The sequence below is a fragment of the Hyaena hyaena genome, unplaced genomic scaffold, assembly GCF_003009895.1.
Source record: "Hyaena hyaena isolate Hyena2069 unplaced genomic scaffold, ASM300989v1 scaffold_756, whole genome shotgun sequence".
Lineage (NCBI taxonomy): Eukaryota > Metazoa > Chordata > Mammalia > Carnivora > Hyaenidae > Hyaena > Hyaena hyaena.
The window spans coordinates 644,786-716,874 of NW_024081384.1; the positions used below are offsets into that span (position 1 = coordinate 644,786).

The following is a 72,089-nucleotide window of genomic DNA, read 5'->3' on the forward strand; positions in this document are numbered from 1 at the left end:
GTGAGCAATTAAAAAAGTTTATCTTGTTATCTATGAAGTCCCATTTAATTGATTTCAGCAGTGTTATATAGTTTCTGGTCACCAGTTTTTGCATATATTTTTTGGTATTTACTCCTAACTCTTAATTTTTGGTGCTGTTTTAGATGGTGTTTTGGTTTCATTTATAGTTATTAATGTTAATTATAGAAATATAATAGATATTTTATTCATTGAAATTGTAGTTTGAAAACTTGTAAAATCTTTCACTTCTTGTTTTTTTACAGTGTAACTAGGATTTTCTTCATAGACAATCATTTTTCAGTACATAAACAAATTTTATATCTTTTATTCTAATATGGATCATTTTATTCACATTTGTTGCCCAATTGTACTTTCTAGCTCAGTGTAGTGCTGCCTATACAAGTGGTTAGGGTGAACATCCTTGATTTGGGCATGGGGCCTGCTTGGGATTCTCTCTCTCTCTCTATCTCTCTCTCTTCCTCCCTCCCTCCCTCTCTGTCTCCCCCCCCTTCTCCCTTTCCCATTCTCTCTTCCCCTTTCCCTCTTCCTCTGTCCCTCTCCCAAGCTTGCACATGCTGTCTTTTTCTCAATAATAATAAAAAGAAATATATCTAGGACTTGCAATATATTCTTCTCTCTCCTTGTCTCTTGGTAGCTTATGTCTTTTTAAAAAATGTTATCAGCATTCCAGAGGTTTTTTGGCTTTCTATTTTTATTAAGGTAAAATTAGAATATAACATTATATATGTTTCAGGCACACAACATTGTAATTTGACATTTGTATATATGACAAAGTGATTACCACCAAAAGTCTGGTTATTGTTTATCACTGTACAACTGAACATCTTTATGCATTTCACTCTCCCCCCACTTACCCTTTGTTAACCACCAATCTGTTCTCTGTATCTGCAAGTTTGGGTTTGAACTGTTTTGTTTGTTTTACTTTTTTTTTTTTTTTTTTTTAGATTCCACATATCAGTAAAGTCATACAGTATTTGTCTCTGACTTATTTTAGTTAGCATAATAGCCTTGTAGTCCATATATGTTGTTGCAAATGGCAAGATTTCATTTTTCTTTATGGCTGAGTAGTTTTCTCTTGTTTATATATATCACATCATTTTTATCCATTGGATAAAGTATCCGTGGATACTTAGGCTGCTTCCATATATTAGTCTATTGAAAATAGTGCTGTAGTACACATAGTGGTACATACATCTTTTTGAGTTAGTGTTTTCATATTCTTTGAATAAATACCCAGAAGTGGTATAGCTGGTTCATATGGTAGATCTAAATTTTCTGAGTAATCTCTACTATTTTTCCATAGTAGCTGCACCAGTTTACATTCTGACCAACAGTATATGAGCATTCTTTTTCCTCTACAATCTCTGCAGCACTTATTTTTTGTCCTTTTGACAATAGTCATTCTAACAAGTATGAGATGATGTCTCATTGTGGTTTTGATTTGCACTACCCTAATATTTAGAATATTTAGTGACATATAAACATCGTTTCATGTGCCTTTTGGCTGTCTGTATATCTTCTTTGGAAAGTGTCTAATTAGATACTCTGTCCATTTAAAAAATCAGGTTGTTTTATTTTTATTGAGTTCTATAAATTCTGTATATATTTTGGATATTAACCTATTTTTAAAATATTTTTAAAAATATTTTATTTTTGAGAGAGAGATAGAGACAGCATGAGCAGGGGAGGGTCAGAGAGAGGGAGTCACAGACTGAAACAGGCTCCAGGCTCTGAGCTGGCAGTCAGCACAGAGGTCGATGCAGGGCTCGAACCCACCAACCGTGAGATCATAACCTGAGCTGAAGCCGGACACTTAACCGACTGAGCCACCCAAGCGCCCCCGGATATTAACCTATTATTGGATATATGAATGGCAAATATCTTCTCTAATTCATTAGGTTGTCTTTTCATTTTTATGATGGTTTCCTTTTCTGTGCAGAAGCTTTTTAGTTTGATGTATGCCCATTGTTTATTTTCATTTCTTTTGTTTTCCTTGACTTTGGAGTCAGATTCACAAACATTGCTAAGACCAATGTCAGGGAGCTCACTGACTATATTTTCTTCTAGGAATGTTACGGTTTCAGGTCTTCTATTAAAGTCTTTAATGTACTAGTAGTTAATTTTTATGCATAGTGCAAGATAGTGGTGTAGCTTCATTCTTTTGCATGTGGCTGTCCAGTTTTCCTTCCATCATTTGTGGAAGAGACTGTCCCTTCTCCATTGTGTGTTCTGGCTCCTTTGTCATACATTAATTATCCATATATGTGTGGGTTTATTTCTGAGCTCCCAATTCATTTCCATTGATTTGTTTGTCCATTTTTATGCCAGTACCATATTATTTTGATTATAGCTTTGTAGTGAGCTTTGAAGCCAGGGAGTATGATACCACCAGCTTTGGTTTTGCTGATGCCACCAGCTTCTTTCTCAAGATTGCTTTTGTTACTTGGGATCTTTTGTGGTTCTACTCAAAGTTTAGAATATTTTTTTCTAGTTCTGTGAAAATGCCACTGAAATTTTGATAGAGATTGAATTGAATCTATAGATTGCTTAGGTAGTATGGATAGTTTAACACTTTTAATTCTAATCCATGAGCACAGATTATTTTTCCACTTATTTATGCCTTCTTTAATTCTTATAGGTCAGTTTATAGATCTTTAACTCCTTGGTTAAATTTATTACTGGGTATTTTATTCTTTTTGACGTAATTTTTTTGAGAGAGAGAGAGAGAGAGTGAGCAAACGAGCATGAGCAGGGGAGAGGGACTGAGGGAGGGAGAGAGAGAGAATTGTAAGCAGGCTCCCAAGCCCCATGTGGGGCTTGATTTCCCTGGGATCATGACCTGAGCTGAAATCAAGAGTCAGATGCTTGACTGACTGAGCCTCTCAGGCACCCATCTTTTGATGTAATTATAAATGGGGTTTATTTCTTAGTGTTTCTTTCTGATAATTTATTATTAGTATATAGAAATGCCACAAATGTATATGTATTAATTTTGTATCTTGCAACTTTACTGAATTTGTTTAATAGTTCTAAAAGGCTTTTGGTGGAAGCTTCAGAGTTTTTATATATAGTATTATGTCATATGTAAATAGTGACAATTTTATTTTTCCTTTCAGATTTGAATGCCTTTTGTTTCTTTTCCTTTCATTATTGCTGTGGCTAGGACTTCCAACCCTATGTTGAATAAAAGTGATGTGAGTGAAAAACTGAAAGTTGGTAATTTTTCAACATTGAGCATGGTGTTAGCTGTGGACTTGTTATGCATGGTGTTTATTATGTTAAGGTATGTTCTCCCTATACCCACTTTGTTGAGAGTTTATATCAGAAATAAATGTTACATTTTGTCAAATGATTCTGTGCTACTGAGATGATCTTATAATTTTAACCTTCATTTTGTTAGTGTGTATCATATTGATGGATTTCTTTGGATGTTGCACCATCTTTGTATCTCTGGAATAATCCCCACTTGATCAAGATGTATGATTCTTTTATACATTGTTGAATTCAATTTGCTAATATTTTGTTGAAGATTTTTGCACCTATATTCATCAAGGATATCAGCCTGTAATTTTTTTTTTTTAATGTTGTCTTAGTCTAGTGTTGGTTCAGGGTAATGCTTGGGAAGCATTTCCTTCTCTTCAAGTTTTTGGAAGTGTTTGAGAAGGATAGGTATTAAATTTTCTTTCAATGTTTTGTAGAATTAACCAGTTTGGTCTTGGACTTTTATTTATTGGGAGGTTTTTGATTACTGTTCATCTTGTTACTAGAAATTAGTGTAGATTATGTGTTTATAGAAATTTAACCATTTCTTCTAGGTTGTCTAATTCGTTGGTGTATACTTGTTTATATTACTTATAATCATATTCTCTGGTATCTTTTGCAACTTCTCTTTTATTTCTGAGTTAATTTATTTGAGCACTCCAGTTTTTAATTGGTTAGTATAGTTAAAGGCAAGTTTTGTTTATCTTTTCAAAGAACAAGATCTTGGTGCTATTGATCTTTTCTATTGTCATTTTAGTCTCTATTTTATTTATTTCTGCTCTCCTCTTTATTACTTCCTTCCTTTGGACTCTAGTTTTTTCTATTGTTTTCAGTTACCTATTTCATTAACTTCTGTTTGTATTGTTTATAGTCTTCTTTCTTTGTTTTTAATTTGCCTTCCTTTTCTACTTTCTATTTATTTGTTTTATTTTAATTCCAGTTTCTTAACAGACAGTGTTATGTTAGTTTCAGATGGACATTATTGTAATGTACGTTATTGTCATTCAACAATTACATACATCATCTGGTGCTCATCATGAGAAGTATACTCCTTAATTGCCATTACCTATGTAACCTATACCACCAGCCCCCTCACCACGGGTAACCATCAGTTCTCTATAAATATGTGTATTTCTTGATTTCTCTCTCTCTCTCTTTTCCCCATATGCTCATCTCTTTTGCTTCTTAAATTCAACATATGAGTGAAATCATATGTTATTTGTCTTTCTCTGATGGACTTTTTTCACTTAGCATTATACTCTCTTGGTCCATCCATATTGTTGGAAATGGCAAGATTTCATTCTTTTTATGGCTGAGTAATAAACCAATACGTATATCATACCTTCTTTTATATGTTCATCAATCCATGGACACTGGGATACTTCTGTATCTTGGCTATTGTAAACTTCTTGTTGTTAAACTTCTTGTAGGAATGTCCCCTTTATTATTATATACTGTCCTTATTTGTTTCTTGTTATAGTTTTGATTTTGAAGTCTTTTTTATCTGGGCTCTCTTCCTCTCTCAGTTCAGCACAAAGCTGTATCTTCTGGTATAATGCCAGCTGTGTCCCTGAGAAATGATGGAGAAGGTTGGAGTAAACGGATTTTTGTGTATTAGGTGCCTGGTCACCAGGGCTCTGTTCTAGAAAAGTGGATATTGTCACCATCAGTCGCCTTTTCATTAACCTCAACTACATGGTGTACATGTTCCTGATGTTCTAGTATGATTCCATCCATGGCAAATTCCACAGCACAGTCATGGCTGAGAATAGGAAACTTGTCATCAATGGAAAGCAATCTCCATTTTACAGGAGTGAGATCCTGCCAATATCAAATGGAATGATCCTGGTGCTGAGTATGTTTTGGAGTCCACTGGGGTCTTCACCACCATGGAGAAGGCTGGGACTCACTTGAAGGGTAAGGCCAAAGAAGGTCATCATCTCTGCCTTTTCTGCTGATGCCCCCGTTTGTGATGGGCGTGAACCATGAAAAATAAGATAACTCCCTCAAGATTGTCAGCAATGCCTCCTATACCACCCATTGTTTGACCTCTATGGCCAGGGTCATCTATGAAAACTTTGGCATCATGGAGGGATGCATTACCACAGCCCATGCCATTACTGTCCCCCAGAAGACTGTTAATTGCCACTTCGGGAATCTATGGTGTGATGGCTGAGGGGTTGCCCGGAACATTACCCCTGCTTCTACTGATACCAAAACTGTAGGCAAGGTCATCCCTGAGCTGAATGGGAAGCTGTCTGCATGGCCTTCTGTGTCCCTGCCACAACACATTAGTCATAGATCTGACATGCCAAATCCGATAACATCAAGAAGGTGGTGAAGCAGGCCCTTTCAGGGGCATTCTGGGCTACACTGAGGACAAAATTTAATAGTGACATGCACTCTTACACCTTTGATACTGGAGCTGGCATTGTTTTTAATGACTACTTTGTCAACCATGATGAATTTGGCTACAGCACTTGGATAGTGGACCTTATGGTCCACATGGCTTCCAAGGAGTAAGAGCTCCCTGGACCATGAGCCCCAACAAAAGCAAGAGGAAGAGAAAGGCCCTCAGATGCTGGGGAGTCTTTGCCCGAACTCATTCCTCAACACACTGACGATCTCCTGACTTCCAGAGTTTCCATTGGAGACCCCTTGCAGAAGAGGAGGAGCTAGTGGAGCCCTATCTTGTTATGGACCATCAATAAAGTATACTGTTCCTAGCCAAAGAAAAATAATAAAAATAAAGTGTGTTTTATCTTAAATAAGTATTGCTACTCTGGCTTTCTTTTGATATAATTTGCATGATAGGTATTTGTTGATCCTCTCACTTTCAATATGCAAGTGTCTTTAGGTGTAACATGACTCTGTTGTAGGGAGCATATAGAGGAGTCTTTTTTAAATCCATTCTGTCATCATATGTCTTCTGGTTAGAGCCTTTGAGCCTTTAGTCCATTTATATTCAAACTAATTATTGATAGATATGTATCTATTGATCTATTGCCATTTTGTTACTTGTTTTGTGGTTGTTTTTTGAAAACTTTTTCTTTTCTTGCCTTTATCTTTTCATGTTTTGCTGATTTTCTTTAGTGATATATTTGGATTTCTTTCTCGTTATTCTTTGCATGTTTATTAGTGGTTTCTGATACATGGTTATTCTTAGTTTTGTATAAAACCTCTTCTGCATATAGCAGTCTATATTAAGTTGATGTTGTTTAAGTTGAACCCATTATTTTCTCCCCTCCTCCCCATGTTTTAGGTGTATGTTATTATGTTTAATATCTTTTATTTGGTGAGTTTCTTGACTGACTTTTTACAGAAATATTCATTTTCACTGGCTTTGTGTTTTCTACTTTTATACTGTCCCTTTTGGTCTGTCCTTTCCACTTAGTGTCCCCTTTAATATTTCTTGTAGGGTTAGTTTAGTGGTCATTAACCCCATTTGTTTTTGTTTGGGAGACTCTTTACGTCTCCTTCTATTCTGAATGACAGTCTTGCTAGAAAGAGTATTTGGACTATACATTTTTCTCATTCAAACATTGAACATATGCCATTCTCTTCTGGTTTGAAAGTTTCTGTTGAAAAATATCCTGCTAGTCTTGTGAATTTTCCCTTGTAAATGATGACTTTTGTCTTCTTGCTTTTAAGATTGTTTTATCACTATATGTTGCAACTTTAGTTATAATATATTTTGATGTTGGTTTGATTTTGTTGATTTTGATGGACGTTCTCTGTGCCCCCTGGATCAGGTTGGATGTTTCCTTTTTTTACATTAGGAAAGTTTTCAGTTATTATTTATTCAAATAAATTTTCTGCCCTCTTTTCTATATATTTTTCTAGGACTCCTATAATACGAATGTTATTATGTTTGATGGAGTCAGTGAGTACCCTAAGTCTGTTCTTGTTCTTCATAATTCTTTTTTGTCTCTTTTGTTCAGCTTGATTACTTTCCATTACTTTCTCTTCTTTGTTACTATTTCAGTCTTCTGCTTCTTCCAGCCTTCTGTTCATTCCATCAAGAGTGTTTCTCACTTCACTTACTGAACCTTTATCTTTTCTATTTTATTCCTTATCTCTGTGTTAAGGGTATCACATATGTCTTCCACTCTTATCTCAAGTCCAGTGAGTATCCTTATAATCATTTAATTCTCTCTCAGGTATGGTACTTATATCTCTTTCATTTAGATTTCTGACCATAGCTTTGCCCTCTTCTTTCACTTAGGATAAATGTCTCTGTCTTCTCATTTTGCCTATGTCTCTGTGCCTATCTATGGTTAGGATAGTCACTATGTCTCCTCTTCTGGAGAGTGGTGGCTTCTGAAGAGGAGGTCCTGTGGTGCTCTGTTGAGAGGTACTCTCTGTTCTCCAGTGCCTGGTACTTGCAGGAATGACTCCAATGTGTGTTGTGTGTGTTTTGCAGCTCTGTCCTGGGCACTTTATCCTTCAGGCCTGTTGTCTGCAGAGGCTCTTTTTCCTTGGGCAGTGTGTGGTCCCTAGCCTGAATGTGGCATGTTTTCACTACGTCTCCACTGGCCTGTTTGTGAAATGAGATCTGTCTACCACCTTTGGAGCTGAGGCTCTGCAAAATTCCCAAGTTGGGAGATGCAGTGTGAGTAGGGGTTTTGGCTGGTCTTCTGGACGAGGGGGCCTGCTGAGCCGGGACTGAGGGAAGTGTGACTGAGAGGGATGATTCCACTGGACTGGATGAGTGGGATGGGTATTGGGAAGGTGGGGGCAGGGCTTGGTGTAAGCAAGTTAGGTAGTAAGTTTCAGCACTGTGCTCTTTCCTGCAGGTGGTCCTGTGGTTATGCTAAGGGGCAGGAGAAGGAAATGGTACATACTAGTTCCTTTATTTCCAGAGGGATCTCTCTGTGAATGCCTCTATTTGGGATATGCTCTGAGACAAGTGGATAACCTCCTCACTGTGTGCCCCAGGCATTCTTCATATCATGATTTCCATGCTGTGTATCAGTGTCTTGAATTTTCTCCAAGAAGGGTACAGTGTCTCTGAGTTCTATCCCAGCCATACCCACTAACCTTCAAAACTCTAAGTTTTAAGTCATACTGGCTTCAAAATATCATGAGATTCAGCTTCTCTAGCTTTCCAAGCTAATTGCTATGGGGATTTGCTTCCCCCATGTGCTCCCTTATGCACTAGTCTGTCTTTTGCCCTTTAGCAGCACTCATGATCTGTTTCTCTCTCAAACCGTGTCTCTGCATCTCCTACTTTCTTTGGTGTGGCCTCTTAACTACATTGAGTTGTGGAGTTTGTTCTGTCAGTCTTCAGGTCAATTTCTGGGCTATTAGGATGCTTTCATAGTTATCTAGTTGTATTTGTGGCATGAGGTGAGCCTAAGGTCCCCCTACTCTGCTGCCATCTTCTCTATCTTTCCTCCTTTCTTTCTTTAGGTAGAAACCATAGTCCTTCATCTGATTCCTTTCTAATATAGGTAGTTAGTCCCATCAATTTCCTCTTAAGCATTGCTTTACCTACATCTTATAAATTTCTATATATCTTGTTTTCTTTTCATTCAGTTAAAAATACTTTCTAATTTTATTTTTAATTTTTTAAATAATTTTAATGTCTTTAACACACAGGTTATAGTTCCCATGTAAAATTTCCAGATATCACTCTTATTGATTCTAGTTGATTTTCATTGTAATCAATAACTTACTTTGTATGACTTGAATGATTTTAAATTTATGGAGACTTGTCCTATGGCTCATAACACAGCCAGATTCTATCTCATCTTATGCTGAGAACTGAACAACCTGCAGAGCCTGGTCCTTTCATACAGCTCAGAACAGAGAAAGGGAAGGCCATTCAGTTACAGCTGATGCTATTCTTTGAGGTTGTAAATAATTCTTTGAGTTACATCTGATGCTAAACCTTTGAGGACTATGGTTTTTCTAGGAAGAAAAGGAGGAAACAAAGGGGCCCTAATCCCCAGAAATTCAGAGTGCCCTTTGTGGAGCCAATTTTTATCTCATTTATACCAAATGCTAAAAAATGGAAAAGCTGTTTTCTGGCTCTATTAGCAAAAAAGGAAAAAGGTGGATATTCTGTTACAGCTGGAGTTGTTCTGTGAGATTGGGAAAAAGCATAGAACTGATTTCTCCAGTAGGGAGAGAAGAAGATGAAGGGTGCCTTTACCCCATTCTTAACACATACTATAATGGATTGGTCTCTCTTGCTTCACATTGAACACTGATGACTAGTGAAAGTCTCTCCCAGTCAAAATTACTCCATACAGACTGGCAGAAAAAGTGGCTTCTCTAAATGAAGACAACAAAGCAAACCTACAAGGAACATGAGGAATCATGAAATATGACACAGTCCAATGAGGAAAATAGATCTCCAGTAACCAATCCAAAAGAAACAGAGATCTGTAAATTGCCTAACAAATTCAAAATAATCATTTTAATGAAGCTCATTAGATAGAGAACAGGATAGCCAACTAAATGAAATCAGGAAAGCATTACATTAATGAAATGCAAATATAGCAAGGAAGTATATATGATATAAAAAAGAACTAAACAGAAATACTGGAGCTGACATATATGATAACTGAACTGAAAATTTCATGGATGGGGTTCAGAAGTAGACTTGAGCAAACAGCAGGAAGGATCAGTGACATGTGGACAAGTCATTTAGACTTATTGGGTCAGAGGAGCAAAAAGGAAAAAGGATGAAAAAGAGTGAAGAACCCTAAAGGATTATGAGACTTCATCAAGTGAACTAATATATACATTATGGGAGATAAAGAAGGAGGAAAAGGAGAAATATTGGAGGAGTAAAGAGAAAGAGAGAGAGGAGACAGAAACTTATTTAAATAGTGGCTGGGGGTCACCTGGATGGCTCAGTTGGTTGAGTGTCCAATTTTGGCTCAGGCATGATCTCACAGTTCATGGGTTAGAACCCCACATCTGGCTTTGTGCTGAACGCTTGCTCAGAGCCTGGAGCCTGCTTTGGATTCTGTGGCTCCTCTCTCTGTCCCTCCCTGACATGCACTCTGTCTTACTGTCTCTCAAAAATACATAAATGTAAAAAATTTTTTAAAAAATAGTGGCTGAAAACTTCTTAAATCTGGGGAAAGGAAATGTATATCCACAATCATGAGACCCAAGAACTCCAAATAGGTTGAAATTAAAAACATTTACAATGAGATACATTATAACTACATTGTCAAAAGTCAAAGACAAAGAGAATTTTGAAAACAGTAAGAAAAAAATGACCCAATTTATACAATGGAGCTACCGTATGACTTTCAGTGAAATTTTCAGCCAAAACCTTGCAGGCCAGGGGCAAGTGTTGTTGGAATATATTAAAAATGCTGAGAGAAAAAAAAATGCCAGACCAGAATGCTACACACAGCAAAACTGACCTGTAGAAATAAAGGGGAGAGAAATGTTTCCCCAAGGTTGGAGTTCATCACCACTTATCTGCCTTATAAAAAATGCTATAAAGATAGTTCTTCAAACTGAAATAAAAGGATACTAATTCATGATCGCTTCTCAGCCTTTGGCTAAGATCAAGTGTAGGGCGCTAATTTATCAGCTGAAAAAAGTATAGAACTGGTATGTCCATACTATAATGGTGGTATGCAAATTAATTTCAGCCCTTTCATAAAGATTTTGAAAGACAAAAATAATAAAAATACCTAAGTACAATAATGTAATGGTTCCACAAATGATGTAAATTACCAAATCAATATAATAAAATATGTATGGGATGGGTAAGGGTAACTAGAAACTATGGGAGGGGTAATGAGAGGGGTAATGGGAGGTTATTGTGAATGAATACAAAGCTTTAGTTTGGGATCATTAAAAAATTCTGGAGATGGATAGTGGGGAGTGTTGTACCACAGTGTGAATGTGTTTGATACCACTGAATTGTACACTTAAAAAAGGCTGGTACATTTATTTATTTTTGTATATTTTACCACAATAAAAGTTATGTACACACCAAAAAATGTAGAAATTTTGTATGTAATCAAAATTATTTGTTATCAGCTTAAAATGGATTATTATAAGATGTGTTATATAAGTCTCATGGTAAACACAAATTAAAAACCTGCAGCAGATACACAAAATATAAAGAGAAAGGAATCCAAGAATACCACCACAGAAGTTATCAAATCATAAAGGAAGACATTGGGCTAGAAAGAAAGAAACAAAGGAAATACAAAACAGAAAAGTGGTAATAATAAGTTTTCACTTATTTATAGTTATTTTAAATGTAAACGGATTAGGGGCGCCTGGGTGGCTTAGTTGGTTAAGCGTCCGACTTTCGCTTAGGTCATGATCTCACGGTTCGTGGGTTCGAGCCCCGCGTCGGGCTCTGTGCTGACTGCCAGCTCAGAGCCTGGAGCCTGTTTCAGAGTCTGTGACTCCCTCTCTCTCTGACCCTCCCCTACTCATGCTGTCTCTCTCCTAGAAATAAATAAAACATTAAAAAAATGTAAACGGATTAAAATCTCCAATAAAAAGATAGAGTATAACTGAATTGATAAAAAACATGATCCAAATAAATTCTGCCTACAAGAGACTAGTTTTAAGGACACACATAGGCTGAAAGTGAAAGGATGGAAAAAGATATTTCATGCGAATGAAAATGAAAAGAACATAGGAATGCCTATATTTTAGATAATAGACTTAAAAACTGTTACAAGAGACAAATTCATTATATTATGATAAAGGAGCCAATTCATTAATATGATATAGCAGTTGTAAATATATATGCACCAACATCAGATCACCTAAATGTATAAAGCATACCTTGAGAGAGATAAAGTGAGAAATAGACAGGAATACAATAATAGTTGGGGACTTCAGTACCCTGTCCTAAGTAATGTATAGAGCATTCAGATCTAAATAAATAAGGAGGCAGTGAATTTGATTAATAGTATAGACCATATGGATCTCATAGGCATATATATAGATTTCCATACAACTGCAGCATAGTACACATTGTTCTCAAATGTACACAAAGCGTTCTCCAGGACAGATCATATGTTAAACCTCCAAACTAGCCAATAAAATTTTTTTAAGATTTTATTTTTAAGTAATCTCTACACCCAATGTAGGACTTGAGCCCACAACCCTGAGACCATGAGTTGCATGCTCCACTGACTGAGCCAGCCAGGTGCTCCACGCATCAACAAATTTAATAAAATTGAAATAATTTCAAGTATCTTAAGTTTGTTTTGAGAAAGAGAGGGTGGGGGAGGGGCAGAGAGAGAAGGAGAGAGAGAATCCCAGCAAGTTCTGAGCTGTCAGTGCAGAGCCCAACTCGGGGCATGAACCATGAGATCATGACCTGAGCTGAAACCAAGAGTCAGACACTTAACTGAATGAGCCACCCAGGCGCCTCTCAAGTATATTTTTTGACCACAATAGTATGAAACCATAAACCAATAATAGAAAGAAAATTGGAAAATTCACAAATCTGTGGAAATTAAGCAACACCTAGTAAGCAGCCACTGGAGGAAAGAAATAATCAAAAGGGAAACAAAATTATTATAATGAATTTAACACGTTGAGACAAAAAGAATAAAGGAAACACAAAATACCAAAACTTATAGGATGCACATAAGCAGTTTCAAGAGGTAAGTTTATAGTGGTAAATGTCCACATTAAGAAAAAAAGATCTCAAATTCACAATGTAACTTTGCACATTGAGGAGCTAGTAAAAGAGCAAATGAAGCCCAAATTAGCAGAAGGAAGGAAATAATAAAGATTAGAGTAGAAATAAATAAAATACAGAGTAGAAAAACATTAGAATAGATCAATGAAATTAAAAGCTGTTTTTTGAGAAGATAAACTGGACAACACTTTTGCTAGAGTAGTAAGAAAAAAAAGACACAAATAAGTTAAATTACAAATGAAATAGGACACATCAAATGATCCCACAAAATAGAGTGGATGACAGTGATTACCATGAAAAATGATATGCCAACAAATGGGATGACCTAGAAGAAATAGACAAATTTCTAGAAATCTACAAAGACTGAATCATAAAGAAATACAAAATCTGAATATACTAATAATGAGAATGGAGATTAAATCAGTATTAAAAACATTCCAACAACAAAAGAAGTCCAGTTTGAGATGGCTTCATTGGTTAATTCTACCAAACATTTAAAGAAAAATTAATAGTAATCCTTTTCAAACTCTTCTAAAAAGTGGAAGAGTAGTGAATACTCAATTGATTCTACTAGGACTCTGATAGACCATGAAATTGCAAGAAAAGAAAATTAGAGGCCAATATTCCTCATGAATATAGATGCAAAAATCCTCAATAGAATGCTAGCATATGAAATTCAGCACATTAAAAAATTATGTGCCATAATCAAGTGGGATTTATTTCTGGGATTCAAGGATGATTCAATATATGCAAATCAAAAAATGTGATCTATGTTATCAGAATGAAGGGTAAAAATCATATCATCTAATAGGTACTGAAAAAGCATTTGACAGACTACCCTTTCATAATAAAGATGATAAACAAATTAGGCATAGAAGGAATATAACCTGCTATACTAAAGGCCATCTATGACAAACCCAGAGGTAATACTATACTCAATAGTGAAAAGCTGAAAGTTTTTCTTCTAAGATCAGGAATAAGAAAAGGATGCTCTCTTGCCACTTTTATTTGACACAGTTAAGCCAGAGCAATTAAACAAGAAAAAAAAAGTACATCCAAATCAGAAAGGAAGAAGTAAAACTGTCTCTATTTGCAGATGCCATGATATAATATGAGAAAACTCTGAACACTCAATTAAAAAAAACTGTTGGAAGTAATAAATGAATTCAATAAAGTTGCGGGATACAAAATTAATGTACAAAAATCACTTGCATTTCTATATACTAACAAAGAACTACTTAAAAAAGAAATAAAATTGTTTGCAATAGCATCAAATAATATGAAGTACTTAGGAACAAATTTAACCAAGGAGATGAAAGACCTGTCCATTGAAAACTATTAAGTCAATGATGAAAGAAATTGAAGACACAAATGAAATGGAAGGATACCTTGTGTTCATAGATTGGAAAAATTAATATTGTTAAAATATCCATACTCCCTAAAGTGATCTGTGGATTCAATGCAATCCTACCAAAACTCCAATGACATTTTCCACAGAAATGGAGAAAAAAAATCCTAAAATTGTGTGAAACCACAAAAGATCCTGAATAGCCAAAGCAGTCTTGAGCAAGAACAAAGCTGGAGGCATCACATTGCCTGATTTCAGAGCTATAGTAATCAAAACAGTATGGTATTGGCATATAAACCAGAAAATGGACCAAGTGAATAGAGAGCCTACAAAGAAAAGCATGGATATATGGTCAACTAATCTTTGACAAACCTACCAAGATACACAATAGCGAAAGGGCTGTCTCTTTAATAAATGGTGTCAAGAAATTTGGATATCACATGCAGAAGAATGAAATTGGATCCTTGTTTCACATCTCATACCAAAAACCACTCAAAATTTGATTAAAAACTTAAAGCATAAACTGAAATTAGGACAAGTACTAAAAGAACATATATGGAAAATCTTGACATTGTTCTAGGCATGAAAAATATGACACTGACAGCAAAAGCAATAAAGATAAAAATAGACAAATGGCATTGTATCAAACTAAAAAGTTTCTGCACAGTGAAGAAACAGTCAGCAGTTTGTAGAGACAACTCATGGAATGGGACAAAAATACTTTCAAACTCTTAAGTCTGATAAGGGATTAATATCCATCCAAATATGTAAGAAACACCTACAGCTCAACAGATGGAAAATAAATAGATTAAAAAAAGGAAAAATGTCTTAAACATATTTCTCAAAAGATGGCTTATAACTAGTCAGCAGATATATAAAAAGATGGTCAATATCAGTGAAATGTAAATGAAAACCACAATGATATATCATTTCACACTTATTAGAATGGCTAATACAAAAAAGGCAAAAGACAAGTGTCTGCAAGAATGTAGACAAAAGGGTACTCTTGTACCTTGTTGGTAGGAATGTAGATCGGTATAGCCATCATGGAAAACAGTATGGAAATTCTTTAAAAATTAAAAATAGAACTATCTTATCAGTATCTTGAAGAGATAACAGCATTCCCATATTTATTACAGCATTATTCACGGTAGCCAAGATATGGAAACCTAGATGTCTTTTGATGGATGAATAAGTAACAAAAATGTGACACACACACATAGAATGGAATATTATGACAACATGGATGAAACAGGATGATATTATGTTAAATGAAATAAGCCAAGCACAGGAAGACAGAAATACTGTATGATCTCACTTATATATGGAATCTAAAACTTTGAACAAATAGAAGAAGAACCAACAGTTGCCAAAGTAGAGGGAATAGGGGAAATGGGCAGATGTTGGTCAAATGGAGCAAAGGTCAAAGTATTTAGGATGAATAAGTTCTGGAGATCTAATATACAGCAGGTTGACTATAGTTAATGATCCTGTACTGTATAAATGAAATTTACTAACAGTGAGTATAACTTAAGTGTTCTCTTCACACGCATACACACATACACATACAGAAAGGTAACTAAGGTGATATGTTAATACTTAATCATGGTAATCATTTCACAGTGTACATGTATATCAAAATATGTTGTACAGCTTAAAAGTATATAATTTTAAGTTTAATTTATTCAATTAAGCTGGGAAAAGAGTAAACATAATAAATTTTTAGATAGGAAAAGATAAGAAAATGGTTATAAAAAGATGCTCAACATCATTCATCATTAGGGAACTATAAAATTAAGCAATGTAGTACCACTACATACCTATTAGAATGGTTAAACTCCAAAACATTTGTGACACCCAGTGCTTGTGAGGGCTCCCATTCTTTTTTTTTTTTTTTTTTTTAAATTTTTTTTAATGTTTTATTTATTTCTAGGAGAGAGAGAGAGAGACAGCAGGGGAGGGTCAGAGAGAGAGAGGGAGTCACAGACTCTGAAACAGGCTCCAGGCTCTGAGCTGGCAGTCAGCACAGAGCCCGACGCGGGGCTCGAACCCGCCAACCGCGAGATCATGACCTAAGCGAAAGTCAGACGCCTAACTGACTAAGCCACCCAGGCGCCCCAGGGCTCCCATTCTTAGTAAGCATGCATAATGGTACGACTACTTTGGAAGACAGTTTGCCAGTTTCTTACAAAACTACATATACTCTTAATGTACCATCTAGCAGTCATGCTACTTCGCATTTCCCCAAATGAAATGAAAACTTATGTCCACATTGCATGTTGATGAAATGGATGGTTATAGAGCTTTATTAACAATTGTCCACACTGAAAGCAACCAACATTCCCTTCAATAGGTGGATGCATAAACAAACTGTGGTATATCCATGAAATGGAATATTATTCAGTGCTAAAAATAGATGAACTATATAGCCACAAGAAGATATGGAAGAATCTCAGACTCTTATTGCTATGAGAATTAAGCCAATTTGAAAATGCTATATGTTGTAAGATTCCAACTATATGACATTTTGGAAAAGGCAAAACTCGGAGGTAGGAAAAAGATAAGTGATTGGAAGAAGGGTCATTAGTTGGAACACGGTATTTTTAAGGCAATGAAACTTTTATATGAACTATAAGGGTGGTTACATGCCATTATACATTTGACAAAACCCATAGAATGTACAACACTGAGAGCAAACCATAATGTAAACTGTACACTTTGATAATTTGTCAGTGTATTTCATTGATAGTTCTAAAACATAGCATGTGATGTTGATGGTCGGGGAGTTTAGGTATATGTGTGTGAGACACAGGTAGGAAATGCATACTTTATGTCCATTTTTACTATGAACCTACTGTTATTAAAAAAAAGTCGATTAATTTAAAACAACCCCAACTTATTTGGTAAACAGTGAGCAAGTTTATGGTAAGGGAGTATCACTAGAAGTTTGGACACAGAAGCAGTTCAAACATGACCTAAACTAGGCCTTGTATTGTTCTTATTCTATAAATCACCAAGAAAAAAGTGTTTCTAAAGTTTTCAAAATTTGATGGTTGAAACTTTAGCTGTATGTCATCAGGAATATTTATTTTGAACTATTACTCCTAAATAAATCTAAATAATTATGGTTGGAAATTTTGAATGGTGTAAGATGACCCCTGGTGGCAACTTATAGGTATTTGATCATTTTAACACTATAGCTAGTATCTGGTAGGATAATGCCAATGCCGTGATTAAGAATGTTTGTGAAAAGAGGAAACACATCCTCTATGGGGTTCTGCCTGATGGAAAAAAAAGCTGGTAGGGAACTAGCAGTAACATTAGTGAAACAGCTGTTGATAATTGCCTAGCATACAGTCTTTCTTAAATTTGGTGGGAGATGTTTTTAGTTGTGAGGATCATAACCAAAGCTACTTGGTATTTGTGGCTGAGACTCAGAAATGCTAGGTGTTTTGATGTAAGATGCTAGACATAAGGGACATTTCAAAAAAACAAAGAATATGTTCTGTAGTAAATGCCAACAGTACTAGTATATCATAAAGAGCCATCTATTAATAAAGCCCTAATTTTTCTTTCTTAATCAACTGCTTCAGGGATAACTTCCCATGAGGTGTGGGTGGAGAGAGAATGTAATGTGTCAGGGGTGTGGGCCATGGACATTTAGGTCACTTGCTCATGAAAGTTACGTCTTTAAGATATGTTTCATCTCAATCTTGTATGTACCACTCCATATGATTATGGGGTACTGCTGTGCGCATTCATCTTTACTTGGTTATTATACTGGAATATTATGCCAAAATTAGGCATATGTTGCCCCTTGAATATTAAGTGATAGAGAATTGTGCCTCTTTGTTGGTGGTAGATGCAGTAGTACAAGGTACAGCAACTTGTCCACTTTGTGTAAGATATGTTGGCCATCCCCAGACCACTGCACGCCTAGAAATTTTACTGAGGTGACAGTCCCATGAATACTTTTGAGATTTATTTTCCATTATATGATATACATATATATCTTACCAATGTATAGAGTAGTTGCTACTTCTTGCTCAGCAGGTCCAATTGACAGACTAACAATATAATGAGCCATGGTGATGTGCTTTGGAATGGAGAAGAAATGAAGTTCCCTGAAGATTAGATTATGGCATAGGACTTGGAATTCTGGTATATTCTAGGATAGGACAGTGAAGGTTTATTTTTGGTTCTGGGTGCTGAAAGCAAACTGCTTATGGTGATCCTTGCTAATAGGTATAGAGGGGAAAAAAACCTATTTGCTAGATTAATAGCTGCCTACCAGGTATCAGGGCAATTAAATGCATCTGATATAGAAGCCATAATTAAACCACCACTTTTGTCAGTTGACAAAGCATTTCCTCAAGATCCTTTGATTTCTACACAGGCTCATAGGTGATTTTAACAAGGATATGTTAGGAATTACCAGTCTTAGATCTTTCAAGTCCACGATGGTGTCACTAATCTTTGAAATTGCTACAGGAATTTGGTTTTGTGTCTAGTTTTCTCTTTTGTATGAAGAGACAGTTCTAGTGGCTTATACTATACCACTGATACTATAGTAGTTCATATCACATGTATCAGAGAACCAATGCAAAGATTCTTCCATTTGACGTGTAGGTCTGTTCCAACTATGAATTCTAAGACTCCTGAATTAACCTGAATGGGTTAGGACCTGATGGGCCCACAGTGAGGTAGAACCAAACAAAATTCCCCTCACTTAAACTCCATTAGGCCCTCCTCTGACTGGTAGACCACAGTAGTATTTTAGTCTCCAGAAATTAGTGTAAATTCAGAGCTAGAATCCATATATTCTCCAAAAGTCTTGTTATTTGTCCTTCCCTAATGTACAATCACTCTGGTAAATGACCCTACCATTAAGAAAAACAATGAGAGGGGCGCCTGGGTGGCTTAGTCGGTTAAGCGTCTGACTTTCGCTTGGGTCGTGATCTCGCGGTTCGTGGGTTCGAGCCCCGCGTCGGGCTCTGTGCTGACTGCCAGCTCAGAGCCTGGAGCCTGTTTCAGTCTGTGACTCCCTCTCTTTCTGACCCTCCCCTGCTCATGCTGTCTCTCTCTCTCTCCCCTAGAAATAAATAAAACATTAAAAAAAAAAAAAGAAAGAAAAACAATGAGAAATATTTACAGTGTACATTGTTTTTACCCTGTACTAAGGTCCTTCTTCAAAGAGATCCAGTTTTCTTTTTATTCAAAGAGCTCTGTATTTGTCGAGTGGCTAAAGTCTGGAAACTGTAGAGACAAAGTGAATCTCTATTGCTCTTATTTGTCACATTTTTGGTGACCATGTGACCAGACAGAAATATTTTATGCTGATAAAGTTATGAACATTCCTAAGTAAATGAGACTTTTAATAAGCTACCCCCATCTTATTGAGTTCTAGAGACACAATGATTAATTATCTAATGCAAAAGGTATTGTCAGGTCAAACTATTTTATTATTGCTTTGGTTCTGTTGCTTATTATGGTACCACACCCATATTATGTCTGGCAGTTAAGTGCTGCCACTTGGTTTCTGATACCCTAGTTATCTCATGAGCCCTGTTGAATTCAGGGAACCAAGTTTGAAGGCAGGACTAACCTTCTTAGCCTACAGCAAATAACAATTATAGAGCTTTTCCGTAATGCTAGAACTTTCTTTATGATTTTATTCTAGTCTCGATGAAGAGAGTATTCTGAGGATTTTCATGGGGAACATGGTTGGAAATGAGTGAGCTGCATTACAATCTCCCTCAGCCTTCAAATATCTTCTACAGTAAACTAAGGAGGTTATGACAGATCAACTTCATTCTGTGTATACTAATTCTGGGTCTAAGTATGACATAAACATAATAAAGCAGATGGCTACAGTCTGTCCAACACATGGTGCTGGGAAAATTGAAGAAGCATATGCAGAAAGCAACAGATATTGGACTTCTATCCTACACCATATTAAACATTAACTCAAAATGGGTTAAAGAATCAAACGTAAGGCTGACACTAAAGCTAGAAGAAAAAATCAGGAAGAAGCTCCTTAATATTAGTCTTCATAGCAATTTTCTGGATACTATAGCAAAAGCACAAGCAACAAAGCAAAATTAAGTAAGTGGGACTATGTCAAACTAAAAAACCTCTTAACAGCAAAAGAAAGAAATCAACAAGATGAAAAGGTAACCTAAACAATGGGAGAAAACATTTGCAAGATATATATCTAATAAAGAGTTAATATCCAAAATACATGAAGAACTCAGAACTCAATAGCAAAAAACAAAAAAAAATCTGATTAAAATTGGGCAGAGGATTTTAATAGATATTTTTCTAAGAAGACATACAGATTGCCATCAGGCACATAAAAAGCTATCAAACATTACTAATCATGAGGGACATATAAATCAAAACCACAATGAGATATCACCTCACACCTGTGAGAATGGCTATCATCAAATATTTGAGAGCTAACGAGTATTGGTAAGAATGTGGAGAAACGGGAACTTGTGTGCATTCTTAGTGGGGATGTAAACTGGTGTAGTCACTATGGAAAGCAGTACAGAATTTCCTCAAAAAATTGAAAAGAGAACTGGCATGTGATCCAGCAACTCCACTTCTGGGTATATATCTGAAGGAAATGAAAACACTAAATACTAAAAACTAAAATACTGAGAAGATATCTGCACTTCCATATTCACTGCAGCATTATTCACAATAGCTGAGACTAAGCAACCTGTGTTCATCAAAGGAAAAATGGATAAAGAACATGTGACATATATACACGATGGAATATCATTCAACAATGGGAGAGAAGGGAATCTTGCCATTGGTGACAACATGGATTTATGTAAAGTGACATAAATCAGGGAAAGACAAATACTTATGAGCCATGCATGTGTGGAATCTAAGAAATAAAGAAACAGACTTGTAGATACGGAGAAGAAAAATGGCAGTTGCAAAAGGCAGAGGTTTGGGGATGGAGTGTAGGCAAAATGGGTGAAGGTAGTCAAAGGTACAAACTTTCAGTTTTAAAATAAGCCCTGGGGATAGAAATGTATAGCACAGTGACTATAGTTAATAAACCATATTGTATATTTGAAAATTCCTAAAAGATCTTAATTCTTATCACAAGAACAAAAAAATGTAACTATGAAAAATAAAAATTTTTAAAAATTTAAAAAGTGGTGCCTGGGTGGCTCAGTTGGTTGAGTGTCTGACTCTTGATTTTAGCTCGGGTCATGATCTGAGGATTGTGGAATTGAGCCCTGTGTCCAAGCTGAGTGGGGATTGAGATTCTGTCTCTCTCCCTCTGCCCTTCTCCCAAGCTTGCACTTTCTCTCTCTCTCTAAATAATACTAATAAAAAAACTATGTGTGGTGACATTAACTAGACTTATTGTGGTGATCATATTGCAATATATACAAATATTGAATCCTTAGGTTGTACGCTGGAGAGTAATATAATTTTATGTCAATTATAGTAAAAAAGAGAATGAGTTCTCTAAACTGATTTTATATTATTTCTAATTCTAGGAAGTTAGTTTTCTGATCAGATTAGATTTAAAAGTATTAATGACCCTGTTGTCAGTAATAAAGGGGATGCAGGTAGTCATTACCATGCAGTAGCAAAAACAGTTACATCAATTATCACCTGTAAACACTGGCAATTGAGTGTTCATAGAAGGTAAGTCTTTGGATGATTAAGAAATTGTCATAGAATAATTCAGTAAAAACAAAGAGTATAATGGTTTGGCTGGTTGTTTATAGTGCACTGGAGATCATGGGGAAAGAAATGGGAGAGTTCAAGGCTTTAAACTCCCATTTAAAGGCCAAGTAAAGGACCAGAATGCCTCTGTGATTGCCCTAAAAAAAACTTTTATCTATTGTAACTGCAGGGTCATGAATTTTAGGGGGAAAAATTCTGATACATGGCTTGCTGAGTTACAAGGTAAATTTCATTTACAATCTCATACTGTCCCTTAAAATTATGGGATTGGCTGGGAAGGGGTAAACCTTTGAAAATCAAGATGGGGAATATTAGCAGATTCTAATAAAAGAAAGAAACTTGAATTCCTAAGTTTTCTAAATTATTCTTCCTGGCGGAAGAATTTTTTTCTTCTTCTATCTGAAGAGATTTGTCTGTGCTTATCTGAAAACTATAATGACCTCTTCTGAGTTGGTTACCAGACAGGAGACTGCTGACAATTATCAGTGCCTGTTCCCACCTCTTCACATTATTCCTAGTCCTGTAGTCAGGCTCAAGTCCCAGAAAACTCCAGTGAGTCATGGACAAAATGGAATCTATTACTAGATGCAGCACATACCAAAATAATTAAGATTTTACATATTTGTATCAACATACACCTGGAACATATGTATGGGAATGGATCCCAAGGGTGTTGGACTAGGAGAGAAGGAGTATAATGTTGTATTGGGCCACATTTAATGATATTAGTACACCAAACAATGATTCTGTGTTAGCTCAGAGGGCTTGGAGTGATCATAACAGTGACTTATTTGGTTCACTAAAACCTAGACCCAAAGCTAGAATGCATAGAATGAGGCTGTCTGCCAGAACCTTGTTAGTTTATAGTGTTAGAAGAAGTTATTCAAACAACCAGGGACATTGCAATGCTGTAATTGTTGATAAAATTTTCCCTTTTCCTGTTATTTTTATTACTTGCTTTCCTTGTTATTCAAGAGCTTTCTTTTGCCTTCATGGCCATTTTTTTTTTTTTTTTTTTTTTTAAGTGGGGAAGGAAATAGTAATTTACAGAAAGGAGATGTGACCTCCCAGGTGACTCATTAACCACTTCTCCCCATAGTTATTCTGGGAAAACCAACATGATTCTAGGAGACAATTCCCATAACAGACTGATTTCTGGCTGGCAGCACCAAGTCTCTGGGTTGAACTTGGTCACTACCCAAGTACAATTAGTGCTGTTAATTAACTGCTTTTATGATGGCAGTATTTTGTGTAACTCTTTGCACAGGGGAGAATTATGCAGCAGACAAAAACTTTCTGAGTTGTTCTGACTCCCTAAAGATAGTTGCTTTATGCCCTCAGGCAGAAGAGCACACTTTCTCTTGCCCATTGTGTTTCAGTATTAAAAATGCATGCGCACTGGTGGGACTAGCCTCTAGGAACAATAATTGAATGTAGGTCTCTAGACAAGGGTGATTATAGGTTGGAGGTTTTGTGCTACCACTCATTCACCATGCTTTGACTTTGATTTTATTTATTCATTATTTTTAATTGCAAAATAAAACAGAAAATAGTTCAAAACAAATTTATTTCCTTAATTAAATTTTATAAAGTAATCATCACCCAAGTCATGATCTAGAGCTAAGTGAGTATTCCATCCAGAAATCTTCTCTGTGGCTTGTCCAAATCACAACCAGCTTTCCCCTCAAAAAGTAACTGTGATTCTGTTAAAGATTTTCTTCCATTTCTTTTTTTTTTTTTGCAACTTTGCCTTCCAAATATGCATCCCAAGACACTACACAGATTGTCTTGCCCATTTTTTAAAAATTTGACATGCCTTTCCATTTTTTTCCATATAGATTTTCCTCCAATATTTTTCTTTTCCATAAATTTATTTGTTGAAAAACTTGGGTCTTTGACACTTGATTTCCCACACTCTGAATTTTAGTCATTGCAGACTCTCACTGCAGTTCAGCATTTCCGTTGAACTTTGTAGCATCCAAATGGCAACTGGATACAGAGATTTGACCAAACACATTTGGGTTAACAAAAAATATAAGATAAAAGATAAAAAAAAAAAACCAAAAAGCCTCTCCCAGTATTAGTTAATTTACTCCCTAAACTTGTAGGCTATATAAAAACCTTCCTTAACCTGTACTTTTCTCTTGTACCATCCTAGAAATCAGCCAGGGATTAAATTTTTGAGTCTTCGTAGGCATTTTGTGAGCATGTGTCCTGACTTGTGCATGCACATGGCTTTTTCAATTACCCAGTATAAATGAATGATTTTGAATGTCTTCATTTTCCAAAAGAAATCTCCCCAGTTTTTCCTCTCTGGTTTTCAGAGATGTATAGTTTGCCTCAATTATAATCTTTTGTTATAGAATCACTGGTCACTTATTTCCCTTACAATGTTTTTTTAAATTTGAAGTATAGTTGGCACAAAATGTTACTGTTATATTAGTTCCAGGTGTACAATTTAGTAATATGAAACCTCTATACATTAGGCTGTGCTCACTGCAAGTGTAGACAAATTTATAGCTTTTCATAAAAATAAAGTTTATGACATAGGACCCTTTCTGGTTTGTCTAACACTGTATCACCCACCATCAAACATTTGATGAATGAATTTCCTAGAAATAGGTACTAATTTGTTCATACAAGAAAGTAGTAGCCCTCATAAATAGAAAAATTGAATTTAATCATAGCTACTCCACCAGCTTGTACTTCTTGTGTTGTGCCTGCATCACGAGTCCCCAGTGACCTCAGAAGCCAATATCGATGCAAGAACAAAAGGGTCTTTATTACAAGTTCAAGCAGGGTCTCACCCGACTACCTACTGACACAGCAGCAGCAGCAGAGGGGAGTCCCGAACAATAGCCAGCAGGGTTTTTAAGGGGTAAGGGATGGGGGTGTTACAGTAAACATATTGTACACCAGTCATATTTGTATAACACCCCTGGCAACAGCTTTGACCATTCAGTACCTGTGAGGTGTTCGTTACTTTTGGCGGAGCCCAATTATGGCCTTTTGAGACTCCTTTGAAAATGACCAATTATGAGGTGAGTTAGGCACAGGGGAGCAGTCCTTGTCTCAGCCTGCAGGAATGTTTTTAACCTCCTCTCATTGGCTAATTGGAGAGTGGTTTCGGCCTTGAAAAATCTGCAGTTTTTCCTGAGACTGCTGCTATGTGCAGCCTGAGGTTGCTTTTAATGGGGGGGGGGGCTCTTAATTTTAAAATGGCATTATTTAGGCTCTTCACTTGGTGATAACCCAGTTATAAATACATAAAAAATGAATATTTACCAGAGTGAAGAGATTTCCACCCTCTGTGTTACAAATATATGTATGTATCAGCATGTATCATTGTTGAGAAATCCTGATGACCTAAGAAAGCTTGTTTGGAGAAAAAGACCATGTACTTGGTTTCTCTGACTTGTTAGAAAACCCTGGTGCTGGGCACTTGGGTGGCTCAGTTGGTTAAGAATCTGACTCCTGGTTTCTGCTCAGGTCATGATCTCACAGTTTGTGAGTTCAGGTCCTACATTGGGCTTTGCACTGATAGTGTGGAGCCTGCTTGGGATTCTCTCTCCTTCTATGCCCCTCTCCAGGTTGTTCTCTCTCTGTCAAAAAAATAAATAAGTAAACATTAAAAAAAAAAGAAGGAAAGAAAACCCTGGTGGCTTTGTGAAGCTCTCAGGTGTTCTTCAGAAGCCAAGTCCAAATAGAAATTGCTGTCCTTCCTCTTAGAAATATAAACTTTTTCAGGCACACCTGGGTGGCTCAGTCAGTTAAGCATCCAGCTTCAGCTCATGTCATGATCTCATGGTTCGTTCACGTAGGGCTCTGTGCTGACAGCTAGCTCAGAGCCTAGAGCCTGTTTCAGATGCTCTATCTCCCTGTCTCTTTGACCCTCCCCTGCTCACGCTGTCTCTCTCTCTCTCTCTCTCTCAGAAATAAATAAAACATGAAAATTTTTAAAGAAATATAAAGTTTTTCAGGCATTGAGGGCCCCAAGAGACCCATCTTTAAAAGGGAATATAGTTATATATTATACAAAAAAGATGATCAGAATTTTAGATTTGTATAGAAGTGGTAAAGAACTTCGAGAAGATCTTGTTCAATTACTTCATTCTATAGGTAGAGAGACAATCTGTAAGGTTAAATGGCTAGCCAGTGTGTTCACAGCAATACATTCCCAGAGCGAGAACTAGAACTATAACCATGGTCTTCCTCAATAATACTCTATACCTCCTTAAGAGAAAAAGTCATGAAAAAGCTAGAATTGTTTATATTTGATAGGATCACTGTAACCTAACTGGAAAGTCCCTACTCATCTCTGAGTTTTTATTTCTTTTAAAATAAAATTGGCCTTCTATTCCTGAAAGACTCCCTCCACTCCCATTGGATATTGCTCACCAGAATCCCAGAATCCTGAGGACAAGGATTGAGATTTCCTTCCTCTGGTTTATGAGATAAATTGGTTTTCAAATAGGGTGGGAATAGCTAAGGCCACATATCTGTTTTATACAGTAAATAAAATAAAATAAAGAGTTAGAGAGCAGAAAAGTAAGAAACAAATCAATCTTGAAAAACCTTCACATTGGAGAAAAACTGAACATATCAAAAGATTAATGAGTGTGTGTGTGTGTGTGTGTGTGTAGAATTGATAAGAGAAAGCAATTTGATGATTGAAATTTGAGAATAATAGAGTGATGGTTGGAAAAAAGGACAAAAATATTTTCAAAAGGAGAAAAATTTCTGACACAAATATTTTACAGAAGAGTAGAAACTGAAGGGGGGTATTGAAAGGGATAGAGAGGGACGCAACCAAGACAGGTGCAATTTTTAGCCACAGGATGTACAGTTTTAGGAGAAGAGAAATTAAGAGATCTTAGTCTTAATTTATGTACATAATCTCTCAAAGACAAAGGGATATATACATGATTCTTCAGAATGGGAGTTAAAGCTAATTAGCTGCACAAGAGAGTGATCTACTGTTGTCTCAGAGAAGGCCAATACCTAGCCCATCATTAGTTTCTCTCAGGGGACTAAGTCTTTGAGTCACATTGGTTTCCCTATGAGAGAAATAGTGAAAGAGAAATTGCCTGATAATGAAACAGAGGGGAAGAGGGAAGGTTCAGAGGCAATGTGTTAGTTTGTATAAAAATATCCCTATATAGGTTACATGATCTTTGGGATGAATACCTTGGAAGCACTGAGATGAGGGGATGAGGGTGTGAAAACATAGCCTGCGTGGACAGACATACCTCACTCATAGTACCAAACTTGAAGAGTTTGATTCTCACAAATTACAGTGGGGGAATAAATTTATCATTTTCCTCTTATCAATTATAGCCAATGTTTACCTGTGTATGTTTACCTATGTTCCCAAACTTTAGGGTGTTGAGGATGAAGTTGATCTTGAATGGTTTTAACCTTTATTTTTCCTGGGTTGACTGGATACAAGTAAAATTGGTCTATTATTGGATTAATTTCTTTTTTTTTTGTTTTTTTTTTTTTGTTTTTTTTTTGTTTTTTGCCTAACATAATCCTAATTGGATTAATTTCTTAAGCAGTCAGTGGAAAACAGATACAAACACAAAAGGTAAAATGTAGGGAGTTATTGTGAGTTGTTTTTAAGAGGAGCATGTTTATCTGAGAGAGATACTCATTCAAAGGACCTATGACAAGGTTTTGAAACAAATCCAGTGTTTCTCTGTAAAGAAGTAAAGCTTTATCTATCTTTGATATGTTGATACTAATAGTCTGATCTCCAAGCTATCATGGAGCCTCCAAGTGTCAAGGATTTATCTATCTTTGTTTAGAGTTATATGTGTTTAGAGCTGTATTTTATTTTTTCTTATTCAGAAACACGGAAAAATCATAATTCTCTTGCTGCGGAATGAAAATTTCACGTTAATTTTTTAAAAGTATTGAAATTCTAAACTGTATGAACAAGGATAAAAACTGGAGAATAATTTGGGCAGATATATTAAAAAATAAATAGGGATGTATGGTCAGTTACATGAATCATAGTATATATAAGATGAGGTAAAACAATTTAGTTGCCTAGGAAAGAACAACTACTCTAAGATCACAGGAAAGTTTCTTCTATTGCCTCCCAACTCCCAAAGGCTCTTCTGCAACACAGTGCACCGTAAAATCACTTTCATGTCAGTGTGTTCCTATCCTGATATGCCTGTGTTCTAAGTCGGACACTGGATACAAGGTAAAACAGCATATTAAAATGAATGAGGAGGATCTAGGTAGAAATAAAGTCCTAAGGAGTTGGCCAGCCAGACAAAAAGTATGCTGTGATTTGAAAGTCATCCCCTGGGGCATGGATCCTGGGTTTGCTTGGCAGCAGAGAAGGCTGCTGGATCAACAAGAGCAGGGGTTGCTAATAATGGGTTTATGTGACCTAGAAGTATCAGAGAAGGCTGAGACTACTGATTTACATCAATAGTGCATCAGTGTGCGTCAGGTGAGATTGGCCCAAGATATGAATTTGCTTAAGTCTACAACAGGGAACTCACTAGTATAGTTCACTGTAGAGTATTGAGGACATACAGGCAGAGAAAATTGAGAAAAGGAAAAAGAAAAGGAAATATTATAATTCTGTGACCTTTGATTGAGTGTACAAAGAAAGCCCAGTTTTCAATAAATTATGCACATTACATTTTTTACTCTTTGTTGGCTTTTCATTTATTTAATGATAAATATTTATTGAACAATTTCTGTAGAGTTGTTACTCATTTATAGCAGTAACCCTGATGGACAGGGCCCATCCTCACAAGGTACTTAAAATCTAATGAGGAAGACATACATAAATTAGAAATTATGAGTATAGCTATGTTACAGAAGTGATACTAGGGAGTATATAATAATATACAATGGAAGGAGTTCTCCTGGCTCCGGTTCTGGGAAGATTTCCCTAAATATGTTGTTGAAACTGAGATTTGATGAATGGATAGATGTTAACAGGCAAAGCATGAAGGACAGATATTTCAGACAGAATAATTAACCAGTGCAAAGCCTCAAGATGAAAGAGAATGACTTTTTCAGGCAAGCACATGAAAATTACATTGCTTCTGGAATTGCAGGCCCCTAGAGAGGAGGATGGGGGCCAGGTCTTGGATGGCCTGATAAATCTTGAAAAGGGATTTGTGTTTTAATTTAAGAGTAGTGGCAAGTATATGAAGAGTCTTAAGGAGAATGATCACATGCTTAGATTTTATATTAAAAAGTTTCTCATTCTGAATGTAGATAATTGAATGAAGACAAATAAGATTTGAAGTGGAGGACACAGGTGACTTATTCTATTTGGAAAATGACATGTGAAGTCTTTGACAAGAATGGTGATGTTTGTCCATCAGCTGATGAACCGATAAAGATGTGTTTTATATATACAATGAGATAATACTTGTCAATGAGAAAGAATGAAGTCATGCCATTTGCAATAACATGGATGGAACTGGAGGGTAATACACTAAGTGAAATAAGTCAGTTGGAGAAAGACAGGTATCATAGGTTTTCATTCATATGTGGAATTTGAGTAACTTAACAGAAGACCATGGGGGAGGTGAGAGGGAAAATAGTTTCAAACAGAGAGGGAAGCAAACCATAGGAGACTCTTAAATACAGAGAACAAACTAAGAGTTGAAGGAGGGTTGGATGTGCAGGGGTGGGGGGGAAAGGGTGTTGGGCATTGAGGAGGGCACTTGTTGGGATGAGTACTGGGTGTTGTATGTAAGTGATGAATCATAGGAATTTATTCCCGAGACCAAGAGCACACTGTATACACTGTATGTTAGCTAACTTGACAATAAATTATATTTAGAAAAAAAAGAAGAATGTTATTGTATTAGGAAATAGGATTTATAAGAGATAATTGAATTAAAAAGAAATAAATAGCATGAAAAGACAAAATAAAAATGAACACCAGCCACTGAAGGTAGACAGAAATGGAAGGTATAAGTATATATTACTGTTTAAAAATTTTTTTACGATAAAGGAAAAAGGGAAGGGGTATTGGAGGAACATTTTTAGTGTATTGAAGGTATGCTTATGCTTGTACACTGAGAAAAAGAGTAGAGAAGACAATATTAAAGGTACAAGGAAGAAAATGGAACTTTCAGGATTTGGAATACTTGAGAGGATGTGATGGGTTGGAACCAAGAGCACATGAAAAGGCATTTTGTTAGATTCAATACCCATTTATTATGTTTAAATGTTAAATATATAGAAATTGATAATTCAAAAAAGAAAAAAGAAGAATGGTGACATTTGGAGGAAAACAAGTAAACATTTAAATTGGAATTAATAGGATTTGGAGATTTATTGAATATTCAGGATCAGGGAAGGGAGGGGTTCCTTATTGTACATTGAGGAACTGGGTAAATACTGGTGTCACTTATTGTGACTGGGGACCTAAAAGAGCAGCAGGTTTGAAGAGAAAGGATTAGTTTAGTTTTAGACCTGCTGAATGGGAGATGTCCTTGAGGCATCAAGTCAGTAGACAGATTGATGAAGTAGGAACTCAAGAAATAATATCCCAGCTTTGAAGTCCGTAGCTGACATGGTAATTAAAGCCAAGGGAATAGATGCCATCTAGCGATAGAATATGGCATGAGTGAAGGCCAGAGGTGTAATTCTGAGAAACACTGAGTTTGGTGGTGGAACAGATGGGAAAAACTCAGCAAACTGATCCTGGGAAGGAATTTCCAAAGAGTTGGGGGAAAAGCAGGAGACTAGTTTCTCAGAAGCCCAGTGGAATATTTGAAAGAGTGAGTAGTTAACAATGATCAAGCAAAGGAGAAATTCCTATATAGATGAACACCAAAGCATTAAAAGAAGTATTAATGATTAATTTACACGGAGGAAGCAGATGTTATTGGAAAGATTCCTAGAGAAACACAGGACAAAAAATATAGGCAGTAGTTTCCTTAATGGAGCATATTTTATTTACAAAGCAGTAAAAACAAACAAATGAAAAAGTTGTATGTAACTTTAGTAAAGAATTTATTCCAAGGAGGGCACTTGTGGGGATGAGCACTGGGTGTTATGTGGAAACTAATTTGACAATAAACTATTTGTAAAAAAAATTTATTCCAAATGTATAAATGCTCAATTAAATTGAATATGTTTTACAAATTTTAGCATACACTTATCCAAGACTATCAAACTCAGATATATACAAACTCTTAGGCAAATATTTTGTCTGACCAGGAAACCATCTTGAAAGAAATCTGAATCTCTAAAAAGATACCTTTGGGTGATTATTCTTTTGTGAAACAGCTATTACTTTTGTTGTTGTTGTTGTTTTGAGAATAAGTTAAGATAAATGAATTTATTTAAGTCTTCATTTTTAGAATACTAGACAAAAGTTCAGAAATTCTGGTTTGTATTTATTTCAAGTATTCATAGTGTTAAAGAATTTCCCTCTGTACTTACAACCAGACAAATCTAAACAAAAAACTAAAAGAGCATCCTTAACATAAGTAACAAATAGTTGATTTTCTTTCTAAGTTAAACTAAAAGTAAAATAAGAATTACAAAGCAGAATTTATTGATTTTGATTTACTCAAAGTCACATTTTATCTATTAAATCTATAAATTTACTATGATATATATTTACCAGTTGTTTGAGGTATATCATCATAATTCAGAGTAAATACAATTAACAAGTTCCAGAAAACGGTATTTGAATGTTAAGTTTATTCCTACAAATTAGCTTAATTTTCTCTTCTCATCTCTTTTCCTGATGAAAGTAGGTGAAGTCAACTTACTTTCTGTGGTTAGAAAAATAATGTCACCTGTGACTCAACAATCAGTTTCTACCAGTGGACCTTGTTGAACTATCTCCCCAAATAGTTCTTACCATAGTAATCGTAACAGACGTGTAACATGCAGTGTCCTTGGTGAGACTGCAGCACGTGATACCTAGATCTTCTTCATTCATTATGAAATCCCAGTAAGATCCCCAATCTGTTTGCCCAGTCTTCTAATGGCCACTCTCATGTCTTTGTTTCTTAATGTATAGATGGCAGGATTCAAGATTGGGGTGATAGCAAAGTTGGCAATGAACAAATACTTATCCAGTGACGATGTAGGGAAAGGCCACACATAAAGAAACATGCATGGCATAAAAAACAAAATCACCACAGTGATGTGAGCTGACAATGTGACAAATGCTTTGGACAAATCCCTTGAAGAACGTTTCCAGACAGTGACCAAAATGAAGATATAGGATATAATTAAAGAGAAGAAGGTAGCCATGGATATAAACCCACTGTTGGCAATGATTACAACCTCTAGCTTATAAGTGTCTACACAAGCAAGGTTCATGACCCGAGGAAAATCACAGTAAAAACTATCTACTTCATTAGGGCCACAAAAGGGCAGGTTTATGACAAAAACAAACTGAGATACAGCATGGATTATCCCCACTATCCAGGCAGCCACTACAAAGGAGACACACATTTTGGGGCTCATGATGGTCAGGTAGTGGAGGGGTTTACAGATTGCAGTGTACCGGTCATAGGCCATGGCTATGAGCAGCACCATCTCAACTCCACCCGTGACATGAATAAAAAATATCTGTATCATGCATTTAGGAAAGGAAATGGTGTTGCAGTCAGTGAAAAGATCAGAGATCATTTTGGGCACTGTGGTAGAGGCCAGACCTAGATCAAGAAGAGAGAGGTTGGCCAATAGGAAGTACATGGGGGTGTGTAAATAAGAGTCAATGATAACTGTGAACACAATGAAGAGGTTTCCCAGGATAATTCCCATGTAGAACACAGAGAAGAACCAAAAGAGAAAAAGATGCATCTCCCATGAATTTGAAAGACCAACCAATACAAATTCAGACACCACAGAGTCATTTGCTCCATCCATTGGCTCATTCAGTAGGGAAGACGTTGAAGTATTCTGAAGGTAGAAAATAAGGAAGAATTGAGAATATGGTAATTTAGCATTGTTATGTTTTTGCTCATCAATGAATTTGTGAGAAATATGTTGCAGGTGTCAAATTTTGAAGTTAGAACACATACAGAAAGGCCAGGTGAAAGGAAAATAAATAAATAGAAAGGAGATAATCAAAAGTTAGGCTAGAGTGAAAAGGAAAGAAATCGTGGGAATATGGCAGGTAATGTGAAGGAATTAGGAGCAAAGAGTAACACCTCCTGGTAGAGAGCTTCTTTACCATGCTCATTGTGCAATAGTTTGGGCTTCTTCAGTCTTCTCCATATACATTCAAGAAGACATCTTCCATGTCATAAATAGCCATAATTTTAATGTTAAAACTCTTAATCATATTTGTGCGCACATTCTTTAGTAGAATGTACTCTCTAATTATTCTTTTACTTCCTACCTATGAAATCTCAAGCATAATCACTCATGGATTAGTGATCTGCTAATGAGTGAAAGAATTGAATATAAGAGGAATCATAGTTTAAAATGAAAAAGGCTTGTCCTCTGATTGTTTCCAATATTGTGGCTGCAACCAATGACTTAAAGTTGAAAAGTACTTTAAATCAGTGAAACTCTTAAACCCTGAACTGTCAGCAGACTCAGGAAAAGGCCTTTTCAGTACTTTGCTAGGATTGAGAGAGATTTTGTGCTTTTGAAAGTTCTGTTCTAGGATTAAGGAGTGGCAATTCAAACATGAAACTGAGAAATAATAGTGTCTTCACTGAGGTAAAATATTTAGTTATGGTACACTAAGAGCATTTAAAAATTACAGGACCCCAGAAAGTCACTAATGATAAAGGTCATGGGAGCTTGTCTTCAAATATTTGAAGCTTAGTTCAGCTTATATGCTATTTGAAGGTGAGAAAAATTGTTACCAACAACTTTTTCAGGGGGAGTATCTGTTATCACTTTGAATAAGTAGATAATTTTAAGATATGTTTATGTAATATATACTTGGGTCCATTTATTATTTAATCTAACATGAAAAATTAAAGGTACATTTAAAAGATAGGATATGAGAAAATATGCAGGAGGGGGAATTTATAGAACTAATACCAACATGAGTGTGGTCATCATAAATAATGCAAATTTAGATTTGTTGAAGTGTCCACTAAATTACTAAGTAACAGAAATTGGTTACAAAGGAATATGTATTATGTAATAAAAATTATGTGAAGGAAGAAACAGACCTATAAATATAGAGAAGAACCTGGTAGTTGCCGGGGGGCAAAATGAGGTAAAGGGAATTGGGAAATATAGCTTTACAAGTATGGAATGAATAAGTCACTGGAGTGAAAGTTATAGGGAATATAGTCAATGACACTGTAATACCATTGTATGTTGATAGATGGTAGCTACACTTATGAGCATTTAAAACAATATATAAAAAATGAAATGAAAGCAAGAAGAGAAACTGGGGCAAGAAAAGAAAAAATAAAGTTGTGAAATTTATGAAAGGAGTGAAGTATGGATATATGTGATAGTTATAAGTAGATTAATTGTTTTTATCACTATAATTTTGGTATTAATTTTATAGTTTTACTTGTCCTTATTAAACCAACATTTTTCAGCCAATAAATGACAATTTCTGGCTGCACTATGAAGAAAACCTTGGTTTTACACCTAATTTTAATGAGAAGTGTACATGCTTTCTTGTTTAAAGAAAATTAATATATGTGAATGAGTTTGGGTCAAGGAATATAAATGATTGGTAACTGGATGGTAAATTAATATTAATTAATTTATGTGAATTAATTAATTATATGTGAAATGAGTTTTGGGTCAAGGAATATAAATGATTGGTAACTGGATGGCATTTTACAGATTTTTGGTGAGTTTGTTACTTGGAACAGGCGGACCCTATATTGATAACAGAAAAGCACTAATATAAGCCACTCTTTTTTTGCCAACTGAAATTTTATTGTTCCTAATATTTCCTTATAGTTTCTAAAACAGATTAAAGATGGAGGAAATCTGTCTAAAGAGAAAAGCTAAAAATGTGTAGTGAATACAGACCTACCAGTAACTCTGCATACTACTATGTTGTAATCAACCTTTTTCTCTTTTTTCTTTTCCTTCCCTTCCCTTTGTTACCCTTTACTACCCTTCCCTTCCCTGCCTCTGTTTTTTTATTTCCTTCCATTTTCTTCTCTCTTCTTTCTAATTTGAGTATAGTTGACATACAATGCTACAGTAGTTTCAGGTGTATAACTTAGTGATTTGACAAGTTTATACATTGGGCTATGTTCACCGCAACTATAGCTATCATCTAAAGAATACCCCATCTTTTGTTCAAGACTTATGAGAAATTTGTTCTAACATTTAGTTTATCTTGGAATACTGAGTTCATGCTTGGAGCATGGGTAGAGTGAATTCAAACCTGTTAAAAAATTAGTTCTTTTTCTTTCTTCAAGAACATTAAAGAATCAGAGATTCTCTGAAAGCTGAGTTCCCTAAGAGTTGGTTGCTATTCTTGCCAGATATTTTGACTTTATTTTCACAACATGGGAGGGAGATTTTTCAAGTAGGTGATGCAGAAAATCAGATAGAATTTAAGTCTTTTGACTTTAGTGATTGAATATTTCACCCTCCTCTAAGAGGAATTATAACCATCCTAGGGCTGAAAACACAGGAAGCAAAGCTGTTCAAAATTCATTTTGCCAGTGTCCTATCACTGATATACCATATTCATGAATTTGTCTTTTAATCTCTACTCTTAACCATCTTAGATTGCTTCTAATAGAGGTTCTCTTCAGAACTGATGGAAATGAGTTCTACGAAGTCATATTCATTTTTACCATTTTCCCTTTAATTCTTGACTTAGTCATTGGCTATCATCATCAAATGTTTTATCAAATATGCCAAGTGGAGGGAACTGAACTACCCCAGTATGAGGGCAGAGAATCATTTCCAATGATGTAATCTCTTAGGAGAATGGGTACGAATTCGGTGGGCAAGATATACTTGAACATATTTGGTCCCCAGAGTGAGAAATGTGAAGTATCACATAAAATGATAAAGTGATGAGAGATCAAAGATCTTTGAGATACCAACCCACTAAATAGACATAATAAATGTCAGCCATTTCAGATATTTCTGAAATATCTTCAGGTATAATATAGTTTTGTATATATTTTGATTAAAATAGAACAGTGTTCAAAGCATTGGAATAACTGCAGACGAGAGGAAGGTATGCAAGTGGAAAAAAAGAAAGAAGTAAAGAAAGAGATTGCTGTGGTATTGTTCAACATTAGGAATATTTTTCTAACTTACCTGGTCTGTTCTAGGGTATGCAGCAGCATTTGTAGAAATGCAATAATTTTGATTTCTGCTTTGTAGTGTAATCACCTCTCAGACAAAATATGTTTCTTTCCACTGAAAATACAGTTAATTTAGTAGCATTAGGTGTTAGTGACCTACTGATGTTTCTGAGCTTTCTAATAACAAGGCTTTTATTGCTTTCTCCTGGGAACAATGGCTATGGTTATGTTAATTGGCTTAAGAAAAAAATAGAAGAGTTACTTGGTGATGGGAGGTAAGGGAAAATGGAAGATGTTAGAATATCTCTTGAATATTACACAAGTTAATATCCTGGGTATGTGAATGATAACTCATTTAAGACAGGATATGTGGGAAAATGAGCTTACTTAGATTTACTGAGTGAGAAATCCTCAACCATTGTTGCAGATGCCCTCATTTATGGAGTGGGAGAGAGTAGACCCTATGTATCAATATTTTTTTTTCCAGAACAAATAAGATGCTTTATGCAAGGGGGACATTCCCATCAGCATTTCTGATGTCTCCATTTAACACTTTTTATCTACTATTATAAAACTCATCACAAAGTGTGTCAAATGAATGAATGACAATTTGTGTAACTATTCTTTCCTTAAAACATACTGAATTATGACTGAACATAAGGCTTATTGGACCATGCTAAATTGTTGGACAAATAAAAACTTAATAATGTTATTCTAGACTAAGTGTTGGCAAATCATGACCCATGGGTCAAATTCGGACTGCTGCCTCTTCTTTAAATAAATTAATTGGAACACAGACACAACTATTTGTTTGTGTATTGTGTATGGTTTTTTGAGCTATAACAAGTAGAGTTGAACACTTGTAGCAGACACCATATGGCCCACAAAATCTTTGGTCTGTTACATAATAAGCAAGTATGCATTATCCTACATTAAACAAGTTAGGCAGAAGATGGTACAGTAGAAGAATCATTCACATCAATCTTCATCATCTTCATATATATTCAAGATGAAGGTTGCAAAGTAAGTTAGCTGAAGTCCTGTATGTAGATCATTCCCCCAGATACATTGTACTCAGGAATGAGTACATACTTGTGGGGCCAAATGTGAAGTGAATATGTAGGGTTTTTGGTTTAAAAAATTATCAAAAGAAGACTCCAGTCTTTCTCATACTCTTCCAAAAAATTAAAGAGAAAGGAACACATCCAAACACAGTCTAAGAGAACAGCATAATTCTGATACCTATACTACTGCAAAGGTACAGGTCAATATATCTGATGAATATAGATGCAAAATTTTTGAAGTAAATACTAGCAAAACAAATTCAGTATCACATTAAAAGAATCATTCACTGTGATCGAGTTGGATTTATACTTGGGATGCAAAAGGATGATTGAAAAAAATAAAAGTCAATCAATATGATAAATCAGATTAATAGAATGAAAGAAGATAATCATATCATCTCAAGAGACGCAGAAAAAGCAGCTGACAAAAATCAACACCAAGTTTATGACATTGTGTTTTTACTTCTGCCAGTCTGGTCCACACTTAGATATAAATGACGATGACATGTAAAGAGTTATCTGAGAACCTGTGAGATCTCAAACTCATTTGAAGTTTCAACTCAATGTATTATGTTTTTATTATTTACTTATTGTTTAAACTCACTTATTGTTTAAATTTAGTTAACATACAGTGCAATATTGGTTTCAGGAATAGAATAGAATATTGGTTTTGCCTACATAAAACACCCAGGACTCATCACAGGTGTCCTCCTTAGTATGCATCACCCATCTAGCTCATCTTCTACTCACCTCCCTGCATTGGTTGTTCTCTATCATTAACAGTCTCTTATGGTTTATTTCACTCTCTACTATGCCCACCACTTCCCATACATTCGTCAATTTTGTTTCTTAAATTTCACATTTGATAAATCATATGGTATTTGTCTTTCTCTGATTGAGTTATTTCACATAGCATAATAGTTCTAGCTAGCTCCATCCACATTGCAAATGGCAAGATTTCATTCTTTTTGATTGCTGAGTATATATCTCTCTTTCTTTATCCAGTCATCAGTCAATGGAGATTGGGCTCTCTCCAGACTTTGGTTGTTGTTGATAATGCTACTATAACCACTGGGGTGCATATGCTTTTTTGAATTTGTATTTTTGTATCCCCTGGGTAAATACCTAATAGTACAATTATTGGATCTAGGGTAGTTCTATTTTTAGATTTTTGAGGAGCCTCCATTCTGTTTTCCAGAGTGGCTGTACTAGTTTGCATGCCTACTAGTAGTGCAAGAGGGTTCCCTTTTCTCTACACCCTTCCCAACACTTATTGTTTCTTGTGTTGTTAATATTAGCCATCTGACAGGTGTGAGGTGGTATCTAATCATGGTTTTGATTTGTATTTCACTGATGATGAGTGATGTTGAGCATCTTTTCATGTGTCTGTTAGCCAACTGGAAGTCTTTTTTTGAAAAATGTCTATTCATGTCTTCTACCGATTTCTTAATTGGGTGGTTTGTTTTTTTGGGTGTTGAGTTTGATAAGTTCTTTATAGATTTTGGATACTAACCCTTCATCACATTTGTCATTTGCAAATATCTTGTCCCATTATAGGCTGCCTTTTACTTTTGTTGATTGTTTCCTTTGCTGTGCAGATGCTTTTTATCTTGATGAAGTCCCAATAGTTCCTGTTTGTTTTTGTTTCCCTTGCCGTTGACAATGTGTCTAGTAAGAAATTGCTATGCCTGAGGTCAAAGAGGTCGCTGCTTGTTTTCTCCTCTAGGATTTTGATGGCTTCCTGTCTCACATTTAGGTCTTTCATCCATTTTGAATTTATTTTTTGTCTGGTGTAAGTATGGTTTTATTCTTCTGCATGTTGCTGTCCAGTGTTTCCAACACTATTTGTTGAAGAGACTGTCTTTTTTAACTGAATATTCCATCCTGCTTTGACGAAAATGAGTTGACCATATAGTTGTGGGTCCATTTCTATGTTCTCTATTCTGCTCCATTGATCTATGTGTCTGTTTTTGTGCAAGTACCATATTGTCTTTATGACTACAGCTTTGTAATATAGCTTGAAGTGCAAAGTTGTGATGACTTCAGCTTTGCTTTTCTTTTTCAGGATTATTTTGGCTATTCAGAGTTTTTGTGGTTCAATACACATTTTAGGATTGTTTTTTCTACTCTCTGAAAGGCGCTGGTGGTATTTTGATAGGAATTACATTAAGTGTGTAGATTGCTTTGGGTAGGATCAATATTTTAACAATGTTTTTTTTTTCCCCCCAATCCATGGGCATGGAATGCTTTCCTTTTTTCCCCCTCTTCATTTTTTTCATAAATGTTCTAAAGTTTTCAGAGTACAGATCTTTTACCTCTTTAGTTAGGTTTATTCCTAGGTAACATTGTTTTTGGTACAATTGTAAATAGGGTTGATTCCTTGATTTCTTTTTCTGCTGCTTTGTTATTGGTTTGTAGAGATGCAACAGGTTTCTGCACATTGATTTTCTATTTTGTGACTTTCCTGAATTCGTATGTTAGTTCTAGTAATATTATGATGGAGTCTTTGGGTTTTCTACATAGAGTATCATGTCATCTGCAGGTAGTGAAAGTTTGACTTCTTTATTGCAGATTTGTATGCCTTTATTTCTTTTTGTTGTCTGATTGCTGAGGCTAAGACTTCCAGTACTATGTTAAGTAGTAATGGTGAGTGTGGACGCCCTTGTTTTGTTCCTGAATGTAGTGGAAATGCTCTCAGTTTTCCCCCATTGATGATGATATCTACTTTGGGTCTTTCATTTATGACCTTTATGATGTTGAGGTATGTTCCATCTATCCCTACTTTGTTGAGGGTCTTTATCAAGAGTGGATGCTGTATTTTGTCAAGTGCTTTTTTTTTTTTTACATGTATTGACAAGATCATATGGTTCTAATCCTTTCTTTTAAATGTGGCATATCACATTCATTGATTTGTGATTATTGAACTACTCCTGCAGCCCAGGAATGTATTCACTTGATAATGGTAAATAATTCTTTTAATGTACTGTTGAATTCAGTTTGCTAGTATCTTGTTGACAGTTGCATTCATGTTCATCAAGGAGATTGTCTTGTAATTCTCCTTTTTAGTGGGATCTTTGGTTTTGGAATCAAGGCAATGATGGCCTCATAGAATGATTTTGGAAGCTTTCTTTCCATTTTTACTTTTTGAAACAGTTTGAGAAGAATAGGTATTAACTCCTTAAATATCTGGTAGTTTTCTCCTGGGAAGCAATCTGGCCCAGGACTTTTGTTTGGTGGGAGGTTTTTGATTACTGATTCAATTTCTATTTTTTAAAAAACATTTATTTATTTTGAGAAAGAGAAGCAGAGAAGGAGGGAGGGAGAGAGGCCCCATGATTCATTTTTTTTTCTAGTTATGGGTCTGTTCAACATTTTTATTTCTTCCTGTTTCAGTTTTGGCAGTATGTGTTTTGAGAAATTTTTTCATTTCTTCCAGATTATCCAGTTCGTTGGCATATAATTTTTTCATAGTATTCTACTATAATTGTATTTGTGTGGTATTGGTTGTTATCTCTCCTGTTTCATTCATGATTTTAATCTACTTGGGTCCTTTTCTCTTATGGGTCTCTTATGGGTCCATAAATCTAGCTAAGGGTTTGTCGATTTGGTTTATTCTTTCAAAGAACCAGTCTTAGTTTTGTTGATTTGTTCTAATGTTTTTGTTTTCTATATCATTTATTTCTGTTCTAATCTTTATTATTTCCCTTCTGCTGGCTTTAGGCTTTATTTGTTGCTCCTTTAGGTTTAAAGTTAGGTTGTGTATTTGGGATCTGTCTTGCTTCTTTTTTTAAAAAAATTTTTAAAATGTTTTATTTATTTCTGAGAGAGAGAGAGAGAGAGAGACAGCGTGAGCAGGGGAGGGTCAAAGAGACAGGGAGATAGAGCATCCGAAACAGGCTCCAGGCTCTGAGCTAGCTGTCAGCACAGAGCCTGATGCGGGGCTTGAACCCACGAACCATGAGATCATGACCAGATCTGAAGTCAGAAGCTTAGACTGAGTCACCCAGGCGCCCCTGTCTTGCTTCTTGAGATAGTCCTGAATTGCAATATGCTTCCCTCTTAGGACTGCCTTTGCTGCATCCCAAAGTTTTTGAACATTGTCTTTTCATTTTCATTTGCTTCCATGTATATTTTAAGTTCTTTTTTTAATTTCCTGGTTAACCCATTTATTCTTTAGTAGGATATTCTTTAATCTCCATGTATTTGAGGGCTTTCCAAATTTTTTCTTGTGGTTGACTTCAAATTGTATGTGTTGTGATCTGAAAATATGCATGGTGTTATCTTGATCTTTTTTTTTTAATATTTTTATTTATTTCTAGGAGAGAGAGAGAGACAGTGTGAGCAGGGGAGGGTCAGAGAGAGAGGGAGATACAGACTTTGAAATAGGCTCCAGGCTCTGAGTTGGCAGTCAGCACAGAGCCCGACACGGGGCTCGAACCCACGAACCATGAGATCATGACCTAAGTGAAAGTCAGAGCTTAACCGACTAGCCACCCAGGTGCCCCTTATCTTGATCTTTTTATACTTGTTGAGGGCTGATTTGTGACCCAGTATGTGACCTAGTCTGAAGAATGTTCCATGTACACTCAAAAAGAATGTGTATTCTGCTGCTTTAGGATGAAATATTTTGAATATATCTGTTAAGTCCATCCTGTCCAGTGTCATTCAATACCATTGTTTCTGCTTAGGTGATTCTGTTCATTGTTGTAGGTGGGGTGTTAAAGTCCCCTACTATTATTGTATTATTATCAATGAAGTTTCTTTATGTTTGTTATTAATTGATTTATATGTTTAGATTCTTTTAAGTTGGGGCATAAATATTTACAATTGTTAGCTCTTCTTGTATAATGCCATTCTTCATCTCTTGTTATAGTCTTTGTTTTAAAATCTAGTTTGTCTTATATAAGAATGTCTATTCTCACTTTCCTTTAATGCCCATTAGGATGATAAATTATTGTCCGTCCCCTCACTTTCAATCTGGAGGTGACTTTAGGTCTAAAATAAGTCTCTTACAGGCAACATATAAATAGATCTTATTTTTTAATCCCTTCTGATACCCTATGTCTTTTGATTGGAGCATTTAGTCCATTTACATTCAGACTGATTATTGAAAGATGTGAATTTAGTGCCATTGTGTTACCTGAAGAGTTGATGTCTGGTGATGTTCTCTGCTCCCTTCTAATCTTTGGTTGCTTTCTTTTTTTTTTTCTCCACTAAAATAGTCCCCCTTAAAATTTCTTCAGGGCTGACTTTAGTCGTCATGAATTCCTTTAGTTTTGCTTATCTTGAAAACTCTTTATTTCTCCTTCTAATCAGAGGACAACCTTGCTGGATAAAGAATTCTTAGCTGCATATTTTTCCCATTCAACACATTGAATATTTCCTGCCACTCCCTTCTGGCCTGCCAAGTTTCAGTGGACAAATCTGCTGCTAACTTAAATGTCTACCCTCGTAGGTTAAGGACCTTTTGTCCCCAGCTGCTTTCAGATATCTCTCTTTATCTTTGTATTTGGCAAGTTTTCACTATGGTATGTTGTAGTGTTTATCTGTTTGTGTTGATTTTAAGGGGAATTCTCTGTGCCTCTTGGACTTGAATGCCTCTTACCTTTCCCAGATTAGGGAAGTTCTCAGCTATAATTTGTTCAAATAAACTTTCTGCTCCCTTTTATGCTTTGTCTTCTGGGACTCCTATAATATGAATATTATTTCACGTTATGAAATCACTGAGTTCTTTAAGTCTCCCTTTGTGATCTAATAGTTTTCTTTCCTCTTATTTTCAATTTAATTATTTTCCATAACTTTATTTTCTTTATCACTTATTCTCACTTCTTCTTCAGTCCTCATTGTGACTATATCCAGTCGGTTTTGCATGTCAGTTATAGCATTTAAAAAATTTCAGCCCGACTAATTTTTAGAGTTTGATCTCTGTAGCCAGGGTTTCTCTTGTGTCTTCTATGGTTTTTAAAAATCTCAGCTAGTAGTCTTATGACTGTTGTTCTAAATTCTTGTTCATATATATTCCTTTTATCTGTATTGAACAAGTCCCTGGCTATGATTTCTTCTTGACCTTTTTTTTGGGGGAAATTCATCCATCTTGTCATTTTGACTATGTTTCTGTCTTTTGTGCATTTTTAAACCTTATGTTTCCTGCACCTGAGAGAATGGTATATTAAAAAAGGAATCATACACTGTTCAGAGCCTGGCACTTCAGGAAGCATCTGATGTATGCTGTGTGCACTCTTGTGTTTTGGCTGCTCTTTCTCACTGGTCAGCCCTCTGAAAAGCTCTTCTTGCTTCTAATGGGGAGTGTTTGGACTTTAAACTAGCTGTGCTTTGATTTGTTAAAATAAGCCAAAAAAAAAAAAAACAAAAACAAAAACAAAACAACAACAACCCTGATCCAAAGAAAGAGAAAACAAAAACGAACAAAAAATTCAAACAGACAATCAAAAACTATAAGCCTCGTTCCAAAAAAAGGGAGGAAAAAAGAAAAAGAAGAAAAGAAGGCAGATCCAAATAAACTACAACAGAAAGAAAGAGAGAAAGAGAGAAAGAGAGAAAGAGAGAAAGAGAGAAAGAGAGAGAGAAAGAAAGAAAGAAAGAAAGAAAGAAAGAAAGAAAGAAAGAAAGAAAGAAAGAGAAAAGGAAAATAAAAACACTAACAATCAAAAATCTATGAGCCTGATTCCAAAGGAAAAGGAGAAAGTGGGGCACCGGGGTAGCTCAGTTGGTTAAGTGTCTGACTCTTGATTTCGGCTCAGGTCCAGGATCTCACAGTTTGTGAGTTCTAGCCCTACATCAGGTCTATGCTGACAGTGTAGAGCCTGCTTAGGACTCTCTCTCTCCCTCTCTCTCCCTATACACCCCTCGCTTATATGCTCTCTTTCTTTAAAAATAAATAAATAAACTTAAGAAAAAAACGAAGAAAGGAAAAAAAAAAGTAGGGCTGGTCCTACTTCCACCAGAACTGCAGGTGATGCTTTGAAGCACTCTCTTCAGGTACCCTTGGTATATGCGGGCACTACCTTTGCCAGTCTTCTGGAGTAGATGCCTGCTGCACTGGCTCAGAGTCAGTCTTGACCCATTAAATATGCTGTTGCCAGGCACAAGGGTGTGGGGTTTGGTGTGAGTGGGTCTTGCCTCCACTGGGGCTGCAGTGTTGCTCTCTGAAGTTGTTGTTGAAGATGTTGCAGGGGAACGTGGTGCCACCCCACTCTCTGATCCGCGGACAGGGTATCTCACAGCCCACACAATTCAGGAAGCCCTCATAGAATAGTGTGGGCTGTCAGTGCACCAAGCAGGACAGATTTGCTGCATTTTACCTTTGGTGTGTGGTTGGGATTCAAAACTTGAAATCATAAAGGACCCAGCAGAGCATGGATCTGGCCCCCTCCTCCAGAGTAGAGCCTCTTTGTACTGTGTCTGATGTCTTTTGTCCCAGAAAGACAGTTCCACTCCTGTGTGGTGCCCACACAGAAGAAAGAAGGAGAGAAAGAATTTGGTCCATGGTTTATTTTCTCTTCTTGCTCCACCTTCTGCTCCCTGACCCTGTCCTGTCTTTTATAGGGCACAATTTCACAGAGGTGCAGTTCCCAGTGAGAGAATAGTCAGAGAACAGGGTAAGTCCTCAAAGAATCCAAAACCAGTGGCATGGTGAAACTGGTACTTCTCTTCAGGGGCAATTCCCTCTACCCTGTTATTTCTCTCCGCCTCTCCCTCGGTACCCACATGTTGGCATTAAAGGACAGAGTTTGTACTTGTTAGCACATTCTTATGTAGCCTTCTAAAACAAATTGGTATTAGCATAAAAATAGACAAAGTAATGGACAAGAATTAAGAACCTAGAAAGAAAGCCAGCCATATATATTCACCTAGTATTTGAAATAAGAACCAAGAATAGTTAGTGGAAAAAAGACAGTGATATTAACTCTAAATAGGTTAAACATAAGACCTGAAACTATGAGAGTCATAGAGGAAAACTTAGGAAAAAAGCTCCTAGATATGGTCTTGGTAATGAGTTTTTGGAAATCATACATAAAGCATAACAAACATGAGCCAAAAACAAACATGTGGGACTACATCAAACAAATAAGCTTCTGGATAGCAAAAGAAACCATCAACAAAGAGTAAAGACAACTTATGGATGGGAAATTGGACACCATGTATCTGATAAGAGGGTGATATTAAAAATCTATGAACAACTCAAAAGCAAAAAAACCCAAATATTCCAATAAAAAATGAACAAAGGTGTTGTGTGGACATTTTTCCAAAGATGTACAAATGGCCAACAGGTACACAAATAATGCTCATTGCTAGTCATTGTGGAAAAGCAAATTAAAATCACAATGTTATATCTCCTCATGACTGTTACAATGACAATAATAATAATGATGCAAGAAATAAATGCTGGTATGGCTATGGAGAAAAGGGAACATTGTACATTATTGATATATTGTAAATTGGTTGTTGGGATTATAAATTGGTAACTCCATTATGAAAACAGTATGGAATTTCCTCAGAAAATTAAAAGTAGAACTATTGTGTGATCCAGCAGTTCCATTTCTGGGAATATACCAAAGGAAATAAAAACTAGCTTGAAAAGACATCTGCACCCCATCATTTATAGCAACATTATTTGCAATAGCCAAGACATGAAATATATTTTTATAACTGTTGATATGTAGGAAAGTTAAGACAGTAAAGCCTAAGTTCTCATCACAAAGAGAATTGTTTTTTCTTTTTTACTGTGTCTATGTGAGATGATGAATGTCACTTATTTCTCAATAAATCTGGAAAAAGAATCTCAGACAGTAAGCCCCCCTCCTCTATGGGAGATTTGTCCAAGAGCCCCTGTGGATGCCTGAAACTGTAGGTAGTGCCAAACCCTAAATGTATTATGTGTTCTTCTGTGAATACATACCTATGTTAAAGTTTAATTTACTAATTTGGCAGAATAAGATATTAATAACAATAAATATTAACTTGGCAGTTATAAAAACATATTGTAATGAAAGTTGTGTGAATGTATTCTCTTTCTTTCAAAATATTTTGTTGTATCTTACCCACTCTTCTTGTTCTTGTGCTGATGAGATGATAAAATGCCTATGTGATGAGATGGAGTGGGGTGAATGATGTACATGGGCATTGTGACATAGTGCTAGGCTACTGTTAACATTCTGGTGAGTCATCAAAGGAGGATCATCTGTTTCCAGACCATGGTTGACCACAGGCAACTGAAACTGCATAAAGCTAAACTGAAAAAAAGAGGATTTCTCTATATTTGTTGATTTTTTTCTATTGTTTTTCTGGGATCTATCCCATTATTTCTGTTCTGATCTTTTTAGTTTCCTTCCTTATGCTAAATTTGGACTTAACTTGTTCTTTTCCTGGTTCTCTTGAGTGTAAAGTGAGGTTGTTTATTTGAGATCCTTCTTTTTCCTTAATGCAGGCATTTATCACAATAGATTTTCTTCCGAGGACTACATTTGCAGCAACACATAGGTTTTGCTATGTTGTATTTCCATTTTCATTTGTTTAAAAATAGTTTCTGATTTTTCCATTTGTTTCTTCTTTGACCCATTGATTGATCAGGATTATGTTGTTTAAATTACATGTATTTTGGGGCACCTGGGTGACTCAGTCGGTTAAGCATCCGACTTCAGCTCAGGTCATGATCTCATGGTTCATGGGTTCGAGCCCTGCATCGGCCTCTGTGCTGACAGCTAGCTCAGAGTCTGGAGCCTGCTTCAGATCCTGTATCTCCCTCTCTCTCTGACCCTCTCCTGCTCACGCTGTCTCTCTCTCTCAGAAATAAAACATTAAAAAAATTTTTAATTACATGTATTTGTAATTTCTTCAGTTTTTCTCCTATTATTGATCTGACCAGATCATTGTTGCTAGAACAGACATTTGGTATTACGTCAATATTTTCAAATTTGTTTAGCTTTGTTATGTAACCTGATATATGATCGATCCTGGAGAATGTTCCATGTGCACTTGAGAATTTGTGTTCTGTTCCTCTAATGAATGTTCTGTATATGTCTGTTTGGTCTCTTTGGTCTAAAGTATGGTTCATGTTCAGTGTTTTCTAATTGATTTTGCCTGAGTGAAAATGGGGGTCTTAAATTTTACTATTGTTTTTGTATTGTCTACTTGTCCCTTCATATCTGTTAGTATTTGCATAATCTAGGTGTTCTGATGTTCTGTACATATCTATATGATTATTATAGCTTCTTGATAAATAAATCCCTTTGTCATTACATAATTACCTTTTTTTGGTTTCTTGTTATACATTTGGACTTTATTTCATCTTATTTAAGTATAGCTACCACTGCTCTTTTCTGGTTTCCATTTGCATGGAGTATCTTTTTCCATACTTTTATTTTGAGACTGTATATCCTTAGGTGAAGTTAGTCTCCTGTAGGCAGGTTTTCTTTACTTTTTCAAAATTTAAATCCAAGCTAGTTAACATATATGTAATAATGATTTCCAGAATTGTAGAAATTAGTGCCACCATCAAGGATGTCAAAGGTAGAGTTATTTTTTTTAATTGTGGTAAGAATACTTAACAAGAGACACCTCTAGAACTCACCGTTTTGTGTAAATGAAAAGTTTTGAATAGCAGCTTTTAATTTCCCCTTCCCTTCAGCCGCTGAAAATCACCATTTTACTGTCTTATTTTATGACTTGATATTTGAATACTTCATGTAAGTGTAATCATGTAACATTTCTACTTCTTTGACTGACTTGTTTCAGTTAGCATAATGTCCTCCAGGTACATCCATGCTGTTGTATATGACAAGATTACCTTCTTTTCTGAGGCTCTGTAATATTATATATATATTATATATATTTCTTACTATATAAGAACATGTTATACATATAAAATGTTATTGATGTTTAACATTTTATATATATAACATTTTCTTATATATATGGGATATATATGTATATATAATAACATTTTTAATAACATTTTATATATATAACATTTTCTTATTTATATTTCTTAAATATATATATTTATATATATAACACTCCTACATTAATTGCAGCATTGTTCACAATTGCCAAGATATGGAAATAATCCATTGTCCATCTAAGGATGAATGGATAAAGAAAATGTTATATATATAAAATGTTATTGATGTTTTTAATAACATTTTACATATATAATATTTTCTTATATATATATGCGATATATAACAACATTTTTAAAAAATTTATTTCTAGGAGAGAGAGAGAGACAGCATGAGCAGGGGAGGGTCAGAGAGAGAGGGAGTCACAGACTGAAACAGGCTCCAGGCTCTGAGCTGGCAGTCAGCACAGAGCCCGACGCGGGGCTCGAACCCATGAACCGCGAGATCATGACCTAAGCGAAAGTCGGACGCCTAACCGACTAAGCCACCCAGGCGCCCCTATATAACAACATTTTTAATAACATTTTATGTATATAACATTTTCTTTATCCATTCATCCTTAGATGGACAATGGATTATTTCCATATCTTGGCTATTGTGAACAATGCTGCAATTAAAGTAGGAGTGTAGACATCTCTCTGAAATGAAAGACATTGATTTTATTTCCTTTGTATATATACACAGAAAGGGGGATTGCTAGATAATAAGGTAGTTCCATTCTTAATTTTTTTTGAAGAACTTCCATACTATATTCCATATGACTATACCAATTTACTTGCCAGCCAACATTGTATAAGAATTCCATTTCCTCCACATTTTTTTTTGCCAACACTTGTTTTCTTTTTTTTTTTAAATAATAACCACTGTAATGTATGAGACAATACATCATTGTGATTTTGATTTGCATTTCCCTGATAATTACTGATGTTTAGCACTTTTTTGTGTACCTTTGGCCACTTAATATGTTTTCTTTTGATAAATGTCTATTCAGGTCCTTTGCCCATTTTAAAATTATTGTATTATTATTATTATTTTTTTTTTTTTTTGCTGTTGAGTTATATGAGTTCTTTGTATATACTGGATATTTATATTAGATACAGAATTTTCAGATACTTCTCCCATTCTCTATGTTGTCTTTTTGCTTAATTAAAGTAAGAAGTTGGTAACGGCAGGTGTCAAAGAGGTTATTGTCTATGGTGTCCTCTAGGGTTTTGATGGTTTCAGGTCTCCAATTTAGGTCTTCTATCCATTTTGAATTTATTTTTGTGTTTGATATAACAGTTTCATTCTTTTGCATGTTGCTGTCCAGTTTTCCCAATATCATTTGTTGGAGACAGTCTTTTTTTCCATTGGATCTTTTTTCCTGCTTTGTCAAAGATCAGTTGGCCATATAGTTGTGTCCATTTCTGGGTTTTCTTGTCTCTTCCCTTGATCCATGTGTCTGTTTTTATGCCAGTTATCATACTATCCTGATCATTAAAACTCTGTAATAAAACTTGGAGTCTGGAATTGTGGTGCCTCTAGCTTTGCTTTTCTTTTTCAAGATTGCTTTGGCTATTTGGGGTCTTTTATGGTTCCTTACAAATTTTAGGATTGTTTGTTCTAGCTCTATGAAAAATGCTAGTGGTATTTTGATAGAAATTACATTAAATATGTAAATTGCTTTGGGTAGTATAGACATTTTAACAATATTTGTTTTTCCAATCTTTGAGCATGGAATGTCTTTCTATTTCTTTGTGTCATCTTCAATTTCTTTCATCAGTGTTTTATAGTTTCCAGAACATGTATCTTTTACCTTGTTGGTTGGATTTATTCCTAGGTATCTTATGGTTTTTGGGGAAATTGTAATTGGGATCAATTCCTTGATTTATGTTTCTGCTACTTCATTATTGGTGTATAGAAATGCAACAGATTTCTATATGTTCATTTCGTGTTTTGTGACTTTACTGAATTTGTGTATCATTTCCAGCAATTTTTGGTGGAGTCTTTTGGGTTTTCTATATAGGGTATCAAGTCATCTGTGAATAGTTAAAGTTTGACTTCTTCTTTGATAATTTGGATGCAAATCATATAATTTGGATGCAATCTTATGATAAGACATATTTGACTTGTTGCCAGTTGTTAGTACTGACTAAATGCTTGAAGTTAGCATGTAACATGAGCTCCATAAGAACAAACTGAGTGAAAATCCATAATTACTTTTAAAATAGTGATTCTCAAACCAGGATAATTATATCCCTTAGGGAATGTCTGAAAATATTTTTGGTTGTCCCAGTGTGGGGGGTAACCTTTGCTACTACTGGCGTCTATTGGATATAGGTGAGAACTACTGCCAAATATCCCACAACATATAGAACAGCTCCCCACAACAGAGATTTAGAGTCCCCCAAATGTTAGTGGTTCTGAGGTTGAAATACCCTGCCTTACATAAGTTGGTTACCTTCTTAGTGTTTTGCAGATCATATTATATTTTCAATTCAAAATGATGTGAGTGCTATACATACTTCCTTCCTGATACATCGTAGGCTTCAGTTAATTTTAAGACATAGTCTGTGTTTTTGAAAATCTTGTCATTTTGGTGTTGCTTTGATAACAGCTCAACTTTTGTTGCTTATGGTTTTTTGCTTTTAAAACACTTCAGAAACTATCTTTATATTTTGTTGTATTCCTCAACACTTCTTAAAGCTCATTTATTTTGTCATTTATTGAAAGAAATAGGCAATGGTATACTAAATATTTTGTTGTGAAACGCTTTGTAAATTACAAAATAGAAGTAGTTGTAAGAATGTGAACATATTTCTGGTCTCAAGGGAAAGCTCTAATATATTACATTACCTACAATGTGTCCTATAGTTTTTGTGGAAATACTATTTATCAGAATGAGATCCCTTCTATACTATTTTTCTGGGGCTGCTGTAAAAAGTTGCCACAACCTTGGTGGCTTTAAAATCCAGGAATTTATTTTCTCGAGGTTCTGGAGTCAAGAAGTCCCAAAATCAAGGAGCTGGCAGGCCCACATACCCACTAAAGACTCTAGGTGAGAATTTGTCTTTGCGTTTTCCAGTTTTTGGTGATTCCTGGCATTCCTTGGCTTGTAACAATACAATTTTAGTCTCTTCCTTTAAGTCTTCACATAGCCTCTTTCCTTGTGTCTCCTTGTGTCCTTTCCCATCTCTTATAAGGACACCTATTAGATTTAAAGTCCATCCTAGTTCAGTATGATATTATCTTGATCCTTTAATTACATTTACAAAAATTCTATTTCCAAATAAGGTCATAATCTGAGGTTCTGGGTGGACATAAATTTTGTGGGGGACACTATTCAACCCAGTATACCTTTGATTAGAGTGCCTTTCTGTATCTATAAAAATGTTAGTATGGTTTTCTCCCTTTGTAATCTTCATATGGTGAATTCCTTTCGTTGATTTCCAAATGTTTAAACAAGGTTGTATTCTGGGGTAAACTTAATGTATCCTGGTGTTTTACTTAAAATCACTGTTTTTATTTTGTTATTACCCTTTAGATTTTTGCATTTGTGTTGAGGGGTATACAGATTAGTTTATAATTTTCCTTTATTATAATGTTATACTATTTAAAATTTCTGGTTATTGGAAAGAAAGTATTAGGAAGTGGTCTATAACCATTCTCTGTTTCACTGTCAGTAAAAGGGGGTGGCGTAAGGAGAGAGAGAGAGACACATACAATGAGAGATATGAGGAGGGGGAAAGAAAAGATAGGAGTAACAGGAACAAATGACATGGTCAAATCTCCATGAAATACACTAACTGGATGTCTTCCTAGTGGTATTTATTAGAAAATGGATCATAGAATGTTAGCAGGATCTACTTTGTCATTCTAGTTTGCTCATGGTAAATGAATCTGGAGTTTATGTTCTATGAAAAACAGCCTACAGCAATATATGAATGTTTACTCTGTAAGTATTAGAATATAAAAAGGAGATATGTCATGATGACAATACTTCCATTTTTGTAAGTGATATCCTTCATGTATCATTCAATACTTCATCTATTATATCTGGACCAGAGAACATCCTAGTATAACAAGAAGAGAAGCTGGGGAGTTATACTGGCAGTCTCAGACATCTGCTTTTTCCTATTATACATTTTTCCTATTATACATTGACAACTGGGAGCTGTTGCTCTGATAGAACATTGGAATAGCCTGTAAAAATTACAACTGAGGCACCAGGTTGAAGATGATATGCTGCAGAGTCAAGATCTGTACTTTAAGATATATGCTTTGAACCAGACATAGCACGTCTTTTGAATTAATGTTTTTGTAGGAATTTACCCAAGGGATACAGAAATGCTGAGGCATAGGAGCACATGTACCCCAATGTTCATAGCAGCACTCTCCACAATAGCTAAAACATGGAAAGAGCCTAAGTGTCCATCAACAGATGAATGGATCAAGAAGATGTGGTTTATCTATACCATTGAATACTACATGGCAATGAGAAACAATGAAATCTGGCCATGTGTAGCAACATGGATGGACCTTGAGGGTGTTATGCTAGGCGAAATAAGTCAGGCAGAGAAGGACAAATATCATATGTTTGCACGTATAGGAGGATTAGGAGGAACTTGACGGAGGAACAAGGGGGAGAAGAAGGGCGGAAATGGTGGGGGAAAGGGAGAGAGGCAAACCATGAGAGACTCTTGAATGCTGACAAAAACTGAGGACTGATGGATGAGGGGGGGAGGGGGGATGGGCATAGAGGAGGACACTTGTGGGGATGAGCACTGAGTGTTATGTGGAAACTAATTTGACAATAAACTATTTGTAAAAAAATAAAAAAATAAAAAAAAAACAAAAAAAAACAAAGAAAACAAATGTTGGTAAGGATGTGGAGAAAAGGGGACCCTGTTATACTATTAGTGGGAATGTAAATTGGTACAATCAGTACAGAAAACATTATGGAAATTTTCAAAAATGTAAAAAATTAACTACCATATGATACAGCATCCCCTCTTCTGGATATTTATCATTAAGAATAGAATGTGGATATCTGCGTAGATATCTGCATTTCCACATTCATTGTAGCATTATTTACAATAGCCACGATAGGAAACAACCTAAATGTCCACTGATGAATGAATGGATAAAGAAATACATACACAAGATAACATTGCCCCAAGAACCAAAAATAAATGAGAGTTGAAAAAAAACAAGAGAAATTCATACACTGAAATATTATTCATTCTTAAAAAAGAAAGACATTCAATCAGATGTGAAAATAGGCTCAGCAGTCACTCTGAATCCAGAGCACTCACAGAAGCACAGAAGTTGAAAAGAAAAAGCAGGACTCTTTTTGTATTGACTGATTGACTTTTTGCAGGAGAGAAAGATTTCTGGTATAATTCTGAGAAAACAAAAATCATTATTGTTCTCTCCTTTTCATGACTTTCTCGGTACTGGTTTTTTTCTCTAGTTTTGTTTTTGTTTTTGTTTTCTGTTGTTGATGTGTCACATTTGGTAATCAAAACTTTATGTCCATTTAAGGTAACTTAGTCAGGAAAATATATCATGCTTAAGAATTGGTTAGCACAAAACTTTGAGTTTTTAAATGATTCCAAAATGGATTTACATAGCACCCCACACTTCTCCGTTTAATAGCCATTCTAATGTCCCATCTTTTTAGCGTTTAGTAATGGACATTCTTTTTAGAGACATTATTATGTGCTCCACACATTTTGCATCTTTCACTTGGAATATTTAAGCTTCTTCCCTGCACCCATAGCTTGAAGTAGTGGTGGACAGTCCAATTGTACCTCAGTTGGAATTTTTGGTTTATTTCTCTACTCAACGATAATTTGAAATTTATGGTTTTTCCTATTTCCAAGCAATGATAAGGCATGATATATATGGTTTCCTTTGTAATTATTTTCAAGTTTACATCTTTTGTGGATGATATTTATGGGCAGATTTATATGGCTGCCATTATATGAGATCAATCAGAACCCAAAAGTTGTATTGGGGCACTTGTGTGGCTCAGTCCCTTAAGTGTCTGACTTTGGCATTGGTCATGATCTCATGGTTTGTGATTTCAAGTCCTATGTTGGGCTCTGTGCTGACAGCTCAGAGCCTGGATCCTGCTACAGATTCTGTGTCTCCCTCTCTCTCTGCCCCTCCCCAACTTGTGCTCTGTCTCCCTCTCTCTCAAAGAATAAACATTTAAGAAAAAATTTAAAAAATCCAAAAGTTAAAAAGTCTTGTTTATGACATTTTACATCTTTAATCTATCTTGAATTCATTTTGGTATATAGCATGTGGTGAAATCCAATTTATATTTTTTTCTATATGCAAAGCTGTTTTTTGCTTTTCCATCCCTTCCCCTCCCCTCCCCTCCTCTCCCCTCTTTTCCTTTCCTTTCCTTTTTTTTTTTCTCTTCTCTTCTCTTCTCTTCTTTTTCTTTTTTTTTCTTTTCTTCTTGGAGGGTGAGAGAGAGCACAAGAGAGTCTGTGATCAGGAAAGGGTCAGACAAAGAGAGAAAGAAAGAATCCTAAGCAGCTCCACACTCAGCACAGAGCCTGATGCAGGGCTCAATCCCACAACTGTGGATCATAACCTGAGCTTAACTGACTGAACCACCAGATTCCCCTTTTTCTGTTTTTTTTTCCCTTCATGTTAACATAGATCTTATATAACGTATAAAAATATATATCATTTTTTATTGCTGAAGTACAGTGGACATAAAATGTTTTATTAATTTAAGATGTAGGACATAATAATTAAAAAATTCTATACATTAGTGTTCACCACAATAAATGTGGTTACCATCTATGACCATACATTGTTGTTATAATGTTATTGACTATATTTCTTTGCAGTACTTTGCATCTCAGTGACTTATTTTTTTTTTTTTATAACTGGAAGTTTTTACTCCTTAATCCTCTTTCTTCATTTTGCCCATCCATCAAGCCACTTCCCCTCTGGCAAATACCAGTTTGTTCTCTGTGTTTAAGAGTCTGTTTTTTGTTTGTATGCTCATTTGTTTTGTTTGTTAGATTCCACATATAAGTGAAATCATATGGTATTTGTCTTTCTCTTACTGACTTATTTTACATAGTTCTATGTCCATCCATGTTGTCTCAAATGGCAAGATTTCATTAATATTCCATTGTATACATATACCACATCTTCTTTATCCATTCACCTATTAATGGACACTGGGTTTCTTCCCTATCTAGGCTCTGGTAAATAATGTTGCAAAAACATTGGGGTGCATATGTCTTTTTGTATTAGTGTTTTGTTTTTGGATAAATACCCAGTAGTGAAATTAGTGGATCATATGATATTTCTATTTTTAATTTTTTTAAGAAACTCCATGCTGTTTTCCGTGGTGGTTGCACCAATTTACATTCCCACCAATACTGCATAAAGGTTCCTTTTTTTCCACCTACTCACCAATACGTGTTATTTCTTGTCTTTTTATTCTAGCCATTCTGACTAATGTGAAGTGTCATCTCATTGTGGTTTTGATTTGCATTTCCTTAATTAGTAATGTTGAGCATCTTTTCATGTTTCATTTTCCATCTGTATTTCTCCTTTGGAAAATGTGTATTCACATTCTCTTCCCATGTTTTAATTGGATTGCTTTGTTTTTGTGTTGGGTTGAATAAGTTCTTTATATATTTAGGCTATCCCTCCCTTATAAGGTATATCATTTGCAAATATCTTCTCCCATTTAGTAGGTTGCCTTTTAAGAAGTCTTTATTAATTAATTTTGACAGAGAGCATGAGTGGGGAGGGGGACAGAGAGGGAGCCAGAGAGAATTCCAAGCAGGCTCCACACTGCCAGCACAGACGCCAATGTGGGGCTCGAACCCACAAACCTTGAGATTGTGACCTGAGCTGAAACCAAGAGTCAGACACTTAACCGACTGAGCCACCCAGGTACCCCTAAAAGTTTTTATTTAAATTCTCGTTAGTTAATATACAGTGCAATATTAGTTTCAGATGTACAATATAGTGATTCAACACTTTTATACAACATCCATTGCCCATCACAACAGATGCACTCCTTAATCCTCATCATCTGTTTCACTCATTCCCCCATCCATGTCCTCTCTGGTAACCATCAGTTTGTTCTCTATAGTTAAGAGTTTCTTTCTTGCTTTACCTCTTTCTCTCTTTCCCCCCCATTTCCTCACTTGTTTTGTTTCTTCAATTCCACATATGAGTGAAATCATTGTCTTCCCTGACTGCCTTATTTCATTTATCCTCTAGCTCCATCCATGGAGCAAATGGCAAGATTTCATTCTTTTTATGGCAGAGTAATATTTCATTGTGTATATATACTACATCTTCTTTATCCATTCATCAGTAGATGGACACTTGGGTTGTTTCCATAATTTGGCTATTGTAGATAATGCTCTTATAAACATTGGGGTGCACGTATCCCTTTGAAGTAATGTTTTTGGAAGGCAGGTATGCTTACCAGTATACCACCAACACTGAATTAATGTCTTTGTATTCTTCAGGTAAATGCCCTGTAATGATTTGCAGTACCTCAGTTCCAGTGGACTTGGTGACAAGTCTCATTTCACAAGTGGACCAGAGCACCCCCAGTTAAAAGTCACTACACTCAGGGCAGGGACCAAGCACAGCCTACTGCAGGCAAAGAGAACTTCTGCAGATGACTAGCCTGAAGGATAGAGCAGCCAAAACACAATAGTAGTTTGCACACAGCACACATTGGAGATACTCCCTAAAGTTCCAGGCTCTGGGAGCCTCTTCTTCATAAGGCCATTACTTTCAGGAGAAGACATAATTGGCTTTTCTAACACAGAGAAGGCAGAGACTTAGACAAAATGCCAAGACTGAGGCATTTGTCCAAAAAGAAAAAGATAAGGCCATGGCTAGAGGTCCAAGTAACATGCCTGATGGAGAATTTAAAGCAACTATCATAAGGATATTCACTGGGCTTGAGAAAACAGTAGAAAACATGAGGGAGACCATTACCACAGAGATAATAGAAGTAAAAATGAATCAATCAGAGATGAAAAATGCAATAAATGAGATTAGAAACAGGCTTAATGGAATGAACAGCAGGTTGAAGAATCAGAGGAATGAATTAGTGACATAGAAGACAAAATAATGGAAAATAGTGAAGCTGAACAAAAGAGAGAAAGAAGAATCATGCAACAAGAGAATAGATTTAGGGAACTCCATGACTCCACCCCGTCTTTTGATTGGAGTCTTTATACTATTCACATTTAAAATCTTTCCTGAAGTAGCTGCATTTTACATTCCTACTTATGTATGAGGGTTCTATTTTTTTTTTCTCATCTTTGCTAACACTTGTTATAATCTGTCTTTTTGATTAGAGCATTTCTAGTGTGTATGTGAAATGGTATATTAATGGGGTTTTAATTTGCATTTCCCTAACAGTTAATGATGTTGAGCATCTTTTAATTTGCTTATTGATTATTTAGTATCTATTTTGGAGAAAGTCCTATTAATTTTTTTGCCCATTTTAATGTTATATACCTTGTTGATTTCTAATTTGATTGCATTGTAGTCAGAAAACATACATTTTTAAGGTGCTAATCTTGAAATTTTTTGAGATTCATTTTATGACTTATCTAGGACTTATCCAGAACATTTTCTTTTTATTTAATTTCATTTTTATTATGTAAAAAAATTTACAGGATTTCAGTGTCAAAAATATAAAATAGGACATATTCAGAAAAATCTAGCTCTTAACTCTCCCTTGCTGTTTCCTCCTTTCTCTATTAGAAACCAATTTTAGGGGCGCCTGGGTGGCTTAGTCGGTTAAGCATCCGACTTTCACTTAGGTCATGATCTCGCGGTTCGTGGGTTCGAGCCCCGTGTCAGGCTCTGTGCTGACTGCCAGCTCAGAGCCTGGAGCCTATTTCAGNCCGTGTCAGGCTCTGTGCTGACTGCCAGCTCAGAGCCTGGAGCCTATTTCAGAGTCTGTGTCTCCCTCTCTCTCTGACCCTCCCCTGCTCACGCTGTCTATCTCTCTCCTAGAAATAAATAAAAATATATATATATAAAAAAGAAACCAATTTTAATTTTTTGTGTACCATTGAAAATGTTTCTATATTTTTATAAAATATGCACTTATAAATTATATATACATATAAACCCAACATATGTATCCTCATTTTAACATAAAAATTAACATCCTGAAGATATTCTTTTTCAACTTATTGTTTTCACTTAATATATTCCTTGTAGATTCCTCCAGAGCACTTATTTGGATATATTCCTCACCAATTTTATAGTTACTTAATGTTCCATAATGTATAATTTATACAGTTTTTCTGATTGTCATTTAAGTATTTTTCAGTCCTTTACTATTAAAATCAATGCTGCAACAAGTTCATGGGTTATTTTGTATTTTTCTCCATGAATTGTTAGGATAAAATTAGGATCATTGGGTCAGAAGTTAGCATTATAAATTTCATAGATATTGCCAAGACATAACACCATTTTGTATTCTTATCAATAGTGCATATAGGACCCTTTTCTATATATCTTTACCAATAAGCTGTATTATTGAATATTGAAGTCATATATTTCATACATTAAGATCAAAATTGATATTTCAGCTTAGTTTTAAGCTGTGTATATCTTAACATGAGAGAGCTTGAACATTTTTTTCAGAAGCTTATTTATTTAGTGAGAGCTCAAGTGGGCTCAATGCTGTCAGTGCAGAGCCTGATGGCTCAATCGAGAGATTATGACCCGAGCTGAAATCAAGAGTCATGTGCTTAAGTGACTGAGCCACAACCCAGATGCCTCGAGAACTTGAATGTTTTTTTAAAAATTTTTAATGTTCCATTTATTTCTGAGAGAGAGACAGTGTAAGCAGGGGAGGGTCAGAGAGAGAGGCAGACAGAATCTGAAGCAGGCTCTAGGCTCAGAGCTAGCAGCCAGCACAGAGCCTAAAGCAGGGCTCGAACCCACCAACAGTGAAATCATGACCTCAGCCGAAGTCAGACGTTTAACCGACTGAGCCACCCACGTGCCCCTGACTTGAATGTTTTTTAATGTATTTAAGCATCATTTATATCTCCTTATATGTCAATTATAAATTAATATATTCTGGCTATTTTTTTTGTTTGCTGGTGTGTTTTTAGAAGTTCTTTATTATTATAACTATTATTCTTTGCGATGTGAGTTGTAAATGCTTTCTTCTGACACCACATTTATCTTTTCTACTTTGTTCATATTTTATCATGCATTTAAAACATTAATTTGATGTAGTTAACATTATTAATCTTTATCATATTCATGGATTACAAAGATATAATTCATGTTTTCTTTTAATAGTTGTATAGTTAAAAATATTTATGCTTCAGTTTACTCAGGAAAGGTCCTGGTATGTGGCATGAAGAATAGGTCCTATATATGTTTTCCCATATTGCTATACAGTTATTCCATCACATTGATAGGCCCGTCTTTTCTCCACTGATTTGAGATACTGCCGTTATCATATGTTCATTTTCTTAGGCTTTCAACCTGCTTATGGAATTTCTATTCTTTTTCCTCCCTGTGGTAAATATAATTTTAATCCTCTTAATATCTGACTCTCCTTATTTATTAAGCTACAATTTGAAACACTGCACTCTTTTCTTATATTTAATCTTCAACTGTAGCCTGGTTCAGTGATTCTTGTTGGAGAGTGGAGCTATTTATCAGAATTATTTGCCAAGCTTTTAAAAATTTATATTTCCTCTACTTCTATCTTGACTTTTTGACATGTCTTCCTAGGACAGTAAGGTTTATGAGCATGAGTACACACTTGCACATAAATATACACACACTTACAACTTCCATTCCCCCAAATGATCATCTATTAAGATTGGTTTATACTGTATCCCTCAAGTAAGTCAAGATAAAATAATGGTTGAGAAATTTTAGCTTGTTGATATATAGGCTTTGTATAATAATGTTAATAGTACCTAATATTTATTGAGTCCTGATAATATGCCACAAAATGTACTATTTATCTGATATAAATAAAATCAATAGATTTTTTGATTTATTTTAAAATTTATAAGTAGCACATTGATATGCACTATTTATCTGATATACAGGGATATCTGATATAAAATAGATTTATACCCATTGTCTAATTATCCCTCATAATAATCATATGTATAGGTATTGTTATCCTCCTTTTGCACATGCAAAAACTGAAGCTGAGACAAGCTAATGCCCAGTCATGATTAGTTTTATAGAAGTAGAGTTGAACCCATCTCTTTTTTAATACAAAGTCTGTGTTTCTAAAAGCTAACTATAGAAAGTGATATGGATGGATCAAATTGATATACTTTGTGCCAATATGTTGAGAGAACTTGGATCTTTCTAAATGTCTTTTACTGCTTATGAGCTCTTGTATGCTAGAAGATGTAAAGTGACTCTAAGGCAAATTTCATATTGTGAGACTTACTCTTCCTGTCACTCCTGATAATGAACTCATGGATTATGGTGGTTGTAGTGATTAGAGATGAACTATAAACTGTTACAGTCTTTTCTAAACCTCTTAAAATTTAGCTAATAAACATCCTTAGCACTAGGCATATTTTTTGAGTTAGGTTTGTGAAAGTTGCTTCCTTGATGTTTTTAGGGAAAATGAGCCAAATAAAAATATATAAGCTAAGGTAGTTTCTGCATTTCCATCGATTATACTCAGAACCACTCAGCCACAGAATTGTATGAATATTGACATATTTATGCCATTGTTCCGAGAGTTAGTGAGATAATGGTTTGAAAGCATATTAACTTGGTACCTGTATCCAAAAATAGAAAATACAAAATTGTCAAAGGTTAAATTGAGGCAGTTTATGTGAAAGTTCTTTAATAATAACTAAGAAATGGAAAGTAAGATTTTCATGAGCTTTATCAAGTAATTCACCAACTTTATTTTATTTTATGTCATTATCTTAGTTTAGCCTTATAGTTAGGGGAGAGCTAAAATTTTACACTAGAGTTCACATTCCATTTGCTCAGCCGTCTCATTGCAGTCTTCATGTCTTTGTTCCTCAGTGTGTATATAATTGGGTTCAAGAGAGGAGTGACCACAGAATAAAACACAGCAAGGGATTTATCTAATGTCTTGATGGGGAATGGCCAGGCATAAATGAAGATACATGGTCCAAAGAACAAAAGAACTACCGTGATGTGAGCAGTCAAAGTGGACAGAGCCTTGGATGACTTGTCTGAAGGACGTTGCTGGATGGTTACTAGGATGATAGCATAGGAGATGATTAGGAAAACAAAAGAACACACCGTGAGTACACCACTGTTAGCAATGACCATGACATCCACCCTATAGGTGTTTGTACAAGCAAGTTTGATAACCCTAGGTAGGTCACAATAAAAACTATCAACCTCATTGGGACCACAGAAAGGTAAGTTTACTGCAAAAGCCAACTGGCTCACTGAATGGATGAAGCCAGTACCCCATGCGGCAGTCACAATGCCAAAACATACATTGTCACACATAATTGTAGTGTAGCGAAGGGGTTTGCAGATTGCTACATATCTGTCAAAGGCCATGGCTATAAGGATCACCAACTCACTTCCACCAAAAAAATGAACGAGAAATATCTGAGCAAGGCAACCCTTGAAAGAGATGACTTTGCGTTTCCTGAAAAAGTCAGCAATCATCTTGGGGGCTGTGACGGAAGACAGACATAGATCAATGAGCGAGAGGTTAGCCAGCAGGAAGTACATAGGAGAGTGAAGGTGGGAGTCAAAAGCCACAGTTATGACAATAAGAAGGTTTCCAAACACAATTCCCACATAGAATATAAAAAACAACACCAATAGGAGTATCTGGAATTCCTGAGAATTGGAGAGTCCCAGAAAAATGAACTCAGTCACCATGGAGTAATTTGTGTCACTTATTGATTCATTCCAAGAAAGAGCCTCTGTAGTTACCTTGGAGAACAGAGTTAGAAGAAATTCAGAATTATTATATTCAAATTAAAAGCCTCATTTTGTGTCATTCTCACTCATATAATGTCTTTCTATGGTTTATTACATAAATGCACACAATCTAAACCCACCATTTTATTCCATATTCCTCCACTGACTGTGCCTTATAGTCCAGTTATTTAAGTCTGCTCAGTATTTGCACTTATGCTAGGCTTATTCCTAACAAAATACCTTTGTTCATGTGACTTTCTCTGCCAGATTAAGTCTATATCACCACCCTGTATTTATCTCCTTTTCCTTTGAACCCCAAAACAGTATCTTAGCTCTTAAGTACATACAACATTATATGATCTTTATATTTACAAGGACTTTTTGTGGCATACATTTTTGAAAAAGTATTGTTACTGGTTTTGTATCCCACCACAATCATTTTGTGTACAACTGTTGGAAACCTCTCTATGAAACTAAGACAAATCTTCATTCATAATTTTGCTCTGTGAGGCAGTTTATATAGTATAAGTTTTGAAAGTAGTCTGTGGACCTTGGACTCACTCTTTAAGACTTATTTTTACAAATGTAGATACTAATTATATTCACCTCTTATGGTTGTTATGGATTTCAAATGAAGTATTAAATGTAAAATGTTTTGCATAGTTTTTGTGTCTAGTAAGTACAGAATAGACTTGGATAATTATTAGTAGTAATATTTGTTGCCTTTTTATTCATAGAGAAATCCCACCTCCCTGATGATCATTGACAAATTTTACTTGAATTCTAGAAATAACGATCATAACAAGATGATTGAATTTCAGTTCCCTGTATCCTTTTGTTTTCCTGTCTTTAGGATATATGCACTACATCCAAAATTCTCAAAATCCTCACTAGTCTAGCACTCTGTGTGGCATGAGTGAGGGACACATTTCCAAAATAATTTTCATAATTTCTCAGAAACTTGGATAGAAACATGAAAGTTAAGATAGATGTAGAGATTGTCTTAGGAGAAGTTTAAATAAATGAGGATTCTAAAAAGAAGGTAAGTGTTATAAGGCCTTATAGAGAATGAAATTGATACTTATCATTTAGTGATATCAAAATGCTTAAACGAAAAGGAATTAATCCAAAATAAAATTAAAGAAGAAAAATGGAAGAAAATAAATCAAATATCAGAAAAATAAAAGGATAAAAAAAAGGTCATCCAGAGGTGAAATAAAAAATGAGAAAAATGCAAAAAAATTTGCATGAGAGAAAATGTAAAGGGTTTTGATAGGAGATAAAATTGAAAAAAGGATTCTGGAATACCTGCTAAGGAATTTGTGTTTTATGATGAAGACAGTGAAGAACTGTTAAAGAATTATGTGCAATTATTTAATATATTTCTAAAAAATAGTGCATATTCAATACATGATAGCCATTATTAAGGTAGTAAAAACAGGACATTTGTCAACAGGATGTGGGAGATTAAAAAGAGCATATAAACGAATGTATTCTGAGTAATTGTGGAAACTGATGGATCATAGGGAGACATGAAAGTATAGTGGGGGAGTAGTAGTCATTTCACTACTTCCCTGATCACAGTTATTCCGTAGCCCTTGAAAATTACACTTTTCTTGTCATAATCCCAAATCCCATTCCTTAGCCCTATCCACTAATGCTTCATATTACTGTTTTCAAAGTCCTATAATAATTTAGCAATTCTAATTTTATTTCCAAGTAAAAAGAGAAGTCTAATAGTAAAACAAGACACAAACACACCTTTCCCTTCTCAGCACAGTAATAAATACAATCATTCTAATCATTGACAGTCAAGAGGATGGGATTCTTGTTGTGAGGTAATTTCTTATATGACTGGTTAGGATGTTTCTTAAGAATCAAAGTTTGTTATTTATTTAGTTTTTTAAGTTTATTTATTTACTTTGAGAGGGAGAGAGAGAGTGAGCAAGAGTGCACACAAGCTGGGGAGGGCCAGAGAGAGAGAGAGAGAAAATCCCAAGCAGGCTCTGTGCTGTCAGCGCAGAGCCACATGCAGAGCTCTAAACTATGAACCATGAAATCACCACCTGAGCTGAAACCGAGTCTGACACTTAACTGACTGAGCCACCCAGGTGCCCTTCAAAGTATGCAATTTAGACTTGAACTTAGATATTAACTTGCATACACCACTTCATTTCACTAAGAGGACAAACTTGATACTTTAATCTTTGTAAGAAATATATCAAGGGTGATAGTTGACCAAAGGATTCTCTTTTGTAGTGAAAAGACTTTCTACCATGGTAACAAGTAAGAATTCATGTATGTTATTCTTCAGCAAAAGGAATTTCTTTCTCAGTTAAAACATTTCATTTCTTGAGTGTAGGCTACTGAGGAGTGAATGATGACAGAGGATTCTTAGTTACAGGGGATTCATCACAGTTACCTTTGCCACAGTAATCCTTTCAAAGCACATATCTGATTCTTTAAAAATGGTACAAGAGGTCTTAGAAGAATTATATTAATTCTAAGTGAAACATTAAGTTTATTGAAGAAGTTTTCCAGAATCTTACACATTGGCTATAGTAATCATGAAGAGCCAGCTACAAATGAATAAGAAAATCTTTTCCTATACACTAAATTAAACTTAAAATTCAAACTTTAGGGTGTTATGTTTGTCCTAAATGTCTTTTACCCCTCTTTAAAGAAAAATACCTAAAATCTTTATTTTATAAGTTTCACTAAGATTGAAGTCATGATACTTGGGGATTCTAGTACAAATTTACTGGGTAACTTTAGCATGTTATTCAAAATATCCAAGCCTTAGTTTTCCTGTTTAAACATGACCTTATTGGATCAAAAGCTTTAAAAAATAAAATTCTACAACTCTAAGAGTATGATTTGTACCGTCATGTGAAAGAAATATCCAAAACCAGATTTCACTGGGGTTGCAGGAAGGAGGGAAAGAAGTAAGAGAACATTGAATCTGGGTCATATGGGGGAAAAGGTGCTTAAATAAAGATGGAAGAATATATTAGCTTGGAAGATACAGGAGGAGGACTCAACACTCATATCACTTGTATAACATATACTAGGTTGTTTAACACAACAAGGGCAATGCTTGTTAATATTTATACTAACCATTCTCAGTATTTAAACTGAGTCACAAAATCCTTCCTTTTTTCTTGAAGATACACATACAGTTGAATTCTGTCAAATGGGTTCTTACTGATAGTAGAAACATCTCATTGTCAATAAAATTCTACATTTTGGTTAGTTCTGCTAATATACTTCATTTTCATCATTCCACCTACCTCCTTCATAACTGGAAGAGACTATAGCAATTTTCAGAGCAAAAAAGAGTACAGATTTTCTTTTTATTTGCACTTTCTCTTGAAGTATAAAATTTCCTAGAGCATAATGTCTGTATGGATTGTTCTCCTTAGTAAACTACTGGGTTAAGAGCCATTTATGAGTGACCAGAGGCAGGTGAGGAGATCTGGAAATAGCTAGCCTGGACTCTGAGTATGGAGGTTCTTATAGGCTCTCAGGTTTTCCCTTGGGGACAGAATCTTCTGGAGTCAGGGGCTGTTGTCACAGTTTCTTGGCTCCATTAGGTATTTTAAATATCTCACTAAGTCTAAAGGTGATTTTTTTTCTCTTATTTCCTTATATCTATATTTACCTTAACTCTTTGTTAATTGAAGTATAATTGACATACAATGTTAGTTTCAGGTGTGTAACACATTTATTTGACAATTCCGTACATAACTCAGTGCTCACCATGCTAACTTTATTCACTTTCATCACAACTTTTTAATAATATTGTTGACTTTATTCCCTATGCTATACTTTTCATCTCCGTCACTTATTTATTTTGTAACTGGAAGTTTGTACATCTGAATCCCCTCTATCTATTTTTCCCATTACCCCACCAGTCTCCCCTCTGACAACCACCAGTATTTCCCCCTGTATTTAAGACTCTGTTTTTGTTTGTTTTGTGTTTTAGATTCCACATACAGGTGAATTCATATGGTATTTATCTTTCTCTATTAAAGAGGACTTTTTAATAGAATCTAGTTGAAACCAATAAGATAAAGCTCTGAAATTAATATCCAGATGGAACCACAGGGTATTATGCTAAGTGAAATAAGGCAGTCAGAGAAATACAGATATCATATATTTTCACTCATATGTGGAACTTGAGAAACTTAACAGAAGACCATGGGGGAATGGAAGGGGAAAATATAGTTTCAGAGAGGGAGACAAACCATAAAAGACTCTTTAAATTTTTTTAAAAAAATGTTATATTTATTTTTGAGAGAGAGAGAGACAGCATGAGCAGGGGAGGGTCAGAGACAGGGAGTCACAGAATCCAAAAACAGGCTCCAGGCTTTTAGCTAGCTGTCAGTACAGAGCCCGATGCGGGGCTCAAACCCACGAACCATAAGATCGTGACCTGAGCTGAAGTTGGACGCTCAACCGACTTAGCCATCCAAGAGCCCCCATAAGAGACTCTTTAATACAGAGAACAAACTGAGGGCTGATGGGGTGTGGGGAAGAAGGGAAAATGGGTGATGGGCATTGAGGAGAGCACTTGTTGGGATGAGCACTGAGTATTGTGTGTAAGTGATGAACCACAGGAATCAACCCCCAGAACCAAGAGCACACTGCCTACACTGAACGTTAGCTAACTTGACAATAAATTGTATTTTAAAAAAGTATTATTAGGTTTTAAAATATTAAAAAATCCAGGTGGATTAAGAAGATAATAAATAAAAATGTTTTAGTTATTATAAAAAGAGGATAGCTTATAACATTTATGACCAATTTTGAATAAAATATAGGAAAAATACTGTGACCAATAATAAGAAAGTTTCATTAATTATTTACCATTTTATTGAACAGCTTTACTTACAATGCAAAAGTTACAACTGGGCTGAGTCACCACAATTAATGTTTCTTAAATCTGTCATAGAAATACATCAAAGTGATTTTTCAATTTTGCTCCTTGATTCATCTGACTTTCCAAGTTTTACTAGGAAAAGTAAAATAAAAGTAAAGATATCAATCATTTACTTTGTCCTGAGCACAGCAGCTTAAGAACAGGTACATTAAATAAATTGAGATCTAAGTTGGGTGACGCCTTTAGGTAATAAGATCCTCGAAATACTTTTATTATTGTAGATACTCTTTTAGGGTGAATCAAGAAAGGCTTTGAGGAAGACTACAAGAACGACAGAAATTTGCTCTTGAAAAAAAAATGAAACATAGACAATTTTTGCATAATGGAAAATACTAGAATCTATTTCCAAAGTAACATTGTACAAAATACATGGAAAATCAAAGGCTGAAAACAATTCTTAAGAGTGGTAACAGTGTTGCCTTCCTATTTACCTAAATTAAAGTACAATTAGGATGAGACTGGTTTTTTGATTTAATTTTATCCATTGGATCCACGTAATTTCCATAAGAAATATTAATTTCCAGTGATGCCTATTATCAGTATGAAGATACTGATAAATCTAAATCATATGTTCATGTATATGTTTATATATAGATTTAAAAAAACTACATGAAAATTGAATATAGTCATTAATGATAACTATAATTTAGGTTTACTGGTTAGGTAAGAATATATAACACTTTAGATTTTATAATTAACAAAAATTACTGCAATTCCATTTGAAAGTGAGGTTCTTTTATTCAATACCTCTTTTTATGTAGATGTCTTAGGTTTTTTAAGTCATTAATGAAATTATACATATTCCATGGTGCTCATGGTGGTCCATGACAGTTATATTGTGTTCTTACCAATGAAATCTGTTATGAACTTACAACTTGTCGACTCAGCCTTCTCATTGCCACCTTCATATCTCTGTTCCTTAAAGTATAGATGGCAGGGTTCAAGACAGGAGTGACGACAAAGTCCACAATGGCAAAAAATGTATCCATTGACTTGGTAGGAAAAGGCCACACATAGAGAAACATGCATGGAGTGAAAAACAAAACCACTACAGTGATGTGAGCTGACAAAGTGATGAATGCTTTGGATAAATCCTTTGAAGAGTGTTGTCTGACAGTGATCAGAATAAAGATGTAGGATACAATTAAGAAAAAGAAGGTGCCCATAGATATGAAGCCACTGTTGGCAGTGACCACAAATTCTAGTCTGTATGTGTCCATGCATGCAAGTTTAATAACCCTGGGAAAGTCACAATAAAAGCTCCCCACATTATTAGGGCCACAGAAAGGTAAATTAATGACAAAAACAAACTGAGACACAGCATGTATCACCCCAATGACCCAAGCAGTCACTACCAAAAGCATACACATTTTGGGATTCATAATAGTTAAATAGTGGAGAGGCTTGCAAATTGCTGTGTACCTGTCATACGCCATGGCTATGAGCAATATCATCTCAACTCCTCCCATGACATGAATAAAGAACATTTGTATCATGCAACTGTGGAAGGAGATGATTTTGCAGTCACTGAAAAGATCAGAGATCACCCTAGGAACTGTGGTAGATGAAAGGCCGAGATCAACGAGTGATAAGTTGGCCAGCAGGATATACATGGGAGAGTGTAAGTGAGAATAAAAAATCACTGTAAACATAATGAAGAGGTTTCCCAAGATAACTCCCACATAGAATAAAGAGAAGAAAATAAAAAGCAAAAACTGCATTCCCAAGGATTGTGCAAGTCCCAGTAACACAAATTCAGTTACTGCAGAGCCATTTACTTGGTCCATGGAATCATAAAGAAAGAAAGACTCAGATGTGGCCTGAAAGAAAAAAAAGAGGGAATCAACTTCGAGGCACTGAAAACAATGTGTTAAGTGTTGATAATATAAAATTAGTAATCAACAGATCTTTTATTTAATTAGTGGTAAACTATTAACAAAATAATGGAACCCGGAGTATGGATTTGGTAGTATGAGCAAAGCTACACTCAGAGGCAATCGATTACTTTAAATTATTCTCATTTATTCAAATGCATGAAATAATCAGGCAACTTAACAAGGGAGAAAAGACTGCACAAAATAAACTCAAAGAATTTAGATGAAAGAAAATAATAAAAATTAAAAACAAAAATATATTGAATCCTCGAATGTTGGAAGAGTACACATAAGTATATAAAAAAGTTTTTTTAAAAACAAAAAATAGTCAAGCTTTCACTCTTTTCAGATGACATGATACTTTATGTGGAAAACCCAAAAGACTCCACCAAAAAACTGCTAGAACTGATCCATGAATTCAGTAAGTTGTAGGACATAAATTCAATATAAGAAATCGGTTGCATTTCTACATACCAATAATGAAACAGCAGAAAAAAAAGTCAAGAAATAAATCCCATTTACAATTGCACCAAAATCCATAATATACCTAGGAATAAACCTAACCAAAGAGGTGAAAAATCTATACACTGAAAACTATAGAAAGCTTATGAAAGAAATTGAAGAACACACACACACATGGAAAAACATTCTGTGCTCCTGGATTGGAAGAACAAATATTGTTAAATGTCAATACTACTGATAGCAATCTACATATTCAATGCAATCCCAATCAAAATAACACCAGCATCCTTCACAGAACTAGACCAATCAATCCTGAAATTTGTGTAGAACCAGAAAAGACCCCCAATAGTCAAAATAATGTTGAAAAAGAAAAGCAAACCTGGAGGCATCACAATTTCAGAGTTAAAACTGTATGACAAGGCTGTAACCATCAAGACAGTATGGTGTTGGCACAGAAACAGACACATAGATCAGTGGAACAGAAAAGAGAACTCAGAAATGAATCCACACACATATGACCAAACTAAGCTTTGACAAAGCAAGAAAGTAGATCTGATGGGAAAAAGACAGTCTCTTCAGTAAATGGTGTTGAGAAAACTGGACCACATTGTTACACCATGCACAAAAATAAACTCATAATGGATGAAAGACCTAAACGTCAGACTGGAAGTCATCAAAATCCTAGAGGCAGCAACCTCTTTGACCTCAACCAAAGCAACTTCTTACTTGACATGTCTCTGGAGGCAAGGGAAACAAAGCAAAAATGAACTATTGGGACCTCATCAAGATAAAAATCTTCTGCACAGTGAAGGAAACAATCAGCAAAACTAAAAGGCAGCCAATGGAATGGTAGAAGATACTTGCAAATGGCATATTAGATAAAGGGTTAGTATCTAAAATCTATAAAGAACTTATGAAAGTCAACACCCAAAAAACAAATAATCCAATGAAGAAACGGGAAAAGACAGGAATAGACACTTTTCCAAAGAAACCATCCAAATGTCTCACTGACACATGAAAAAATGCTCAACGTCACTCATCATTAGGGAAATACAAATCAAAACCATGATGAGATACCCCCTCACACCTGTCAGAATGGCTAAAATTAACAACTCAGGGAACAACAGATGTTGGCAAGGATGCAGAAAAAGTTTTGCACTACGGGTGGGATGCAAATTGGTGCAACCACTCTGGAAGACAGTATGGAGGTTCCTCAAAAAATTAAAAATGGAACTCTATGACCCAAAAGATACAGGAATGCTGTTTCAAAGGGACACATGCATCTCAATGTTTATAGCAGCACTATCAACAATAGCCAAAGTATGGAAAGAGCCCAAATGTCCATTGACTGATGAATAGATAAAGAAATGTATATATGTATATATATGCAATGGAATATTACTCGGCAATCAAAAAGAATGAAATATTGACATTTGTAACACTGTGGATGGAATTAGAGTGTATTATGCTAAGAGAAATATGTTAGAGAAAGACAAATATCATTATTTCACTCATATGCGGAATTTAAGACACAAAATAGATGAACATAAGGGAAGGGAAATAAAAATAAGATAAAAGCAGAGAGGGATACAAACCATAAGAGACTCTTAAATAAAGAGAACAAACTGAGAGTTGCTGGTGAGCTGTTGGGTGGGGGGATGGGCTAAATGGGAGAAGAGCATTAAGGAAGGCACTTGTTGGGATGAGCACTCAGTGTATTATGTAGGTGAGGAATCACTAAATTCTATTCTTGAAGTCATTATTACACTATATGTTAACTAACCTGGATTTAAGTAAAAAAATAAAAACAAAACCAAAATATAGACAACCTTTAAAATGTAATCAAGCATATTAAATTAGAAAAAAGAATAATAAAATCGAATAAAAATTAAAAATAAGTATAGGAAAATAAGTTAATATGATAACAGTTAAGGCACTGATGAAGTTTGTTTCTATTGCTTAAAAACAATTTATCCCAAAACAACACATAAATCATAGTTTTATTTGAAATATTATAGAGAGATAAAAGGTTTATATATTTATAATATAGAAAAAGAGATTAAACCATTCATAAAACCTCCAACACCTAGTAGATAAATGGGAAAATGATATGAAGAAATAATTCAGAAATGTAAACTATATGTGTGTGTATGTGTAGGTATATATATTTCTTCCTTACAAACCAAATAAATAAGATAAAATGTAATATATTTAGTATATTATTTTCTTATTAAATTAGAAAAATGTTTTATAATTATTATCAAAACTGGGAAAATCTCAATGAAATAGATACCTTCATATATTGCTGGGGGAAATATAGGCAGATTCAGGCATTAAAAAAATATTTTGAAATCATGTATCAAGAATCTTGACTCCATATCATGTAGTGTAGTAATATTCATTATGGAATTCTATTTGTGCAGAAAAATTTTCTGGCACAGAAATGTTCATTACAGTATACAGTGGAAAAGTTTTGAACAATTTAAATAGTAAACATTGGCTTTAAGTCTATTATAATATTTTTATATGATGGAATATAATATAGTTATTAAAGATTTTTCTTTATAATATTAAGTGCAACAAAAGTAAACAAATTGCAAACTTAAAAATTTTTGATGTGTTTATTTTTTGAGAGAGAGAGAGAGAGATGGAGAAGGAGTGCAATTGGGGTAGGGCAGAAAGAGAAAA

General features: G+C 35.2%; 3 protein-coding genes across 3 annotated transcripts; all 3 read right to left on the minus strand.

Moving 5' to 3' along the window:
• Window positions 1-31,937: 31,937 nt before the first annotated feature.
• On the minus strand, window positions 31,938-46,387 carry LOC120221068 (olfactory receptor 4F6-like). The gene is made up of 3 exons (XM_039218328.1): window positions 46,338-46,387; window positions 36,225-36,326; window positions 31,938-32,909 (listed from the first exon to the last, which is right to left on the minus strand). The coding sequence occupies exon 3, from the start codon at window positions 32,874-32,876 to the stop codon at window positions 31,938-31,940; it is 939 nt and encodes a 312-aa protein (XP_039074259.1). The 5' UTR covers window positions 32,877-32,909; window positions 36,225-36,326; window positions 46,338-46,387.
• A 14,776-nt stretch (window positions 46,388-61,163) lies between these two features.
• Window positions 61,164-62,096, minus strand: LOC120221106 (olfactory receptor 4F4). Its single transcript, XM_039218366.1, has one exon. The coding sequence runs from the start codon at window positions 62,079-62,081 to the stop codon at window positions 61,164-61,166; it is 918 nt and encodes a 305-aa protein (XP_039074297.1). The 5' UTR covers window positions 62,082-62,096.
• Window positions 62,097-67,925: 5,829 nt separating this feature from the next.
• Window positions 67,926-68,852, minus strand: LOC120221105 (olfactory receptor 4F6-like). Its single transcript, XM_039218365.1, has one exon. It carries the CDS (start codon window positions 68,850-68,852, stop codon window positions 67,926-67,928), a length of 927 nt encoding a protein of 308 aa, XP_039074296.1.
• Between the last annotated feature and the right edge of the window lie 3,237 nt (window positions 68,853-72,089).

Excerpts from the sequence above, each read along its gene's own strand:
- LOC120221106 (XM_039218366.1), bottom strand. The coding sequence starts at position 62,081 with ATGGTGACTGAGTTCATTTTTCTGGGACTCTCCAATTCTCAGGAATTC.
- LOC120221105 (XM_039218365.1), bottom strand. The coding sequence starts at position 68,852 with ATGGACCAAGTAAATGGCTCTGCAGTAACTGAATTTGTGTTACTGGGA.
- LOC120221068 (XM_039218328.1), bottom strand. The coding sequence starts at position 32,876 with ATGGATGGAGCAAATGACTCTGTGGTGTCTGAATTTGTATTGGTTGGT.